Source organism: Salvelinus namaycush, chromosome 29 (assembly GCF_016432855.1).
Source record: "Salvelinus namaycush isolate Seneca chromosome 29, SaNama_1.0, whole genome shotgun sequence".
In the NCBI taxonomy this organism is placed as follows: domain Eukaryota; kingdom Metazoa; phylum Chordata; class Actinopteri; order Salmoniformes; family Salmonidae; genus Salvelinus; species Salvelinus namaycush.
The window spans coordinates 16,654,239-16,726,327 of record NC_052335.1 but is presented as its reverse complement, the minus strand read 5'-3'; the positions used below and the strand labels follow the sequence as shown (position 1 = coordinate 16,726,327).

The following is a 72,089-nucleotide window of genomic DNA, read 5'->3' as shown; positions in this document are numbered from 1 at the left end:
AATATGCTTGACAAAACCAACCTCCCTCTTGAGAGTGACCGTCATCTTTCATAGAACTCCACAACAAAGGAGAACAATCTGTGCTTCAGTGTGTAAACGTGTGTACACTCTCTCTTTCTCTCTCTCTCTCTCTGTGTGTGGGGATTTTGATGAATAGTGGTGATTATTTGTGAGAGCCTTAAGAGTGGTTTACGGGATTACAGGCCATCACGGGGGTGGAAGACGATCACTGAGGCAGAAAATAACTTTCATAAGGAATCTCCATTTAAATAATACACAACGCAGACAAACAAGACCTTACAGGCCCAGGGTGCTACGTTGAACAAAGATCATTGTGGACAGCTAGGAACAAAATAAACCCCACTGCTGGTTTCCAACAAGAAATATAAATCAGAAAAAAAACAATTCCATGTTTCAAATCAAAGGAAACACTTGCAACAAGGAGCTGGTCTGGTTGTCACTGAATTGGAGTCACAGCTGAAATTAGATAACTGTCCAATACTGTTAAAGAAGTCAAAAAATATACACTGCTCAAAAAAATAAAGGGAACACTAAAATAACACATCCTAGATTTGAATGAATGAACTATTCTTATTAAATACTTTTTTCTTTACATAGTTGAATGTGCTGACAACAAAATCACACAAAAATTATCAATGGAAATCAAATTTATCAACCCATGGAGGTCTGGATTTGGAGTCACACTCAAAATTAAAGTGGAAAACCACACTACAGGCTGATCCAACTTTGATGTAATGTCCTTAAAACAAGTCAAAATGAGGCTCAGTAGTGTGTGTGGCCTCCACGTGCCTGTATGACCTCCCTACAACGCCTGGGCATGCTCCTGATGAGGTGGCGGATGGTCTCCTGAGGGATCTCCTCCCAGACCTGGACTAAAGCATCCGCCAACTCCTGGACAGTCTGTGGTGCAACGTGGCATTGGTGGATGGAGCGAGACATGATGTCCCAGATGTGCTCAATTGGATTCAGGTCTGGGGAACGGGCGGGCCAGTCCATAGCATCAATGCCTTCCTCTTGCAGGAACTGCTGACACACTCCAGCCACATGAGGTCTAGCATTGTCTTGCATTAGGAGGAACCCAGGGCCAACCGCACCAGCATATGGTCTTACAAGGGGTCTGAGGATCTCATCTCGGTAACTAATGGCAGTCAGGCTACCTCTGGCGAGCCCATGGAGGGCTGTGCGGCCCCCCAAAGAAATGCCACCACACACCATGACTGACCCACCGCCAAACCGGTCATGCTGGAGGATGTTGCAGGCAGCAGAACGTTCTCCACGGCGTCTCCAGACTGTCACGTCTGTCACGTGTTCAGTGTGAACCTGCTTTCATCTGTGAAGAGCACAGGGCGCCAGTGGCGAATTTGCCAATCTTGGTGTTCTCTGGCAAATGCCAAAAGTCCTACACGGTGTTGGGCTGTAAGCACAACCCCCACCTGTGGACGTCGGGCCCTCATACCACCCTCATGGAGTCTGTTTCTGACAGTTTGAGCAGACACATGCACATTTGTGGCCTGCTGGAGGTCATTTTGCAGGGCTCTGGCAGTGCTCCTTCTGCTCCTTCTTGCACAAAGGCGGAGGTAGTGGTCCTGCTGCTGGGTTGTTGCCCTCCTACGGCCTCCTCCACGTCTCCTGATGTACTGGCCTGTTTCCTGGTAGTGCCTCCATGCTCTGGACACTACGCTGACAGACACAGCAAACCTTCTTGCCACAGCTCGCATTGATGTGCCATCCTGGATGAGCTGCACTACCTGAGCCACTTGTGTGGGTTGTAGACTTCGTCTCATGCTACCACTAGAGTGAAAGCACCACCAGCATTCAAAAATGACCAAAACATCAGCCAGGAAGCATAGGAACTGAGAAGTGGTCTGTGGTCACCACCTGCATAACCACTCCTTTATTGGGGGTGTCTTGCTAATTGCCTATAATTTCCACCTGTTGTCTATTCCATTTACACAACAGCATGTGAAATTTATTGTCAATCAGTGTTGCTTCCTAAGTGGACAGTTTGATTTCACAGAAGTGTGATTGACTTGGAGTTACATTGTGTTGTTTAAGTGTTCCCTTTATTTTTTTGAGCAGTGTATATACTGCAATAACTGCAGAATTACAACTGGCTGCCTTGAATGGCATCGGTATTCCTTGTATGTAAGAAACCCATATGCAAGACTTGCTATCATTCATTCATCCAATGCAGATCAGCATGCAACAACTCCTATTACGATATGGTTAAATTCTCTCTAGAGTAAGATGGAGAACCTTTCCTTTCCCAGTTTTGTTTGTGCATTAACATCTTCTCTGATGTTATTGTGACTATTTATTTCAGGTGCATGACTTCACTGCCATGATGGATGCCTTGCTGCACTTTTCAATGCTGTGCTTTTTTTATGTGGACTTTGGTGAATACATCACCACATTTGATCCTTTCTCTTATAAGTGTGAATGAAAATAGTTGAATGAAAAGAGTCATTAGTGTGAAGCAAGGTAGGCTAGAGGATTGTGTTACACTCTTTCACAACACCATTCATCAGAAAGCTTCACACAATCAATTCATTACTTTGTTGACGTGGCGGGACTGGGATTGAGTGAATGGCGAGTTAGCTCACATTAGCCTACAGGTATTACATGACATATTTTATCATATTGCAGCAACTAGGGCGGTCTCTGCGAATTAAGCTTACACTTTATCCACTTGAGATGTTTTCCTTTCACTCATTATAACAGTAATGTGCATGTGACCATCCCACTGACTTTGATGGGAATGATTTTTAAAGGAAACACTTGTCACATATTCAAAGGCAACAAGGAACTGGTCTGGCCTGTCACTGAGGGGAATAATAGTGAATATGTTCTCGAAGGAGAGGGCACAGTGCACAATGCAATGCATAGCACACAAGGAACAAACATGACTTTATTAGCCACTGCGACCTGGACTCAGGGGTAGACGTAACATAGTAAATTAAAATCTGGGACACTGAAATTAATAAATGTTACGTATGGTATGTATTCATTTGTGGATGTCCATCATCCATTTCTTATGATATGTTACAAATTACAATTGGTATGATACTGCATGTTACGAATTACAATTGGTATGATATGTTATGGATTGCAATTGTTACAATATGTTACGAATTTGCAATATGTATGATATGTTATGAATTCCAATTTGGTGTGACTAATGTTAGCTAGGCTAAGGGGTTAGAGTTAGGAGTTAAGGTTAGGGGTTAGGGTTAATGGTTAAAATTAGGGTTAATGTTAGGGGAAGGGTTAGCTAACATGTTAAGTAGTTGCAAAGTAGTGAAAAAGTATTTGCAAAGTTGCTAATTAGCTAAAAATGCTAAAGTTGTCCGTGATGAGATTTGAATACCAACTATTGGGTTGCTAGACTTAGCGTTATACATCCACCTGATCAACCACCATTCTTTCGTTTTTGCCTTAATTAACCTTCTGTCTTATCTAACCAAACATAACAGAAATTAGGAATGAGTTGCCTCTGCCTATAAAAAAAACGTCCTCTCTGGATAGCTCAATATGTTTGATGTCCTCTGTGCCCATATGAATAACCCCTATGATGTAACTGGAATGATGAGATAGATGTTCTTCTTTTATGTTTTTGTTTTATTATTTCACTGCCATACTGTGTTCGATCTTGTATAGCCATCTTGTCTCAAGAGGACCACAATGGAAATAAGTCCCAGACTTTATTGTGTGCTATCCTCGATGATTTTATTCATGTGCATGTATGGCTTTTAAGTTTTATGTGTGTTTGTTTTTTAAAATGGTCGAATAATAAACTAAACTAAACTAAACATTTCATACTAATTTGATAATCCCGGATTTCAGTTTACTATGTTACGTCTAGTCTATGAGACTAGGCTGGTCAACAATATGTCAATGTGAATAAAAAGAAGGGAAGCACTGCAAGGGTACATCTTTGTGGATCTTTGTAGATAGCAGGTGCTCCTTGGAGGAAAAAATGTCATCAAAAGAAAGGTGGACCAAGGCACTCTTCATATAATACAAATGCCTTTATGTGTATGGCATGTTCAATGAAACAATTAAAAAAAAACTCCAACACGTTAGGGAGTACTCCCTGACAAAGGCCATGCAGCCGAACAACCTGGTCTCGTAATATTCTGTACGTAAATCCGAGAACACTCCATTTAGTATGATATGTTACATTTTGTATGGTATGTATTAATTTGTGGATGTCCATCATCCATTTCGTATGATATGTTACAAAATACTATTTGTATGATATGTTATGAATTGTAATTCGTACAATATGTTACACATTTGCAGTACGTATGATATGTTATGGATTGTAGCGTTTTTAAATCGTTGTTCTATTGAACATGCCATACAAATAAAGCCATTTTAATTATATGAAGAGTGCCTTATCCCTATTTTCTTTTTAATACGTCAATGTGTCTTTGAATGTGTGTAGCCTAGTGGAGGTAGTTACAGCTAGAGTCATGCAAGGATGCAGAGTTCACTGGGGTACCTTCCCAGGCTTAGTCATCTCCTTCATGGATAGGCCTTTTCCCATGTATCCTGGCCGGGGACTCTACAGTGAGCAGTGACCTCGTGGGGCATTTAAGCCCTGAACAGCACCTGACAGGCAGCTTGTCTCACAGGCTGCGTGCCTGTGAGACAAGGCTTAGCAAGCTCACTTAGCTAGCTAGTCTCGTAAGCTAGTTAGCTAGGTAGTCTTGTTAGCTAGTTAGCTAGCTAGTTAGCTAGTTATCTATGCTGGTTGTTAGCTTACATAACTGATATATGTATAATTATAAGGGACACTTCATGTTTAATGGATCATATTTAAATTTACAGAGCTCCATTCATGACAGGCTGATCAGATTAGCTTTCAGCATCAGAGCTTGATCAGATTCAATAGCAGCCTTAGAGGCTGACAAGTCAGGATGCTGCCTTGTAGGCTGTTTCAAAAGCAAAGCTCCTTGAAGGCATATTAGCAGTCAAAGTGCATTATAGGCTGATGCATATCTGATCCAGTGGGTGAGCTCTATTCCTGAAAGGCTGATCAGAGTCAATAGCAGCCTCAGAGGCTCAAAAGTCAGGATGCTGCCATTCATGGTTCAATGTCTGCCAGCTCCCTATGCCAGACTAGACAGGTCTCTACGCAGCATGCATGTAGCAGCCATTGACAGAGAGCAAGAGTGCTGTGTGCCCAGTGGCTGCCATAGAGACACACAACAACACAGTAAACGCACGTAGCCCAGTCAGCACAGGCAACCTGCCCAACCTAAACATGCCGCAGGCCCCTTAGAAGACAAGCCCACCTAGCCCCTCCTCAACCCCTTTCTCTGGGCTCAACCTCACTCTCTCCTACTCTGTAGGTCCCCCACACACCAAGGTGACTGAGTTTTTACAATCACTTAAGCAAACACCTATCTTTATTTGTACTGCTGCTACAGTAGGCTTCAACACTTTCAAACTCCCTTCAACACTCAAGCTCAAATACTTGAACACTCTCCAGCTCTTTACGCTCCCTATGGTTCCCTATGCCTGCATGTTCTATGCCTGCATGTTCTATTGGAATGGATGATTCAGGGGTACGACTGGCTACAGCTTCTTTCGACATTACTTCTCACACTGTGTCTCATTGCTTTCCAGACACCGGCAACCTGTTATTGGCTGTTTGTGAATCATTGTTCTACAAGGGGAATCACATAATACCTCTTTGGGGTCTTTATTGAAAAGAAGACATTTGGCGTTTCTCAAAATGTATACTACCGTGCTCCGAGCACGCAAATTGGAGCATGGTTGGGTCGGAGTATGAGTCCAAATCTAAGTATGCGAAACGGAGCAACGGAGGGCACTCTCAAAAGTGTACTCCGTTTGTACATATTTTAAGCATGCATTGATTCAAGCTTCAACTGAAAGTATGCATAGAAATATAACGCAACCACATAAAAAATGATGCAACATTTCTTTAAATCAATGGCGGCCATTATTTGAGCTAAAGCGAGAGAAAATACACTCCGACTTCAAAATAAAATGTTGCCTATTCACACCTCATACGTTAATAAATACATGTTGTGTTAATTTTGATATGTTTACCTGCCTACGTACTGTAGATCGCAAGCCCATAATAATTCAATTGGGCTAACTGGCTAATTACTAATACTGTTAGCCAGCCAGATAGCCACAAATAATTGTTAGCTTGCTACCCACAAATAATTAACGTCTATCTTGAATAACATTAGTTTTAGGTGTTTTTTTCCTGTTAAACTATCTGGTTAGCTACCATATTTTTACGATTCACATATAGCTAGCTGATAGTTATTAAGTAAAACATTTATTTTGTGTGTATCTTGTTTTGTCTCTATTGCCATTGTTGTCCTGGCTGGAAGATGGTTCAGTGAATGGGGTACTGTAAGTCCATAGTTTTAAGTCAATAGGGCTAACTGGCTAGCTATCTAGCCACAAAAAAAATGGTAGCGACCCTCAAAAAATGTACAGTGGGGAGAACAAGTATTTGAAACACTGCCGATTTTGCAGGTTTTCCTACTTACAAAGCATGTAGAGGTCTGTAATTTTTATCATAGGTACACTTCAACTGTGAGAGACGGAATCTAAAACAAAAATCCAGAAAATCACATTGTATGATTTTTAAGTAATTCATTTTCATTTTATTGCATGACATAAGTATTGATACATCAGAAAAGCAGAATTTAATATTTGGTACAGAAACCTTTGTTTGCAATTACAGAGATCATACGTTTCCTGTGGTTCTTGACCAGGTTTGCGCACACTGCAGCAGGGACTTCTCCATACAGACCTTCTCCAGATCCTTCAGGTTTTGGGGCTGTCGCTGGGCAATACGGACTTTCAGCTCCCTCTAAAGATTTTCTATTGGGTTCAGGTCTGGAGACTGGCTAGGCCCCTCCAGGACCTTGAGATGCTTCTTACGGAGCCACTCCTTAGTTGCCCTGGCTGTGTGTTTCGGGTTGTTGTCATGCTGGAAGACCCAGCCACGACCCATCTTCAATGCTATATCTTGTTTTATTTATTTGTGCCATTGTCTTGGCTGGAAGAAGGTTCAGTGAATGGAGAAGTGAAGCGTGAGGTAATACAGTAAGGGGAGTGCGAGTGCTTCTCAAATGTATTGCAGCACGGTAGTAGGGATATTGAGAAACACCCACTGTAGTATTATTAAGGTTTTGCGGTGTATTATCCGTATGTCCCATATCTCTCTTCCTGAGTGTAACTGTGTGCATTTTGTCCCTTCAGTCACTCCATACACAAAGCTAGCGCTCCTCTACTGCACTTAGCCTGTGGTTCCGGAATTGTAAAGGAGTTCTATAAGAGTCCAGTCTACCTACAGCTGCTGCAAATGGACATTATGTTTTCATTTCTTAAAAGCGGGTCTGGGTTTATTTTACTTGAACCAAACCAGTCCAGTGAATAGTTTAAGGGAAGATGTTGATATGGAAATCTGATGTCTCAAACTGTGAATTGGAAGAACGACTTATCAGATATGATTAAGATGTAGAACATGTGGAATTCATTTGCCAACCCTGGTTTTCACAAGCTAGGCACTTATTTTCTATATTTCACTGTTTATATCATGGAACTAAAGTATAACGTAAAGGGTGTGTGTGTCTTAAAATGACACTCTATTCCCTGTAGGGTGCACTACTAGTCCTGACCATAAGTAGTGGGAATAGAGTGCCATTTCAGATGTACAGTGCCTTTATAAAGTATTCATACTCCTTGACTTATTCCACATTTTGTTGTGTTACAGCCTGAATTCAAAATGGATTGAATAGATTTTTCTTCTCACCCATCTACACACAATACCCCATAATGAAAAAGCGAAAACATGTTTTTAGAAATGTTTGCAAATGTATTGAATATTAAATACAGAAATTTCTAATTTACATAAGTATTCACACCCCTGAATCAATACTTTGTAGAAGCACCTTTGGCAGCGATTACAGCTTTGAGTCTTTCTGCGTAAGTCTCTAAGAGCTTACCTGGACTGTATAATATTTGCATTATTCTTTCAAAAAATCTTCAAGCTCTGTCAAGTTGGTTGTTGGTCATTGCTAGACAGACATTTCCAGGTCTTGCCATAGATTTTCATGCTGATTTAAGAACTGTAACTAGGCCACTCAGGAACAATCAATGTCTTCTTGGTAAGCATATCCAGTTTATATTTGGCCTTATGTTTCAGGTTACTGTCTTGCTGAAAGGTAAATTTGTCTCTCAGTGTCTGTTGGAAAGAAACTGAACCCGGTTATACTCTTGGATTTTGCCTGTGCTTATCTCTATTCTGTTTATTTATATCCTAAAAAACTCCCTAGTCCTTGTCAATGACAAGCATACCCATAACATGATGCAGCCACCACTATGCTTGACAATATGAAGAGTGGTACTCAGTGATGTGTTGTGTTGGATTTGTCCCAAACATAGCCCTTTGTATTCAGGATATAAAGTTCATTTCTTTGCCACATTTCTTGCAGCTTGACTGAGGGACCTTGCAGATAATTGTATGTGTGGGATACAGAGAAGAGGTAGTCATTCACAAATCATGTTAAACACTATTATTGCACACAAAGCGAGTCCATGCAACTTATTATGTGACTTGTTAAGCACAGTTCTTACTCCTGAACTTGCCATAGGCTTGCCATAACAAAGGGGTTGAATACTTATTCACTCAAGACATTTCATCTTTTCATTTTAAATTAATTTGTAAAAAAAAATTATTACATTATGGGGTGACAAGCCAGTGTCACAAAATCTCAATTTAATCAATGATAAATTCAGGCTGTAAGACAACAAAATGTGAATAAAGTCAAGGGGTGTGAATACTTTCTGAAGGAACTGTATTTACTCGGGACCAGATTCGGACATTTGTCATTTATAGAAGTATGGCGACAACCTGTGCATGTGCTACACAAGAACCAATTGAATTTTCTGTTCATGGACACCCCTCGCTAGCACCATTCACTAATCACGATTTTTCGAGCTTTGTTCTTTTAATCTTGTAAACTTACTTAATTGTGCTAGGTTAGCGCAACGGAGAACAGAAACTGGATAGTGGTTGCTGATCACGAGAGTACATATTTCATGTTCTTAGGCTGTGTCTACACAGGCAGCCCAATCCATTTTAAGAGTTAAAGTGCAACCCATTTCACCAGGAGGCAAATGTAAACAGGAGGCTAGCACATAAGCCTGGAGAGAAGTACAATAGGACATATGAACAAAAGTGGTGTTAGGGATAGGATAGGATTCTAATACCGATTTTGTTTCTTCACCTCACAATATGGTCAGATTTTTTTATGGTTGTCTTGTCATTATCGTTATTGTCTTGACTGTATTTCATTTAATATATGTATTTTTTTATTGTAAAAAAAACTTTACCAGCCATGTTCACATAAAAAAACAACTGCTCTGCGCTCTATAAAACAAATATAAAAACCCTCCACCCTAATGTAGTTGGTTTCCAGCATCAAATAAAGGAGAGGATACCTACCCTATGAGTGTTCTCTGCTCTCTCAGGGAAACTAGTCGTTCCCCCTTCTCTCCCAACTGCCTTGTCCCCTCCTTCCTTGAGGGAGGGGACAATAATACAAAAGACTGGGGAGCTACAGGCTGCCAGATGGGAAGTGATGTCATTGGCAGACTGGAGGTGGCTGTCCTCTTCCTCCACAGACTCCCCCTTCCTGTTCTAGTGGATGAATTATCAGATATGAACAAGAATAGAAACACATCAACTTTAACACAACTAAATGCCAAATTGTTTATCCATTTATGGGTCCTGCCAAATATCAAGTTCCGCAGCTATAATCGGAAGGGGTCACTCACCTCAATGCGTTTGGACCGTGTCCTTAGAGGGCATCATGTTGTCTGGCTTATGGAGGTTAAACTGCGCCTCAGCTCCTGCATGGCCTTCCACTCGTCCAGACACATCTCCATGGCAACCTGGACCACCACCTCCCCCTCCACCTCTGATGGTCTGTGATGAATGGGAGGGATATGTAATACAAACATTACCACTACTAAAAATATAATTATACACCTGTTGCACTTTGCATCTTCCCAGTATCAATCAATGATATTACCTCCCAAAATTGTTCTGTTGTGGTGTGTGCGTGTGTTGTTCCCCCCCTCCCATCTGTGTGTGTGTGTGTATGTGTATGTGTATGTGTGTGTGTGTGTGTGTGTGTGTGTGTGTGTGTGTGTGTGTGTGTGTGTGTGTGTGTGTGTGTGTGTGTGTGAGAGACTCACTGATTCTCCATCTCCACTGGCTGTTGGCTGCCCTCAGGAGACCGTAACCATGCTAAACCATCCATCACATCACTAGGACTTATAATCAAAAACACATGTTTACTTTTGTAACTTAACTCCATGTGGTACTCACCCCATGGCTACAGGGTATTGAAAAGAGCCCCAGTTCAAGGGTCCACGAGCCCCATCTCTTCTTCTTACAGGAGATGCCTCTGAAAGACAGGAAAACAACTTTACATTTACCATGTGGTAAACAAGGATGACACATGACTTGTACACCAAGTGTACAAATCTCTTTTGCAAGATTGATAAGCACTCACATTCCACTGTGGTGTTCATATTCTCTCTTGCCCCTCAGGTTGAAGCTACCTGTAGTATCTATGTTTCTCTGTGCTCTCCCCCCCCCCCCTCTCCCCCCCCCCCCCCTCTCCCCCCCCCGGACCCGTCCGTCAGAGTCTGCGTAATAAGCTGGCCTATGGAGAACATCAGTGGGGGTAGAGTTAATCACTGTCTCACTGATGGTCCATATAATAAGACTATTTTTTTACAAGGCGATGAACAATAAAACGTTTGGCGTGAGCGCGAAAGTTTCAAGCTCATACGACAACCATTAGCCTGGGAGGTGATGAAGCAAGAAATCCATACGTCTCCACCTACTTCTGGATGGAGTACTGCTGTGAGTGCTCCTCTTGGTTGGTCCTGCATTCCCCGAGGCTGGCTCGCCTTGTGCCCCTCTTAGCCTCCTCTCACCCCTCAACTCTCATCCTGGACTCCTCCCCCTCAGGCAGAATGTTTACCACCTAAAGAACATGGAGATTGAAATGGAATAGAGTCAAATAACTTGCTGTCCATGCATCTACAGATACAGTGCCTTCAGAAAGTATTCACACCCCTCGACTTTTTCAACATTTTGTTGTGGTACAGCCTGAATTTTAAATGGATTAAGTTGAGGTTTAGTGTCACTGGCCTACACACAATACCCCATAATGTCAAAGTGGAATTACCTTTTTAGAATTTCTTACGAATGAATTAAAAATGAAAAGCTGAAGTGTCTTGAGTCTAAGTATTCAACCCCTTTGTTATGGCAAGCCTAAATAAGTTCAGGAGAAAAATGTGCTTAACAAGTCACATAATAAATTGTATGTGCAATAACAGAGTTTAACATGATTTTTTAATGACTACCTCATCCCTGTACCCCACACATACAATTATCTGTAAGGTCCCTCAGTCGAGCGGTGAATTTCAAACACAGATTCAATCACAAAGACCAGGGAGGTTTTCCAATGACTCACAAAAAAGGGCATCTATTGGTAGATGGGTAAAATAAAAAAGCAGACAATGAATATCCCTTTGAGCATTGTGAAGTTATTAATTACACTTTGGATGGTGTATCAATACACCCAGTCACTACAAAGTTACAGACTTCCTTCCTAACTCAGTTGCAAGAGAGGAAAGAAACTGCTCAGGGATTTCACCATGAGGCCAATGGTGACTTTATAACAGTTACAGAGTTAAATGGTTGTGATAGGAGAAAACTGAGGATGGATCAACAACACTGTAGTTACTCCACAATACTAACCTAAATGACAGAGTGAAAAGAAGGAAGTCTGTAGAGAATAAAAATATTCCAAAACATGGCACTGAAGTTAAACTACAAAAAATGTGGCAAAGATATGAACTTTATGTCCTGATTACAAAGCGTTATGTTTGGGGCAAATCCAACACAACACATCACTGAGTACCACTCTTCATATTTTCAAGCATGGTGATGGCTCCATCATGTTATAGGTATGCTTGTCATCGGCAAGGACTAAGAAGTTTTTTAGGATAAAAAGAAACAGAATAGGGCTAAGCACAGGCAAAATCATAAAAGAACACCTGGTTCAGTCTGTTTTCCAACAGACACTGGGAGACAAATTTACATTTCAGCAGGACAATAACCTAAAACACAAGGCCAAATGATACACTGGAGATGCTTACCAAGACGATATTGAATGTTCCAGGCCTTGTAACACTTTTGACTTAAATCGTCTTGAAAATCTATGGCAAGACTTAAAAATGGCGGTTCAGCAATGGTCAACAACCAAGTTGACAGAGCTTGAAGAAAATAAAAAGAATAATGTGAACATATTGTACAGTCCTGGTGTGCAAAGCTCTTAGAGACTTACCCAGAAAGACGCACAGCTGTAATCGCTGCCAAAGGTGACTCAGGGGTGTGAATACTTATGTAAATTTGATTTTTCTGTATTTCATTTTCAATACATTTGCTAAAATCTCTAAACACATATTTTCACATCATCATTAAGGGGTATTGTATGTAGATGGGTGAGAGAGAAAAAAGATGTAATCCATTTTGAATTCAAGCTGTAACACAACAAAATGTGGAATAAGTCAAGGGGTATGAATACTTTCTGAAGGCATCTACTGTTAATGTGCCTTCTCAAATGGCTTATCACTTTGACTTTCGGTCCTCTGCTGAACTAGTCAGACGTGTCACAATCACACCTGCATTTATTTCCTCATTGGGGGCAATTTCTCCCCCCCCCCCCCCAAATTCTGCATGTATCAAACACACACAAACCTCTCAATGACAGATACATATTTTATGGCTTCAGAGTACATTCAAAACTCCCAATGGGCTGTCACTGGTGGCCATTCTGAGCAGTCTAGAACTATGACTATAACCTCATAAGAGTAAGATTAACCTGAAATCTCTTGAGCTTCCACTGTTCTACTCATAGTTTGAAACTGCAAGTGAAACAGAGTCGAAGCTCACGATGAACTCGTGGCCGTGTGAGGCTACTATGATTATTTTGAAAAATGAATTTGAGAGAGGTAAACATTTCTCCAACCTCATTCTTCAGCATCATGTGGCAGGGCTACCGTTATGTTTATATTAGGACTAAGGAGTGCACCATTAAGTTGAAACAATATTATGTTACACAATATCAGATGCATAACTTACTGTACTGTAATGCTGCAGAGACACCATTCCTCTTATCACAGCGTTCCCTGCTGATGGATCCCTAACATTTCCCCCCGTCTTGTCTTATTAGCCAACGGTGTACAGTACAGATCTTAGACCCTTCTTACTATTTCTTGTTATGCTTACCTTTTTTGGACTAAATTACCTTTTCAATTGCTTCCAAATTGCTATCACTGTAGTCCTATGTAAACCAATTAGCCTGGCAATTATCCTGGCAAGCATGTTCATATGTAAATATTTCAAATGATCATTGTGACGCTGAATTCTGAAAGGAGGCTGTCAGATAGTGTGATGATACTTACTTGTAGTACATGGAACCAGCAAAGTAACACTGCAGACTGTGGGACGACTGATTTGATTGCCTTTATTTCTTTCATGTCACAGTCAACCATTTCACATCTATAACACAAAGAGAAAACATTAGTGAAACAAAGTAGTACATCCAATCATTGATGGAATAATGACTATAATTAATGTCAGGTAGCAGTTTTGACACCATTCATATTGATAGACATAAAAATTGTTCATGAAACAGCCAACAAGGCAGCACCCTGATTTATGAGCCTCTAGGGCTGCTATTGAATCTGATCAGCCTGGCAAGAATAGAGCTCACCCACTGGATCGTATGCATCAGCCTATGAGACACTGACTGCTAATATGCCTGCGAGGAGCTTTTCTCATGAAACAGACTAGCTAGCCAAGTGAGCATGCTAAGCAGCCATTCTAGAAAGCTAGCTAACAAACACAAAAATATTGCTTATCTACAACAAATCAGTCTGATTTAATATCAGTGATATATCAGTATAAAGCTGCTTTAATTTTGAAAGATACTAGCTATATTACCTTTTTCCTTTAGGCTTCGGCTTTCTGGCTCTGTTTGAATGTGGCTTGATGGCTAGTTGTTCCTTGCACATGCGATTGGCTCTGGTCTTGGGGGCGGCATGCAGGCTGGGAGACAGGCTGCCTGTCAGGCTCTGTTAAGGACTTAAACGCCCCATGAGCTGGTGCTGGTGCTGAACTTCCGAATTCCGATTGCGTTGCTGTCCACTTCAGTTGTTCCGAATCGCCTCTATTAACTAGTTTGTTTGTTTTTTAACATCGGACGATTGACAATACTTGTTGTGAGGCATCAGAAATTCCCAACAACGCAAATACTTACAATATATAAATGCTGCATTGGTGTAGGACCTAGGCTACTGTAGAAATGTGACCCCAGACGATGACTTGAGGCCCTTTGTCACTGAATCCCAACAGATAAAAGTGAGCTAGCCTACTGTAACCCAATGATGTCACTGACAGTGTTGTCCCAGGTTGGGTGGCAGATGTAAACAAGTGTCGCATTGAGAGGCAATCTAGTGTGTCTTTACTTGACTTTGAAGTATAAATCTCCTGACGTGCAAAAAGTACTTTATCAGTAAACTCCCCATGACTTTGAAAGGCTTTGTAAAACCCGCTGTCTCCCTCTCTCAAGAGGCTAACCTAGGTTACTGGCTATTAGATTTACGCGCAACTGTATGGTTTCCCCATTCATGAGGTGGGAGTGATTTCAGGAAGTGCATTTGGCCATTGTGCCACCAGTGAATATTTCACGACTCTCATATGGCTATTGTGTGTGCTTCTACAATAAACCACCATCAGCATTACCCCGTCTTCCCCCTTAATCCCAGCACATGGTTACAGTCAAGTAGCCTACATAAATCAGGCGCCACCGATAGTGTAGTTAGAACTAGGAACACATGCACATCAGACGGCCGCGGCTTGCTGCTATTGCAGCAGGAGCAATAGGAATAGTCACTGGTCCGCGGTTAGTAAAGGAGGGGAATGGCTTGAAATGAAACAAAAAAAGCAGAGATGATAAGTATATGACAGTTCTTGTTGCAAATTGCTGCAGTGCTCTTTTTATAGGTGTAGTGTATTCTCATTCGGATTGACTAAACTGGGCAACCGAGCCTCATGTCACATGTGCTTCATAGGAAGAAGCTGGGCATCTGCAAGCTGGATCTGGAGGAGGATGCTGCGGCAAATGATACACAGAGGGCTCAAAGCTTCGTTCTACTGGCTGGGCTTATTTGTTAGTAGGCATCCGGTTTTTTTCCTCACCGTTCCCGCAGTCTTAACCATCATTTTCGGATCTACCGTACTGAGCCGATTCAAGCCCGAAACGGACATCGAGATACTGGTTGCCCCGACACACAGTTTTGCTAAAGTAGAGCGGAGTCTTGCGAACAGTCTTTTCCCCATCGACCAGTCAAAAAACAAGCTGTATTCCGACCTGCATACCCCCGGCAGATACGGGAGACTGATTCTGCTTGCCAAATCTGGAGGAAATATACTGGAGCTAGCCGACCAGGTCCTGCAGGTTCACAAGCAGGTGCAGGATTTGCGGGTTAATTACAAGGGATTCAATTACACTTTCGCTCATCTCTGTGTCCTGAGCCATCGGGATAAGCGATGCCTCTTGGATGATATAATTACGATATTCGAAGATATCCGCTTAGCCATTCTATCGAATCACACTTTTTCAAAGGTGCTCGTGACCTATCCAAATACAACATTAAAGGTAAGACGGCGAGGATTTTGTTTTATAACACGATAGTCTACAATGTTTCCGCCGGCCGCGGGCATCAATTACCGATTTGAGTATCGTATGTGGTGGCAGTTACCCTTAAAGAGAACATGACCGACGTGCTTTGCTACCCCAAACTCCGAATGACCTGGATTAGCAGTGGGACAATGTATCTGCAATGAGACCATAACCTACTGTCTGAAGCCTGCATTCATTTTTTCAATGAGCAGTGGTTGTATTCGCTCAGCCTATTATGTAGACTGCGGATGTCTTCATATATCAGGCAGGCAAGGCAAGGAAATACTCAGAATGGACTGAACAGCCAATGTAGGCTAGTTGTTAGCGGCAGGTTGTGAATTGGCTGCATGGCCCTGCACTGCTCCAATATAGAGGGAATGTGTCCCTTCTTATTTTGATGCAGTGCAGTTCTCCCTCTCCTGCACATATAGAATGGCATTGCTGATCGACTAGTATGGAGCCTGCATCCTCTTGTCCCCTGTAAGATGTTGCTATGCCTCCTAAGTGTGTGCTGTGGTGCAGCCCTCTGCAGATGTATAGCAAGGCTGTTAGGCTACCTCTGCTCATCTCATTTTAGACAGTAGGCTATAAATTAGGTTAATGTTTTAATCAGATGTTACACAATTACAACAGGTAGCCTAATTTTACAACAGGTGACCAGATCTGTTGATAATACCATGACACATTGAGCACATGTGATGAATGAGTGTGGAAAGTAGAATATTGAGTATGATCTGCCTTGAGGAAGACTCACTATAGTGGGTGACATGGCTCGTTACTGAGTTGAAAACTGTTCTGTACTAAATTAGGTCTATGCTTCACAGAGTATCTTAAATCGCAAGGCACAAATCTAGCTAGTGTTGTATATCCTCCAATAAGAGAATCTCAGGTGGGAGGTTTGCTAATCCTCCTGCACCAGGCCTAGCTGTGAGTAATGCACTGGGCCTGCTCTTTTCATTCAACCTGGGCTGTCCCTAAATCACTTCTAGATTGCACATCCTACCACTGTTCATTACTCTACATCCAAGGCCACTGTCTTCACTCACTGATTGTAGGCAGTTGCCTTATTCCCTATGGCTCTGGCCCTTGTGCGCCCCTTGACACCAACCCCCAAGTTCCCGCTTTAAGGTTAGAATAAACTGACCTTTTCCACCCCTCTTGGCAGATACTTCTACAGCGCCATTCAGTCGCCGTGTTGTGTCGCCTGCATCATTGATATTCCCCGTCTGTCTGTGCAGATTGTCTTGACATGTTTTTTGCTCTTCATTCAGTGCTTTGATGTCAGCTGGTGGCATTATTCATTTGTTTACTAGTCTGATGCTAACCCAAGCCACAGCACTGCACTACTAATGTTAAATCCCTGGATGGTATGTCAGAATTTCATGGCTTCTGCTTGTATGAGGAGTCCTTGTGGTGTAGGGTTGATACTATGAATGTTCAGGCCCAGTGTTACTGAATATTCCATTTACATGATAATGGTAGGGAATAAATGGCAATGATATCATGCAATTCCCTATTGTGCTGACAGTGCAAGTGATATTTAATTACTATACCCCATGGAATCCCTCACTTGCTGACGTTACAATTGTACAATCAACATAAACAATTGCATTGAAGAGATTCAGGATTGGCTGTACAGTACAGTAGGCTACAGTACAATAGCTGCAAACATAGATCAAATCAGGCCAGCTAGGGCCCTTGTCTGAAATGAACAAACAATGCTTTATTACATTTGCATCGTTTCACTATTGGCTGACAAGTTAGCTGTTCATCCACTTGTCCAAGAGATCCATCTTCTTTGGAGGGCAGTCAAGTGGTGTCATATATCTCATCTCCACATATCAGTCACTGGGAGAATTATTGTCACTGCATCGCTATACTAGTGGAGCTCCGATCTAATAGGACACCTACAATATGCCCGTCTAAAAACAACTAGGCAGCCAGTGATTGGTTTAATGCATTTTTTATTCAACAGTGTTTAAGTAATCATACAGTACAGTGCATGTCGTCTGATTCTTTAGTCGCCGTAGTAATGGGACATTCTCAAGCATGAATCCAAGATACACAGTTCAACTTACTATAGTAGAAACAATGGGAATAGTTTGCCATACCAAGCAATAGTAAATGGGTGCTAAGTATGATATAGTATTTATCTTAACGTAAAATGTATCAAATATGGGAATTCATGCATATTGTAATGTTTGATTGGTGGGTCAGTGTTCAAATCATTTACAAGATTTAACCATAATCCACAATGAACTACAAATTACAACTGTTGCTAATATCAGGTAACAGAAACCAAACAGCATATCTCCCGCTTCGCTCTGTAGGGACTTGAGATCCGTCTCTCAGTGTGTCTGATAGTAACCTGTCTGCTGTGCTCCCTCCCCCAGGATGGCCGTGTGTCCTTCATCGGCCACCAGCTGGGTGGAGTGGCCTTCTCGCCCAACAGCCGAGACCAGCAGGTGAAGTTTGCCCGGGCCATCCAGATCACCTACTACCTTCGCAACCATGGCCCCGTGGTGCAGGACGTTATCGCAGAGAAGTGGGAGAATGCCTTCTGCACCCTCATCACACGCCTGTCCACGCTCAGCGAGGACCTGCACATCCAGTCTCTCACCTCCTTCAGCCTGTGGAGGGACTTCCACCAGACGGGAGTGCTGGCTAAAGGGGAGGTGCTGGTCAGCCTAGTGCTCCTTCTGCTGGCGGCCACCATCTCCAGCTCAATGAGGGACTGCCTGAGGGGAAAGCCCTTCCTGGGTCTGCTGGGTGTGCTCACAATAGCCATCGCCAACGTGACCTCCGCTGGCATCTTCTTCATCTCCGACGGGAAGTTTAACTCCACGCTGCTGGGGATCCCATTCTTCTCCATGGGTGAGTGTGGAGCTGCTTAGCCTTATCAGCGGAGGCCATGTTGCCTATTGGGGAGGGGATTAGGGTAATTGACTGGTGTGTGCTTCCTCAAAGAGGGGCGCCCTGTGCTACGCTGATTGTTTTCGGTTTGTTCGGCAGTGTGTTGTAAATTTGCAAGTGTTTGTGTGCTTGCATATGTGTGTGTCTTACAGCACATCCTTCAGGACAGCACAACAATGCTTTATATTTCTCAAATAATCAGAAAGCTTCTCATGGACACCATCTTCAGCTCCTAGCACTCGTACAATTACTGCTATCATCCTCAGAGTTTCATCAGCACTTCATCAGCACTTAAGCATTCAATCATCAATCACGTTTTAATCAATATTCTTATCATTTTTGGCCAACACACAAAATACATACCTAGGGAAGCATGCCATGGGAGAAGGGGAACGGTACCAGCGGTTACGAACAACCTTGCCATAAACATACTCACAATCCATTGTCATCACTTTGGTTTAGGCCACAGTCGCCACACCCGTCCTCCCAAGGAACCCCAGCCTGCACATACTGTAGTAGGGGGATCCCCTGAATGAAATAGACAACCATTTATAACCGTGCTACGCCCTTAATTACAACGAGGCAAACCTGGCACTTGCAGAGAGGAAAATACGTTCAAGAACAACAAATCTCAACAGTTCAAACCCGTTACATCTACAAACATCACTATCATAATTGTCCCATTGTCGGTGGAGGGTATAAACGTTTCCCAGCAGAGTTGTCCTCTAATTTCTACTCAAACTGTTCTAAGCCACAGTATCACGAGGAGATCTCCTGTGTACGTGGCTTCTGCCTTATAACCTATTTTCCCAGTCTGAAAGGTTCAGAGGTCAATCAAGCCCTGTAGGCTGAGACTACTCTAGTTTGAAGTAAATAAAGTTTAAGTAAGAAGCAGGAACAGGAGGCAAAGGCATCTTGGTGACCTCGGTTGTGTCTCATCAGGGAAGGAGAGAGAGTCAGGGAGGAATGGAGGAGGACGGACATAGGCAGGGAGGAACTTAAATACATGTGACAGGTCCTCCGAGACGACAGATGTCCACCACCCACCTCCTGGGATGACACTATAGTGTAAAGACTGTACTTGAGTCCATCCTGTAGTTATCCTCAAAATGAATAACATAATTATCACCAGACTCAAAGTCCAAAATTATATTTTAATTCTGTAATATTAAATCTGACAAATTGTACTTGAACCAATTTCACTTTCTTAGAGAAAATCAGACCTCAACCATTCAACAATACTTTTTGGACTAGGATAAAACCTACAGGTTGGCAGTTCTCAACACGTCAGTGGACAACCGTAAGATGAGACAGCCGGACAGAGTCTTAACACAGTGCACCTTTTCATGTCTTCCCCCAACTATGTATATCTGGGATGTCATCTTAGTGAAGCCAATTACTGTAGCGCTGAGCTTGCCAGTTCTCCTCTCCCTGGGTAGCTGGAGGAAAACAGGGAGGGGGCTTTGTACCAGGACTAATGAAACATACATGACAGACACATTGGCAGGGCACTGCCTGCCATTCTATCTCTGCTCCAAATGAGCTGTGGATATCGACCTCACCTACTGTATGCTGTACCTCACCCACACTATTTACTCTACTGCACTGTAAATGAGTACCTACTTTCTGCAGTTCTTTTAATGATTCCTCTGTGTTGGAAAATATGGAATTCTATATCCCAGAAAGAGTTGACTCACAATCCTAGAACATAAATCATATCAAGAATGTTTTTTTTAATGGAGCAAATTTAAATATGTTGACGCTGTGTGTATGCTAAACAGAATGGTTCTGCAGGCAGGCAGGCAGGCACAGTGGCCTTTGTGGGAGTTGCACTCCATTTCAATGGAATTTCTCCCGTTTCATGACTACTGACCACCCTGGAAAAACTGGGCCTTAGTAAATGCCTATACCAAGTACTTGTATTTGGTGCTGTTACGGTGACTGTATTACCGCCACACCGGCAGTCACAAGTCATGACCACAGTCAAATTCCACGTGACTGTTTAGTCATGGTAACTAGGCTTCTTCAAGCTCTGATACTGCTGATGGTCATTCGTAGCCAACCAAACTTTAAATTGCCGGGTACTCAGCACTCCATTGTCCCTCTAATCACTCTGATAGCAATGCAAATGTTTTCGAAAATCAATTCAAACACTTCATGAGAGCTCATGTTGTTCAACATTTCTATAGGCTATGCAATTGCGTGAGAAAACAGTGATGGCCTCTAAAAAGAGGATCCCATCAGCTTGTATAGGCTAGGCCTACTGTATTTATTTATCAACTTTCCTAATATTAAGCATATTGCTTTGCTTTACAACAGGAGTATAGCCTACCTGGCTGGCATGAAAATGAACCAAGGGAAAAGGTCCTCCATTTAGCTATTTAAGTGCATAGACATATTTTTTTCCAATTCCCCTGTTCCGAGACAGGTGCATGAGAATGGTCCATTCTAAATCAAACTAATTTCACACATACAGTATATTATTGTGAGGACAGACGCTGGGAGACGATGGTGACAGATGTGCGTAATGATGGGCCGCCTGGTGCCCTCGAGCGCCAGAGAAAGGGAGCAGGAGCAGGCGTGACAGTACCCCCCCCCCTCACGCGGCGTCCCACCTGGGCGAGCCTGACGGGCTGGTTGAGGCGTGGGAGCCGGACAAGCCAGCTGAAATGTGGAAGCCCAAAGAGCCGGCTGAGGCCTGACGAACCGGCTGAGGCGTGGGAGCCCGACGAGACGGCTGAGGCATCACATGGGATGGGAGCCTGATGAGCCGACTGAGGCGTGGGAGCCCGAAGAGCCGGCTGAGGTATGACATGGGATGGGAGCCTGCCAAGCCAACCGAGGCAAGAAAAACTCGAGCCAGCTAAGGCATGGAAGCCCAACAAGCCAGCTGAGGCACCCCCGGTTCCTACGGCAAAAATTCTTACATTTCGAGCCTAGTTAGTTTAGCTATGGAAAAAGCCAGGAACCTTCCCGCTAGCCATGATTGGCAGAGATAATGGATAGTCTGGACATGCTGGGAGATAAGTTTGGATTAGTCTGCCATGTAACATGCTTCTGTCTATAACGTGAGCTGTTCGGTATGTGTTGACAGTCCTTTCTACCGTGATGTTTTTGAAAGATATAACATAGCCATCGAGATCTATAAAAGTTGTGCTACTTTTCTCAACATTGATACCTTGAATTTAGCAGGCGCTGTCGACAGATCAGTTTGAAAAATTGAACGGGCTACTTTCTGCCCACACCACCGTCAGTGTGAACCGGAGTGACTTGTCACAATGCTGGCAAAAGAAGATGAACTGTAGCTACAAACAAAACTACAAACAAAACTGAGTTAAATGGTTCCAGTCTGCCGTGAAGCGTTCATCCCTTTATACGGGTGAGAGTCTGCAGTAGCTACATTTTCAGATATATGTTTTTAATTTTGTCAGAAAGTCGTTATTATTGCAAGTCAAAGCATACTGTTAGCTAGCAAACGTTAGCTTGCTGGCTAGCTAGCCAACGTTACATGTATGATCTGTGCAGTAATATTATTTGGATCAGAAATCCATTTGCATTGCTAGTTATAGCCTAATGTTAGCTAGATGTGGCTTGGGGGTGGTTATAGAATTTCCTTCACATTAACCATCAATTTAGACAAGTGTGTTGGATAAGCGTCATCTAATAATTATAAAATATTTTTATCTCTACACTTTCTTTTTTGATATTGCTACTATGCAAGTAAGCACTTCACTGTACCATTTACACCTTCTGTATCCTGTGCATGTGATAAATAAACTTAGATTTGATTTGATATAGGGTGTGTTTACCACATGACCTCACATGTGAATCCTTAAAGAGATGGCTGGGGCCAATGCTTAAGAAGGTGTGAACGATTCTGAATGGGTGTAGACAAAGAGCTCTCCAGTAGGTGTACCAAAACATTCAAGGGCCATTTTCTTAAGTGGTGTTACGAGTTTATCAACTTTCAAAGCAGAATTACTTTCCCATTGTTCCTCAACTGCAGTGTATGATATACAATTTTCTAGCTCTGAGTCTCTACTTTTATCCATTGTAAAAAACACAACTTCAAATTTTGCTACATAAGACCAAATCGAGGCTTTCGGTCACAAATGTAGATGTTCCAAAAGTCTGCATCAGTGGCTTGTAGGCTATGCATGGAAGCCAGGAGATGCTAAACATGTTTATGTTAATTAACGGTCAATTACTGTGAGACCGGCAGTTATTTGCTTGACAATCACCAGCTGACAATTTCATGACCGCCACAGCCCCCCTCGTATCTCATTCCCATCTTCATTTTGAAAGTGCTCCCCTGCACACGCCATGCTTCCTCTCCATAGTCCACAGTCAGATCAATCACAGTTACTAGTTCTCTACAGGAGGTCCTTTCTGATTTACAGTGTTTTGCATTTTCCTTTCTGGGCAACACCATTCTGGAGGCATTGATTTTATCCCGCAGGCTAAGATGAATAGTGACACTGGACACGGCTGTTCACACAACGTGGTGAACAGGGCTCCTCTGGGACCCAGCCGGCCGCTGATGGACTGGAACAACTGACGATACATTCATAAATATTATTGTCATGAACGTAGGATGATTATTATGTTGTGACAACTTCATAGCCGTTGGGATTATTGCCGTAGGGAATAATATATTCTTTAGGCCTTGATTAACAAGAACCAATTAATTGTGCTCAGATGAGTGTCCCGGGAACAGATGTCCAATCAGAGATAGTGAAACAGTTATGAGAAACATTCTGAGAGAACCCCATGGTGAATAACTTCAGGATGAGGGGATGGTCATTTATTTAAGCAATGTATGTCAATGCAGACAGTTGATTGACATATAGTCAAGTTAGAATCATTTTAATTTTCGAGTAGCGATACGGAAGATATGTTTTGTTGGAAAAAGCCAGTCCACCAGGACCAATGAGAATGGAGAAGAAAGCAGTGGGAAATGCTATAGCTAATGTGTTTGGTTCCTAATGATCACACTGATTAATTACCATGAGTGAAAGTGGGATTTACAGAGAAGAGGGAATAACACTGTCGCATGTCTGGTTGAGGATTGATTTTTATTAGTGTGGTGGTTATTATCATTCATGATCAAAAGGTCCATGGAATTAATGAATAGATGTCCCATATCAATACACCACTAAAGAGAGCCACCACATTTACTCATTCCACATAAACACATTAATTCCTAAGAGCAGTCGAAGCAATAGAATAATGTAGGTTTATAGGCAGCTATTTCACTTCTTGGGCTAATTTGTCAGTGCTGTTGCATCAAAGACAAGTCATTCGTATTAAGTGCTGTGCTACTGCTGCCACCAACTTTGAGTCAGTCGCCTCATCCAGGATGAGTGTGAAACAAACAGACACTTGGTGGGTGTATCGTGCTAGTATAGACAGTCCAGATAGCTCTTCCTCAGTACGTCAGCTCATCCTCAGTACGTCAGCTCATTGATCCAACTCATTACTGTTACAGGCCTTAGACTGGGGATGACCGTGTGCTCCATGTACACACAAATGGACCTATTGCCTCGAGGACACACACAGAGAGACACAGACACACACACACATACCAGTCGTGACCCATCTTTCAGGGCATGTGGGGCAGAGATTTAAAAAACATTTTTTTTTACCTATTGGTAGATGGGTAAACATAATAGACATCTAATATCCATTTGAGCATGGTGAAGTTATACATTATACTTTGGATGGTGTATCAATACACCCAGTCACCACAAAGATACAAGCGTCCTTCGTAACTCAGTTGCCGGGATTTCACCATGAGGCCAAATGGGACTTTAAAACAGTTATAGAGTTTAATGGTTATGATAGGAGAAAAGTGAGGATGGAACAACATTGTAGTTACTCCACAATACTAATCTAATTGACAGAGTGAAAAGGAGGAAGCCTGTACAGAATAAAACATTTTAAAACATCCTAGTGGAAAACTTGGTTCAGTCTGCTTTCCACCAGACACTTGGCGATTAATTCACCTTTCAGCAGGACAATAACCTAAAACACAAGGCCAAATCTACACTGGAGTTGTTTACCAAGAAGACAGTGAATGTTCCTGAGTGGCCGAATTACAGTTTTGACTTAAATCTACTTGAAAATCTATGGCAAGACCTGAAAATGGTTGCCTAGCAATGATCAACAACCAATTGGACAGAGCAAAGAAAGAGTTTGGAAAATAATAATGGGCAAATGTTGCACAATCCAGGTGTAGAAAGCTCTTAGAGACTTACCCAGAAAGACTCACAGCTGTAATCACTGTCAATGTAACGGTTTTCGTCGTCTGAAGAAGAGTAGTCGGACCAAAGCGCAGCGTGGTAAGTGTTCATGTTTTTTATTTACACTGAACACTAAACAAAATAACAAGAGAATAAATGAAACCGAAACAGTCCTGTAAGGTACTAAACAGAAAATAACTACCCACAAAAACCATGTGGGAAAAAGCTACCTAAGTATGGTTCCCAATCAGAGACAACGATAGACAGCTGTCCCTGATTGAGAACCATACCCGGCCAAAACAAAGAAATACAAAACATAGAAAAAAGAACATAGAATGCACACCCAAATCACACCCTGACCAAACCAAAATAGAGACATAAAAAGCTCTCTACGGTCAGGGCGTGACAGTCAAAGGGGCTTTTTCAAAGTATTGACTCAGGGTTGTGAATACTAATGTAAATTCTAAAAACATGTTTTCACTTTGTCATTGTTGGTTGTTTTACATGTACATTTTAGAAATTTAGCAGATGCTCTTATCCATAGTGACTTACAGTTACTGCATTCACAGTTAAGATAGCTATGTGGGACAACCACACATCACAGTCATAGTAAGTACATTTTTCATCAATAAAGTAGCTATCAGCAAAGTCAGAGCTAGAAGAGGGGAGGGGGGGTCCTAGCTTCAGGGGGAAGTTGGTTCCACAATTGGGGTGTCAGGACAGAGAAGAGTTTGGAGTGTGTTGAGCGGAGCTGTCTTCCGCTAGGGGTGGGAGGGCCAACAGACCGGAGGTGGCAGAACGGAGTGGGGTGTAGGGTTTGAGCATAGCCTGGGAGGGGCGGTTCCTCTTGCTGCTCCGTAGGCAAGTACCATGGTCTTGTTGTGGATGCAAGCTTTGACTGGATGCCAGTGGAGTGTGTGGAGGAGCAGGGTGACATGGGAGAACTTGAGAAGGTTAAACACCAGGCAGGCTTCAACATTCTGGATAAATTGCAGGGGTTTGATGGCACAAGTGGGGAGCCCAGCCAACGGCGTGTTTCAGTAGTCCAGATAGGAGATGACAAGTGCCTTGGATTAGGCCATCATTGTAAATCAGACTTGCCTAGTTAAATAAAAGTTACATTTTTTAATTACATTTAAATATCTAACAAGTAATATCTAACAATTTCACAACATATACCAAATACACACAAATCTCAGTAAAGGAATGGAATCAACTGGTTGATGGACTGTGAATAATGGTATGTCTATCTCCCAGGAAATTACAAAAAAAAGCTCATACTAGAAGATCTCATGTCAAGTGTTATTGAAGTGTTTTAGTTGCAGGTTCACCTGCCTCATTTAAAGCCTATTATTTTAGGGTTTTGCTATATGCCACCAAGTGCTAACACTTATCACTCATCCAACTAGAGTGCATACCAATACTTTTGGATCTTTGACATCCACTTGTATTGAACATATCTTCACTAATGCTGCAGAGCTTAGCTACAAAGCAATATCAGTTCCTATTGGCTGTAGTGACCATAACATTGTGGCAATAACAAGGAAAGCCAAAGTGCCAAAGATTGGGCCTAAAGTCATTTATAAGAGTTCATATGAAATGTTTTCTCATGACTCTTTTGTTGAAGATGTAATTTTTTTTAATGTTGTTCTGATGTGTATGAGGAAGTGAATCCAGATGCAGCACTGGAAATATTTGTACAATTATTCATGACAATTGTTGCCAAGTATGCGCCTGTTAAGAAATTAACTGTGAGAACAGTTAGAGCCCTCTTGATTGATGATAAATATAAAAATGGTACGGTTCAAAGAAATTATGCAAACAAGTCAGGCTGCTCAGTTGATTGGTTGACATATTGTTGACTTGCTCACTAAATTGGATAAATTACATTCCCAAACCAAGATACATGTCATAAAACAATGGAAAAAGACTTTGGAGCAGGGTTTCCGTTATGAAAATGTGGCGGGACATTTGACCGGCAGCATTTAAATTTACCAGACATTTGAGAAATGTACCGGACCCATATGCATTGGGTGCGTAACCTGATTAGGGCGTTCACCCACGGTGCTCAGAATGACAGAAATCACATTTAGATGGTGGTAATTAATCTTAGCAGAACATTCAAGTCGAAGAGGCAATGATGTGTGCTTTTACCGCGCACTTTTCCTCATCCAAGAAGACGACAGCAAAATCACTAGCCTATGCATAGGCGGAGCGTGAGTTTCACGTTTGAGGAAGCACATTTTCACCATAAAAATCCTCCTTTATAATAAAGCATTCCATGCATGACATTTTCAGATTTATGTAAAATAGCCTACTATTCGTAATGTGATGAGTAGATTGGATAGTCATCATTTAGGATAGTAATACAACTCAATCCTTGTTCGCAGAAAGACCGTTCAATGCATGGCTGAGTATAGTGTAGAGGCTGGGATATAGGCAATATCAGATCTGTTTATTCTTTCTTAGCACTGGAAAAACACATTTCATGCAATTTTACTGCACTTTATATGACTGGAGACATTAGCAGAATCTTTTTTAACACAACAAATTACAGGGTAGCCTACTCTCCTGACATTGACAAACAGATCAATAAAAACGACATTGTCCATATAATAGGGCTATGAGAAGGGGAGACACGAATAGAATATGATGTCCATCTAAACTGGAAAAGGAAATGATTGTCCAAAAACAAACGTTTAAGTGGCACTGACCCAACAATGACAAAGTGAATATGCGTGGTGCGCACTCACTGGGGACATGGCCGATGAGCTCGGTTGGTACCAATAAGATAGGCCATATGCCTAGTGTTGTTCACTCAATTAAGGTGAGCATTTTGATAACTAAAAGACAGATTAGAGTCTTTTCATTGTCTTCTCTTATTTTTCATTGTCTTCTCTTATTTTGAAATATTGCAAAATACCTGGGCCTCTCTACTTTTCACTGACAGTAGCAACTCAACACTAATCTCTTTGGTATTTGCTTCATGCAGCCTTTCCTTCTGACTGTAGGCAATGTGATTTAAAACAATGCCATTTTTTAAGGCTAGGGGAAGCTAACGATCCTCTGTGGCCAAATCATGCTTTAGTAGCCTATTTTGAATGATTGTATTTATTTATGTATAGCCAGGAGTAGGCTAATTAGGCTATATAATTTTGGCAATTGAATTTCCTTAGGGAAAGCTTAGCTTCCCCTAGCTTTATAGACGCGACGTCTATGAGCCTATGTCAATCTGCTATACCCCATAGTAGAAAAGTTGACCTATTTTATTGGTCAGCTTTTCGAGAAAGAAATATCCCAAACAGTACAATAGATCCCAAATTCATACAACCAGTAGGCCTAGGCTACATAAAAGAAAACATAAAAAATCTATGAATCTGATGCAACAGATAAACTATTATTTCTTAACATTATTAGCGCAGCAATGCGCACAAGGCAGCAGGCTATGAAGGAATGTGCATTTGGCTACCGGACAAGTTGAAAACCAATAGAACATGAGAGAAATAAGCTACTGGTTTCAATGGCATATGGACGTCTGTATAAATAATTGCCTCCACGGATATGGTAGGATTTTGCCTTGGTGACTTTGATGTAAGGTAAAACATGACTCATAATATGTAGCAAAACGTTCAGGTTTCAAACAATTAAGTAGCTATATGTTTTCAAAATGCATACTGCCTCTAGCATACTGCCTCCAATTACCAGTTGAGAAATCCAAATATTAGTTATTACTCAAGGCCCCAGAAATATTTTTAACACATGATTGCATTAAGAATGACTGTGCAATGACTGGGCTTATAAAAGCGCTGGCTGACAGATTTTCAGCTAGAAGGCTCTGTACATACCGAATATACACACACAGCTTCTCTAACATCAGATAGATACAGTGGGATGTCCCTCAGCGAAGTTGCCTTGGGCGTTACTCTTCTCTATGTTTTACAAATTATTAGCCACTCGTCATACACAAAGCTAGAATGACTACACCACATGACCAAAAGAATGTGCACACTTGCTCATCTAAAATCTCATTCCTAAATCATGGACATTATGGAAGTTGGTTCCCCTTTGCTGCTATAACAGCCTCCACTCTTCTGGGAAGGCTTTCCACTAGATGTTGGAACATTGCTGCAGGGACTTGCTTCCATTCAGCCACAAGAGCATTAGTTAGGTCGGGGCCCTGATGTCGGCCGATTAGGCCTGGCTCGCAGTCGGTGTTCCAATTTATCCCAAAGGTGTTCGATGGGGTTGAGGTCAGGGCTCTGTGCAGGCCAGTCAAGTTCTTCCACACTAATCTCGAAGCCATTTCTTTATGGACCTCCGTTTGTGCACGGGGGCATTGTCATCCTGAAACAGGAAAGGGCCTTCCCCAAACTGTTGCCACAAAGTTGGAAGCACAGAATTGTCTATAAATGTCATTGTATGCTGTAGCGTTAAGATTTCCCTTCACTGGAACAAAGGGGCCAAGTCCGAACCATGAAAAACAGCCCAAGACCATTTTTCCTCCTCCACCAAACTTTACAGTTTGCACTATGCATTGGGGTAGGTAGCGTTCTCCTGGCATCTGACAAACCCAGATTTGTCCATTGGTCTGCCAGATGATGAAGCGTGATTCATCACTCCAGAGAATGCGTTTCCACTGCTCCAGAGTTCAATGGCGGCGAACTTTACACCACTCCAGCCGATGCTTGGCATTGTGCATGGTGATCTTAGGCTTGTGTGCGGCTGCTTGGCCATGGAAACCCATTTCAGGATGCTCCCGGTGAACAGTTATTGTGCTGACGTTGCTTCCAGAGGCAGTTTGGAACTTGGTAGTGAGTGTTGCAACCGAGGACAGACGATTTTTACGCACTATGTGCTTCAGCCCTCGGCGGTCCTGTTTTGTGAGCTTGTGTGGCCTACCACTTCGCAGCTGAGCCGTTGTGGCTCCTAGACGCTTCCACTTCACAACAACAGCACTTACAGTTGACCGGGGCAGCTCTAGCAGGGCAGAAATTTGACGAACTGACTTGTTGGAAAGGTGGTATCCTATGACTGTGCCACGTTGAAAGTCACTGAGCTCTTCAGTAAGGCCATTCTACAGCCAATATTTGTCTATGGAGATTGCATGACTGTGTGCTCAATTTTATACACCTGTCAACAATGGGTGTGGCTGAAATAGCAAATCCCATTCATTTGAAGGGATGTCCACATACTTCAGTATATATAGTGTATATACAGTATGCGGATGATTCCACACTCTACATGTCACCACCCAAGCCAGTGAGCTAACTGGAATTCTAAATAAGGAGTTACAGTCAGTATCAGAATGGGTGATTAATAATAAACGGGTCTTAAATACATCTAAAACTAAAAGTATAGTATTTGGTTCAAAACCTTCTCTAAGACCTAAACCTCAACTGGAGTTGTACATAAAGGATGTGAGCATTGGTCAAGTTGGGGAAGCTAAAGTCCTAGCTACAACATTGGATGATCAATTATTATGGTCAAGTCATATTGACAAAGTTGTGGTGAAGATTAGGAGGGGTATGTCTGTTATTCAGGCTCTGGTCTTGTCCCATCTTGATTACTGCCCAGTAATATGGTCAAGTGCAACAAAGAATAGACCCAGCTGCAGCTGCCTCAAATAGAGGGCAGCACGCCTTGCCCTTAACTGCCCGTGCAGAACATCAACGACATGCCTGCCAGTCTTTCCTGGTTGCGGGTTGACGAGAGATGAACTGTTCTCTTCTAGTTTTCATGACAAGTATTGCTCTAATGACATTTCCAGATTGTCATAATCAAATAAAATTCAGCTCAGACAACCATACATATGCCACCAGGGACTCTTCACAGTCCCCAAGTCCAAAAGGAATTCACGGGAACGCACAGTATTATACAGATCCTTCCATCTCCAATTACTCAGGAAAACAGCAAAATTGCCTTAAAAAAAAGATTAAACTACATTTCATGGAACGGCAGGGACTGTGAGGGGATACACACATACATACAGACACTCCAACACACACATTCTTTTGCTGTTGTTGTATTGTTTGTACTATTATTATTTCTGTTGTTGTTGTATTGTTTTTATAGTGTTCTATTAAAAAATGTGTGTGACTGTCCTTGTCTATCAGTGTATCAGAGTTTTGTTACTTGTCATGTTTTATGTTTTGTGTGGACCCCAGGAAGAATAGCGTCTGCTTTGGCAAAAGCTGGGGATCCGAATAAACCAATGAACACACTCTCTCTCTCTTTCTCTTCCACTCTCACAAACACAAACACACACAAACACACACACACACACACACACAGAGAGAGAAAGATTCACACAAAATTAATTTATCACGCAGAGCAAACCAAAATATATACATTTAGTGGATAGGAAAGTGTATGTGTTGAACACAACCTATTGATCTGCTCCAAGGAGAGCGAAAAATATTCAGGAAGACATTAGATACATTCTGACAGAGCTGCTTATCACTAATGTCCTCAAGCATGACATATTACATGTCATTAAGCTAGCAGCTATTTCATTTCCCATTGCCGTGTTGGACCAGAAATCAGAGAGATTTCAGGGCAATCTAAGTTAGAATGGCATTTCTATGTTCACCCAGGCAGAGAGAGAAACCACTCACCATGCAATATGGTTAGACGATGCATACTTTCCTCTACCTGAACTTTTGCCAATACAGTACTTGGGTCTGTATGTTTTGCCCAAATTCATTCACATCATCTATCTTAACTTTGGTTTTATGCCTGTCTAAAAACATCATAAACTCAGAGAGAGGAGCAGTTTGTCAAATGTCTCTTTTCTGTATGTTCTTACCATTTACTCCAGTTTACATCAGTAAGAATTAGCCAGATGCTGTTTTAAGTGATCTGCTTTGTGGTAAGTGAGAAGACGAGTATTGACTGGGGAGGAAGCCACTTTATAGATGAGAATCAATGCAGTGGTATGTTAGGGTAATCCATCTTTAATTGAACTATTAGCAGGAAATGTGCTTTGACTTCACAGATCTGTTCCTTCCATGTCTATAGTTCTATTGGCCTCAAGACAGATTGCCAAGTTCATAATAAGTGAACAGCTTCCATGTTTTGTGTCTAGATGTCAATGGATAATACAGTTATATTCTGTTCCATTCTCTTCTAGACAAATAACTGTGTTGATACTGTACGTTTTATAGTCCGTTTCACCAATTACATTTTGAGAACGTTTCGAACAAGTCATCTTAAATCCCCCATTGTTCCCACATGTCACTTGCTGTGGTAAAATCATGTAATCTCTTGTGGATATGTCTGAATAGATCCTTTATTTGGTCATCTCAGAAGTGGAAGCTTTAAATTAAAAGCAGTAATTTAGCCAGAGACTGCTGAGCCAATCATTAAGACTCTCCACCCCATGCAGTACAGTATGACATCTTAGAGCACCAGTTTCAATAAAACTGCATCCAATAAATTGCACTTAAATTTATATGACCCAAACACTCTGCCCAATGGCCCATAACTGGACTACTTTTTTCAGTAGCTCCATAAAATGTATACAAGTGAGAAACTGTTTTGAGTGTTATGGTCCATTATCCATTATCCTAATCAGGTTTGATGCTTAGCTGATATTGTCACTGTTACTTTAATGCCATCTTATGGCCCATAGTTGCACATTTAAGGTGATTGTCTGTCTTACCATAAAATTATCAGATAGGTCATTTACACCTTAAATGTGCAACTATAGATGTCATACTACACACACACTCACTCACTCAATCACTCACTCACTCACTCACTCCCTCACACACTCTCACAATTCAAGTCTTTCTGGATTGGTGTATGGCTGGAATGAAATTACCGGAATCAAATGTCAATTATAAACTGGGTGGTTCGAGCCCTGAATGCTGATTGGCTGACAGCCGTGGTATATCAGACTGTATACCACGGGTATGACAAAACACTTAATTTTACCGCTCTAATTCTGTTGGGAAACAGTTTATAATAGCAATAAGGCACCTCAGGGGTTTGTGATATATGGCCAATATACCACGGCTAAGGGCTGTGTCCAGGCATTCCGCATTGCGTCGTCACTAAGAACAACCCTTAGCCGTGGTATATTGGCCATATACCACACCCCCTCGGGCCTTATTGCTTAAATAGAAACTGATATACCTTGTATTCCCTCAGGAATGTAATAACCCACTGCACAGATACTGAGATATTTTCTAATTGCACACAAATACACAGACCCAAAGCGAAGAGGGTTTCTTCTCCTCCTGTGAATTTCTAATTCAGCAGCCAGGAACACAAGGCTTAAACAATTAATGTTAAGTAGTGTTCTTCCAGGAAGAGAAACAAAATGCAAATGACTATATTAGCTGTTCCATTCGTCTTGGAATGTTTCAGAATCCTTTTCTGCAGAACGCGACTCCTGGTGGTATTACTGAAATGACATAACTGGCTTTATCGGATTGATCTGGCTCATTTGTGTGCTCACATTTGTAACAATCATTTATCACCTTTAATCAAACTCAGAGACACAAGTCAGAGTAATTGATTTAGGATGATCTGGGTATGGATCAGGGTCACAGAAGTATGAAATGGATTTGATCCATCCAGAGAAATAATAATATAAATGTATCTATGTTTGACAGATACATGTAGATATGCATAGACAGAGATCCCCCATTCTGCCCCATATAAAGTACGTCATGTTATAGAGCAGTTCTATGTTCATCAAAAGCAGTCTGTCAGATCAATAGAACTAATTCATTGATTACAATGAGACAGTTACTATTTGTATTTTGTTCTGCCTTGTTAATTAACACCCCGGTTCAACACTATGATGAATACCATACATTTCTAATGTTGTTTCTTACTCAAATAAAGTTCCATAGCCAACTCGTGCAGTTTTGCAGGGGACCTAATTATTAGGTCAGGGGACCTAATTATTATTCCCTCTCTTCCATTTAGTTTGTTTTTATTCGTCTCCCATTTAAACTCCAACAGTAATTCATGATTTCCTTTGCATTCCTGAAGTATCATACAACTGCATTTATCTTCCCCATCCCCACAGGGACAAACTCATGAGGACCCATCACACTCCTATTAGGAATATGAGATTCACTGCAGAAACATACAGTTTCCAGCTGAGCAAACGGACAAACAGAAAGAAACAAAAAGAGCCACAAAATAAAACAATATTCTCAGATTGTCTTTTGTATCTTGTACATTTTAGCAAAGGAATTGGGAATTGTAGATGATTGACGAACCAAATGCAGTGAAAGCTCATATCTTTATTTACCCATGGTGGCTGTGTTACAGTCAGCGGGTGACACATGTTTTCATATCTTTCATGTGTTTTCCACCATGCTGCAGGTTTAAGGAATAGACTGGTATTAGTACCTATATGTGTGTGTGTGTGTGTCTCACATCCTTCCACCTCTGACCATTCGCGGTGAGTTTCTCCAGATGGCTGGGCCTCCCCTCTCCATGCCTCAGGGCAGGCAGTGGGTAGATTAGGCTGTGCTGTACTATGCTGTCTGGAACCACATGTGATGCCCATGTGTAGGCTAGCTAGGCTGCCTTGTGTTTGTGTGTCTGTTATCAGGGCTTCCCTCTCTCATTTATATAGTATTGTAGGCTATACTCCTTGCATCTGTAATCCACTGCAGAGGGATTAGCTCACCTACAGAGAGAACGACTGCTGCTAACTAGGCCAGGATCTGGAAAAAATACATTTCAGAGTAGACAGCATTGGGAAATCACTATCTGTAGCTTAACGAATTCCTATTGAAGGACATGTTTCAAAAGTCTAGCAAGAGCTAGTTTGTTGCTCAGAGGGAAATAAAATGATACAAACAGATTATAAAGTTGGTCATTATCTAAACACCTGATTTTATTTTAGATTTTGTCAGGATATTGATTTGACATTAGTTTACTTCGATGTAGGTAAGCTATAATTCCGCAAAGCCACATTCTTTATTACATGCCACTACTCATCTGTCTTTTTATCAAGTTTGATACATTCTCGAAGAAAGCAGAACTATATTTCCAATGTTTGCTCTGTCACGTCACCTGTGAAAAATGTATGCGAATAAAAAATCAATGGCGTGGTGTTTTCCTCATCTGAGATTAATGTGTTTTCTGCCTGTGTGCCATTGAAGTTTAAGAGCTGTAATTTGCTTTAATGACTTGGGCCGATGCGACTCAGGCTCGGGGATGAGGCCTCCCTCCTGCCAATAATTGTTCCAAGTCCTTTGTCGTGCCTGAAATGGTCCACCAGAGGCCTTTGACAAACTGCCCCCTCAAGCTCAGTGGGATGTTGTACCTGTCTGGGAGCTGCAGTGGAAATGAGGTACAACCTTTCATCTAACCGCCTCCTCCTGAGACACCGTTGGCTACTGCCGCATGGCACGCTGCTCCGATTCGGCGATCGGGGACGGCAGGTAGCCTAGCGGTTAGAGAGGCAAGCCAGCAAAGGGTTGCCAGTTCGAATCCTGCGTCCGGAAGGAAAATTCTGTCAGGAAGTGAGCTGGCAACCGGAGGGTTGCAAGTATCAAATCCTAGATACCATTGCCTGAAGTTTTGCAGTTGAGCAAGGCACTTAACCCCAATCCCCCCACAACAACAGATCTGGCTGGGCCTCCCCTCAGCAGATAAGACTGTATCACATCCGGCCGTGATTGGGAGTCCCATCGGGAGGCGCACAATTGGCCCAGCGTCGCCCAGGTTTGGCCGGGGTAGGCCGTCATTGTAAATGAGAATTTGTTCTTAACTGACTTGCCTAGTTAAATAAAGGTTAAATAAAAAATTTAAAAATCCCTGGGCACCCCGTGTAGCAGCCCCTAGCACCTCTCCAAAAACCTGTATGTGTCTTTCGAAGAGGTTGGGCTAAAAGTGGAAGTCACATTTTTGAACTGACAATTGACCAATAAAGTGATCTTGTTCTTAACGTGAATGTCCTCTCTCCATCCGGATCAGAACGTACGGTGGCAGGCAGCATCGTGAGAATGGGACGTTTAGATAATGTCTGGGATTACAACATAAAGTGCCTCTCTCCTCCTGAGAGAGCATGGCAGGTGTGCATCCCTATAGCCCAGGGAATGGCAACTTTGATGGGGGTGGGAGACAGTTTTACAGCAAATTTCCTGCAATTCTACACATTTTGCCATATGGTGGAGGCAAATGTTTGCAGTTTTTAATATGATAACTGATGATCAATGGGCCCCACCCATTACTATAAGTTTCGATAGTTGGCCGCTAGACTAACTTACCAATATGAAATGTTTTTGCTGACATAGGCTAATTAAGTGACTGATGATGCACAACCAAATGTTGAAATTGATCCTTGTGTATTCTACTATTCTAACTCTCAACAGTAAATTGTATTGGTCCGCATGCCTACAAAAGGGTTGCCCATCCCTGCTGTAGCCTATTCCTCTTGACTCTAAATGTACTGAGATGGCTGTCCTGACGGTCACAATGTGTCCGACTGTATGGCTAGCGGTTGTCTGTCCCTATGGCCATAGGACAGTCATTAAAATGAGATTGTGAAGGATCAAGAGGCACTGGTTTTGCTTAATTGTTTTATTGGCAGAAGCCATGCTAGGCCTTCCACACATACTGTACTGTATGTTCTGCCAACAGTATGGCTCTACAGCCCACGAGGGACATGGATGGGAAGGCCTGTGGACTGCAAATCAACTCCTCTCTCTGAAGCTTATGCAGTTGCAAGCGTGCTGTAAGCTACAATTTGGCTTTTCAGTTTTGAACAGTCTGAGAATAACGTTCTCTGTCTAGGGGAAAGCTGATTTAGCATTGAACGGTCATGGTTTCAGACTTGTGTATTTGGTTTTTCACCTCATGTTTGATTGAGGAGTTTGGGTTCTTTCAGACGTTGCTTGTCAGACATTGTTTGCATATTGGATGTGACAGTGTCTCCTGAACTATTTGAGGTTGCTCTGCCTGATTGAAGATCACAGTCATGAATATGTTGTTTCTGAAAGTTCTCTCATCCCTTAATTTTAATTCTGTTACATTCCCTGCTTTACTTTGTTGTTTCTCGCTAGCCCTTTACACTCGTAACAGTATTCTGGTTGAAAATGGCAGATTTGGGCACTGATAAGCACCTAAATTGGAACGCAGTGGCTATAAATGACGTCAGAGCTCTGGCTCTACGCTTCACAGCGCTGTATGGGTTTTGACTGACAGACGTTCTGAACTTGAGCACCGCGTGCGACAAGAGGTTGCCCCCATCCCTCTCGGTAATTGGGCTTTCACACATTTTTTGTTGTCTGAGTAAGGGGAATGCTGGATATACATTTTTGAAAGATTAGACTTTGAGGATTATAATACATATCACTTCGATGTCATACAAGCAAGCCAAACGCCCTTGAGTCCAAATGTGCACTTCACATTTCCATATCATAAAACTCATGTCATATACAGTGTCAACAAGATAACATGGCGTCATACCCTGGATGGTTCTGAACAGAATGAGCTTATGTTTGTCTATTCTGAAGAGAATTCTCAGCGGAACGCGCACCTGAATGCACTCCTTTCTATGTGCTCCAAAATGAAGATCTGTTTCTCTGAATTGCCCTGTGTAAGACTAACACTGTCAGATTGTATTTTATAGCTTAGCTAGTCATGTTGGCAATCGAACAATCGAAGCTTTCAAATGATGCCCACGTCACACAGATTGCAATTTATAATGGGCAGTTTTTGGATTGCGTAAACAACAGAAGTAACTGTGTGATGGCGTGGATGCAGCAGAGTTGTCTAACTAACAAAACAACTACAAGTGTGCTTGTTGTAGTTCCTCAACGGCACAGCTAGGAGAGCACCTTATAGTTGAAGACTCTTCTTTGAGTCATTAAAGTGCATTGAAATTACTTAGGAACTGTGCACACTTTGGAGAGGTGTGTGGCCACTTGGAGACACCAGTAAGTCCTCTTACTCAAACGCTTGTAATTGTTTTGTCTTATGTTGCACCTACCCCACATTTTCCAGGAATATTCTCATCATATTACTGAATGTATCAGATGTTGTTATCTAATGTGGTGTAAAGTACAGTATGTGTAAAATACACATCAAATCAACAGTGTAATGTTTGGATCTTGTGTCAGGTGAACTGTTGTGTCCTCAACTTTGATCTAATAATTTCTCTATAATCTCCAAACTTTTCCCTTTCAATTGATACTATGCTTATGCATATGCTTTTCGTATTTCTTCTGTAAGAGATATTTCCATTTAGCCCTATCCATATAGGCCAATTCCCACAAGTGTAAAGGGTTTAAGTAGCCTCAAAGTAAGCCTCTAGGTAATCAAGGTGAAACTGTAATCTTCCAAGTGTGTATTCATTAAACAGTATTATATCAGTACGATCAAGTTTTTGCCCAGAGGCAGAAATGGATCGAATGCAATCCCAAAACGGTCTTGTTCTTCACTTTGTTCCTAAGTCTACCTGTACAGAATGATGAGGAACAAAAGAAGAGCTATTCCTCATGTGCTCAATTATTTATTATATTTTGCCTACAACCTGTTACTGGTGAGCTACCAAATCAAATCAAATTGTATTGGTCACACAGACATGGTTAGCAGATGTTATTGCGAGTGTAGCGAAATGCTTGTACCAGCTTCCATAGTCCTGCATTCTGTGTTTCAAACAGCGAAGACAGATACCACCATACCTCAGAGCGAGTCACTTTAAAAACAGAAAACTAGATAAATACAAACTGCTCAAAAAAATAAAGGGAACACTTAAACAACACAATGTAACTCCAAGTCAATCACACTTCTGTGAAATCAAACTGTCCACTTAGGAAGCAACACTGATTGACAATAAATTTCACATGCTGTTGTGCAAATGGAATAGACAAAAGGTGGAAATTATAGGCAATTAGCAAGACACCCCCAATAAAGGAGTGATTCTGCAGGTGGTGACCACAGACCACTTCTCAGTTCCTATGCTTCCTGGCTGATGTTTTGGTCACTTTTGAATGCTGGTGGTGCTCTCACTCTAGTGGTAGCATGAGACGGAGTCTACAACCCACACAAGTGGCTCAGGTAGTGCAGCTCATCCAGGATGGCACATCAATGCGAGCTGTGGCAAGAAGGTTTGCTGTGTCTGTCAGCGTAGTGTCCAGAGCATGGAGGCGCTACCAGGAGACAGGCCAGTACATCAGGAGACGTGGAGAAGGCCGTAGGAGGGCAACAACCCAGCAGCAGGACCGCTACCTCCGCCTTTGTGCAAGGAGGAGCACTGCCAGAGCCCTGCAAAATGACCTCCAGCAGGCCACAAATGTGCATGTGTCAGCATATGGTCTCACAAGGGCTCTGAGGATCTCATCTCGGTACCTAATGGCAGTCAGGCTACCTCTGGCGAGCACATGGAGGGCTGTGCGGCCCCACAAAGAAATGCCACCCCACACCATGACTGACCCACCGCCAAACCGGTCATGCTGGAGGATGTTGCAGGCAGCAGAACGTTCTCCACGGCGTCTCCAGACTCTGTCACGTCTGTCACATGTGCTCATGTGCTCAGTGTGAACCTGCTTTCATCTGTGAAGAGCACAGGGCGCCAGTGGCGAATTTGCCAATCTTGGTGTTCTCTGGCAAATGCCAAACGTCCTGCACGGTGTTGGGCTGTAAGCAAAACCCCCACCTGTGGACGTCGGGCCCTCATACCACCCTCATGGAGTCTGTTTCTGACCATTTGAGCAGACACATGCACATTTGTGGCCTGCTGGAGGTCATTTTGCAGGGCTCTGGCAGTGCTCCTCCTTGCACAAAGGCGGAGGTAGGCGGGTTGTAGACTCCGTCTCATGCTACCACTAGAGTGAGAGCACCGCTAGCATTCAAAAGTGACCAAAACATCAGCCAGGAAGCATAGGAACTGAGAAGTGGTCTGTGGTCACCACCTGCAGAATCACTCCTTTATTGGGGGTGTCTTGCTAATTGCCTATAATTTCCACCTTTTGTCTATTCCATTTGCACAACAGCATGTGAAATTTATTGTCAATCAGTGTTGCTTCCTAAGTGGACAGTTTGATTTCACAGAAGTGTGATTGACTTGGAGTTACATTGTGTTGTTTAAGTGTTCCCTTTATTTTTTTGAGCAGTATATATTATTGAGCATCTTCCTTACTGGGAGGGTGGATACCCTTCCCTCCTCTCCTTTCCCCATCCACCCTCCCTGGATACCCTTCCCTCCTCTCCTTTCCCCATCCACCCTCCCTGGATACCCTTCCCTCCTCTCCTTTCCCCATCCACCCTCCCTGGATACCCTTCCCTCCTCTCCTTTCCCCATCCACCCTCCCTGGATACCCTTCCCTCCTCTCCTTTCCCCATCCACCTTCCCTGCTTATTCTTCCTGGTGCTTTCCCTCGTTTGAGTTACTGCAACACAGGCATGCGCATTGTCCTCCCTCAAGCTTCATCTTGTTCCACACACAGCAGCCCCAGTGAGCATGCAGGCATGGTGTCAGAAGGAGGCAGAGCAGCAGACTTGTATGAATCAAGCAGCCAGCAGTGCTCCTGACTTCGGCCAGCCTGGCACTACTAGAATGCAACAGTGATTCATAGATCCATGCAGGAGACAAACACATTTGTGTCCTCAAGCCTACTTATGGCCTACTTCACATTTACAGTAGCTAACGAATATTAGCAGCATCTGAGGGGAGTGATAACATACACTGTATTTATCAGAGCCGCTGCTGTTTCTGACTGATGTTGTTGTTGCATAGGACCGACCGGCTGAGTCACAAGCACCTTTTTATACTGCGCCTGCCCTTCTAATGCCTCTCTGCATGTGTATTATTTAACCCAATCATTCATTTAACTGGAGTTTAATGATAAAGGACCTGTCAGGGGTTCAGTGGAGTGGAAAGTGTGTCACTTTGGTCTGTGTATGGAGGCTCATTCAGTCCCATTTCTGTTAAGAGAGAGCCCAGGGATGCCCCTGATGATGATGCTGAGGATTAGCCAGAAGTCCTATAGAGTCAGATCCTGTCTGTACCTGCAGGCTATTTCCTGGGTATTAGGCCTCAGAGACTCAAGCCTACAAACTATGTCATGTAATTTCAATGTACAGTATATACCTAGTATTCATATATTCATGGTAGGCATGAATGTCTGTGCTGTACAGCTCAAATTCAAAATAGCCCTAACTATATCAATTTTTATTTTATCTGAGTGGAAACCCTGTCTCTGTCAGCCTGACTGATTTTGTATGTTGTATATGCACATAACAATATATTTATTTTAGATAGTGCTTTTCATTACAAAGAGAATCTCAAAGATGCTGTAAAAATTTTTTTTTTAAATAATGTATTTTTCTGGCAGGTCTTTGGTGACGGACCAAGGCTTTGGTAACAGAGTTTGTTTTCGCAGTCATTCTAGTGGAGATATTATCTGGGGATATTTTACCAGATGGGCCCAACACTATTATCCATTCCCCACCTGCAACTCATAAATCACGTTAATGTAACCCAGGGGTTTTCCAATCCTACCCAGAAATGCCATGTGTTTTCATGTCAGATATGTAGGAAATGGCGCCAGATATGCAGGAAATGAAGAATGGCGCCAGATGGGATGGTTGCCGATTTACGCGTTCCTAACCAATTGTGTTATTTTGTGTCTTTTCGCTTTGTTTGTAACTTATTTTGTTTATAATCTTGATGCTACCTTCTCTTATGACCGAAAAGAGCTTCTGGATAACAGAACAGCAATCACTCACTTCGAACTGGACAAAGATGTTTTTTTTATGAGTCTGACGCAAAGGATATCATTTTGCTCCCAGACAAGGCCCAAACCCTGTCATTTGCATGAAGAAAATAAGGAAATACAGTGGGCGGAGATCAGGGTGCCTTGTGAGTATTTGTCGGCGAGTGGGCCAAAGTGCAATCACTGGTGAATAACCTGGATCAGCTCCATTCGAGACTATCCTACCAACAGGACATTAAAAACTGTAATATCTTATGTTTCACCTGTCACGATCGTCTATAGGTGAAAGAGAGGACCAAGGCGCAGCGTGATTAGAATACATTCTTCCCTTTAATAATGAAGAACACTTAACAAACAATACAAAATGAACGTGACTGCTATAACACTGAGTGCAAACATGCAACATCACATAGACAATTACCCACAACCTGTCTAACGCCTATGGCTGCCTTAAATATGGCTCCCAATCAGAGACAATGATAGACAGCTGTCTCTGATTGAGAACCACTCAGGCAACCATAGACATACCTAGACACCTACACTGAACACAACCCCATAAACTCTACCAAAACCCCCTAGACACTACAAACACCCTCGACTAGACAAAAACACACAAACATCCCCCATGTCACACCCTGACCTAACTAAAATAATAAAGAAAACAAAGATAACTAAGGCCAGGGCGTGACATCACCGAATCGTGGCTGAACAACAACACGGATAATATACAGTTGGTTGGGTTTTCCGTGCATCGGCAGGACAGAACAGCTATGTCCGGTAAGGCGAGGGGTGGGGGAGGTGGTCTATTTGTCAATAACAGCTGGTGCACAATGTCTTATATTAAGTTAGTCTTAATGTATTGCTCACCTGAGGTAGAGCATTTCATGATAAGCTGTAGACCACACTATCTACCAAGAGAGTTTTCATCTATATTTTTTGTAGCTGTCTATTTACCACCACAAACCGATGCTGGCACTAAGACCGCACTCAACAAGCTATATACAGTGGGGCAAAAAAGTATTTAGTCAGCCACCAATTGTGAAAGTTCTCCCACTTAAAAAGATGAGAGAGGCCTGTAATTTTCATCATAGGTACACTTCAACTATGACAGACAAAATGAGGAAAAAAAATCCATAAAATCACATTGTAGGATTTTTAATGAATTTATTTGCAAATTATGGTGGAAAATAAGTATTTGGTCACCTACAAACAAGCAAGATTTCTGGCTCTCACAGACCTGTAACTTCTTCTTTAAGAGGCTCCTCTGTCCTCCACTCGTTACCTGTATTAATGGCACCTGTTTGAACTTGTTATCAGTATAAAAGACACCTGTCCACAACCTCAAACAGTCACACTCCAAACTCCACTATGGCCAAGACCAAAGAGCTGTCAAAGGACACCAGAAACAAAATTGTAGACCTGCACCAGGCTGGGAAGACTGAATCTGCAATAGGTAAGCAGCTTGGTTTGAAGAAATCAACTGTGGGAGCAATAATTAGGAAATGGAAGACATACAAGACCACTGATAATCTCCCTCGATCTGGGGCTCCACGCAAGATCTGACCCCGTGGGGTCAAAATGATCACAAGAACGGTGAGCAAAAATCCTATGATGAAAATTACAGGCCTCTCTCATCTTTTTAAGTGGGAGAACTTGCACAATTGGTGGCTAACTAAATACTTTTTTGCCCCACTGTAAAGCCATAGGCAAATAAGAAAATGCTCATCCAGAAGCGGTGCTCCGAGTGTCTGGGGACTTTAATGCAGGCAAACTTAAATTTGTTTTACCTCATTTTTACCAGCATGTCACATGTGCAACCAGAGGCAAAAAACTTTAGACCGCCTTTACTCCAAACACAGAGACGCATACAAAGCTCTCCCCTGCCCTCCATTTGGAAAATCTGACCATAATTCCATCCTCCTGATTCCTGCTTACAAGCAAAAACTAAAGCAGGAAGTACCAGTTGCTCGCTCAGTACGGAAGTGGTCAGATGACGCAGATGCTACGCTACCGAACTGTTTTGCTAGCACAAACTGAAATATTTTCCGGGATTCATCCAATGGAAATGAGAAGTATACCACTTCAGTCACCGGCTTCATCAATAAGTGCATTGATGACGTCGTCCCCAAAGTGACCGTACGTACATATTCCAATCAGAAGCAATGGATTACAGGCAACATCCGCACCAAGCTAAAGGCTAGAGCTGCCACTTTCAAGGAGCTGAACACTAATCCGGGCGCTTATAAGAAATCCTGCTATGCCCTCAGACGAAACAATCAAACAGGCAAAGCGTCAGTACAGGACTAAGATTGAATCCTACTACACTACTTGTCGGATGTGGCAGGGCTTACAAACTATTAAAGAATGCAAAGGGAAACCCAGCCGCGAGCTGCCCAGTGACGCGAGCCTACCAGATGGGCTAAATGCCTTTTATGCTCGCTTCGAGACAAGCAGACCACCATAGTCCCTGTGCCCAATAATGCAAAGGTAACCTGCCTAAATGACTACCTCCTTGTAGCACTCACGTCGGTAGCCATGAAGATCTTTCAAAGGCTGGTCATGGCTCACGTCAACACCATCATCTGGGAAACCCTAGACCCACTTCCATTTGCATACCGCCCCAAAAGATCCACAGATGACGCAATCTTAATCGGACTCCACACTGCCCTTTCACACCTGGACAAAAGTAACAGCTATGTGAGAATGCTGTTCATTGACTACAGCTCAGCGTTCAACATCAAAGTGCCCTCAAAGCTCATCACTAAGCTAAGGACATTGGGACTAAACACCTCCCCCTGCAACTTGATCCTGGACTTCCTGACGGGCCGCCCCCAGTTGGTAAGGGTAGGCAACAACACGAGGGCCCCTCAGGGGTGCGTGCTTAGTCCCCTCCTGTACTCCCTGTTCACCCATGACTGTGTGGCCAAGCACGACTCCAGCACTATCGATGAGGCAGCCTATAGGGAGGAGGTCAAAGACCTGGTGTGGTCCCAGGACAACAACCTCTCCCTTAATGTGAGCAAGACAAAGGAGCTGATCGTAAACTACAGGAAAAGGATGGCTGAACACGCCCCCATTCACATCGACATGGCTGTAGTGGAGTGAGTCGAGAGTTTCAAGTTCCTTGGTGTCCACATCACCAAAAAACTATCATGGTCCAAACACACCAAGAAAGTCCTGAAGAGGGCATGACAACACCTTTTCCCCCTCAGGAGACTGAAAAGATTTGGCATGGGTCCCCAGATACCCAAAACGTTCTACAGCTGCACCATCGAGAGCATCCTGACCAGTTGCATCACCTCCTGGTATGGCAACTGCTCGGCATCCGACCGTAAGGCTCTACAGTGGGTAGTGCATACAGCCCAGTACATCACTGAGGCAAATCTTTCTGCCATCCAGGACCTATATACTAGGTGGTGTCAGAGGAAGGCCCAAAAAACTGTCAAACACTCCAGTCACCCAAGTCACAGACTGTTCTCTCTGCTACCTCGTGGCAAGGCCACCCGGACTATTTGCATTGACACAGTCCCTTTATTTATTTTTTAGTTAACTGCTGCATGTACTGTATGCAGCCTGAATTTCCCACACACACCTTCTAAATGAACTGACAATAACTCATTGACTTGTACCACAGCTTAGTAAATCTAAATCTAAAAAGCAAGCAAATTCAATCCACCTCACTCATTATTTCGGCGTAATCCTTTATAGTTAAGTATTTATTTTTCCTTGTGTCAAATTAGTCAAAATGTATGACGCCGTTGAGAGCAAGGACCCAACCATGGAGATTTTTAAGGAAATATTTAAAACAGTGTGGAACACATCATGTAGATGGGCCAAATCCATCACTCCCACTGAAATATTTAGGAGATGGAAAAGTGTTACATTTATTATATTGTTCAAAAGCCAACACATTCACGGCAGGCAGCTCCCAAATAGTAATATGGCTGTGACCCGTCACTACTGTGTGTGTGTGTGTGTGTGTGTGTGTGTGTGTGTGTGTGTGTGTGTGTGTGTGTGTGTGTGTGTGTGTGTGTGTGTGTGTGTGTGTGTGTGTGTGTGTGTGTGTGTGTGTGTGTGTGTGAATATGGAGCATATCCCCTGAGTGCGTCTATTTCCGGTTCTTTTTATAGCTCATGAGCAATTCCACAGATTTAACTTGTGTACTTTTGCATTTAAAGGGGCAATCTGCAGTTGCTACATCAATTTTTGGATTTGTTAATTAATGATATGTACCAATTGATTTTTTAAGAATATAACTTAGAAATGTCTCATGAGCTAAGTTCAACTGTCGTACCCCATCAGAACCCCAAATATAAGCTTGTTTTGCTCCAATATTTGCTCCACAAAGAGCAGTGGGGGTAATAATGATCATATATGCATATTATATACACCTCACATGCGGCTCATAATAAGACTAAGCAATTAGCCTATTGAAATGTTTATCCGATTCCATAAAAGAAATAGGAAAATGCAAGGAGACTATGGTTGAGTTACAGTAATAGGCAATCAAGAAATGTCTGAGAATTTAATTCTAAATACAAGTGTCTTTAATTAATTTGTAAAATGAATGGATTCACATACAAGGCATAAAGATTAAGTTACAAAGCATTAACAAGCATTACTAGGCATTATTCTAAGAATGATCAGAGAGATGCCTACTAGGCCAGAGGCCTAGAAGCCTAGAAAATGAGAATTGATTATACAACCTTCCTCCATGTACTGGATACAGTATAAGAGACAGAACAAAGGCATTTAATTCCATTTATAACATCTAAAGGTGTAACCTTTTCAACCCAAAACCAACAACCATTGACCAATCAAACAATACCAAGTTTATAGTAACCTGACCACCAAGGCCCAATCTCCACAGGGTGTCACAGCATCTAAAGGCTTGTGTGGGGGATGAGACCAATGTAAATAAGACAGGATTCCTTTTTATAGAGTCATTTATAGTTCATTTAGTACTTTTCTATCACACATACAGTATCCAGAGGACTGACTATTGAAACAGAGAGATACATTGTGGCCCCTCAGAGGTGGAAAGGCTGACTAGTCCTTGGGCATTGTCCGTTATGTTTCCCTTGTTGTTCCTGGACCGTCTGCCATGTATTACCAGGTAACAGAGTTTAGGGTCGAGCATACAAAAGTAAATGTAAACAAATGCTTTATAGCATCAAAACATGGTTAAAACTATCATGTTGATATCATGGATGGTTAATTCTTGCATCCATAGCTGTGTCTAAGAATTTGAAAGTGGTTACATATCTCCAGCCCCATCCATCTGCTTTTTACCAAAACAGGGGCGAAATAACGCTTTGTTATTGTTTTATCTGCTGATTGCTGCTTTAAATATTTTACTTCAGTATTACAATGCATGTGCTATATGGTATCATTTTAAAACTGATTAACAGAAATTGACTAATGTGTATTCACTGGCATTGGCATTGACAAAGTATGTGTTCCTGTCATTTCAGGTCATGGAACCAAAGGAGTGTTTGAGCTCCTGGCAGGCTGGAGAAGAACTCGAGAAAGCCTTCCCTTCAAGGAGCGCGTGGCAGACGCCTTCGCCGACGTGATGGTGTGCTATACCATGACCAGTTCCCTCTATATCATCACCTTCGGCATGGGTGCCAGCCCCTTCACCAACATTGAGTCGGTGAAGATCTTCTGCCAGAGCATGTGCGTGGCCGTCCTGGTCAACTACTTCTACGTGTTCTCCTTCTACGGTTCCTGCTTGGTGTTCGCTGGTCAGCTGGAGCAGAACCGCTACCACAGTGTGTTTTGCTGTAAGATCCCCTCAGTGGAGTACCTGGACCGTCAGCCCACCTGGTTCAAGACCATGATGAGCGACGGCCATGACCACGTCACGCACCACGAGGTCGTGCCCTACCAAAACCACTTCATCCAGCACTTTCTGAGGGAGCACTACACGGAGTGGATCACCAACACCTACGTCAAGCCCTTCGTGGTCATCCTCTACCTGATCTACGCCTCCTTCTCCTTCATGGGATGTTTACAAATCAGTGATGGATCCAACATCGTCAATCTCCTAGCCAGCAACACGCCCAGTGTGTCCTACGCCACGACCCAGCAGAAGTACTTCAGTAACTACAGCCCTGTGATCGGCTTCTACATCTATGAGCCCATCGAGTACTGGAACTCCACGGTGCAGGAGCACCTCACAACGCTGAGCCATGGCTTCAACAAGATCTCCTGGATGGATAACTACTTTCAGTATCTGAAGGTGGTGAATGTGAGCGCCTCGACCAAAAGTGATTTCATCACCATCCTGCAGGGCTCCTTCCTGCGCAGCCCGGAGTATCAGCACTTCATGGAGGACATCATTCTGTCCAAGACAGATGGAGATGAAATGGAGATCATCGCATCCAGGATGTACCTGGTGGCGAGGACCACGGAGAAGACACGGGAGGAGGTGGTGGAACTGCTTGAGAGGCTCCGCCCCCTTTCGCTCATCAACAACATCAAGTTCATCGTCTTCAACCCCACCTTCGTCTACATGGACCGTTACAGCTCCTCCGTGGTCTCACCCATCCTCACATCGGCCTTCAGCGTGCTCACCATCCTCATCCTCACCTTCTTCCTGGTCATAAACCCTCTGGGGAACTTCTGGTTGATCCTGACCGTCACCTCCGTAGAGCTGGGGGTCCTGGGCCTCATGACCCTCTGGAATGTACATATGGACAGCATCTCTATCCTGTGCCTTATTTATACTCTCAACTTTGCCATGGATCACTGTGCACCCCACCTGTACACCTTTGTACTGGCCACGGAGCACACCAGGACCCAGTGCATTAAGATATCGCTGGAGGAGCACGGGGCGGCCATTTTGCAAAATGCCTGCTGTTTCGTTATCGGGATGTTGCCCTTGGTGTTTGTGCCTTCCAACCTGACCTACACGCTGTTCAAGTGCTCCCTCCTCACCGCAGGCTGCACAGTGCTGCACTGTTTCCTCATCCTGCCTGTGTTTCTAACGTTTTTTCCCCCATCAAAAAAAAGGCACAAGAAGAAGAAACGGGCAAAACGGAAAGAGCGGGAGAGAGAGCGGGAGATGATGGAGAGGGAGAGAGTGAGAGAGAGGGAGGAGATAGAGTGCATTGAAGTCAGGGAGAACCCTGATCATGTGACTAACGTCTGAGAAGCCGTGTGTCGGTGAGCGCGAGCAGTGAGCGGCAGCGGGACAGTCTTCATTGATTGTTGGGTGAGGTGTTGGAAGCATGTCCTAAAGCGAGGGTGGCCATGTGTTGTAGCCCCTCAAAGGGCCAGATCAAATCTGACCAGTCCTCAGAAGGAGGAGGGAGGGAGGGAGAGATATAGACCAGCAGCCATGACCCAGCTAGACAGCCAGCAGCCATGCTGTCTAGAGTAGAGACCAGACCAGACCAGATCAGACCCATAGATCAGCTACTACTTCAGACTGGACGGTACAGTGTATCTTATCTGCACAGTCTGCAAACGGTTCCCTCTGCTGTTCATACAGACACTTGCACACAACCAGGATGAAACTACAATATCATACATTTACTTACAGTGTAATGTGTAAGGGGATAATATATCTTATTCTAACAATTGTAAATCTACAGTGTCGTGAGCAAAGTATGGTAGCATAAGAATGAGAGAAATGTCTACCTCCAGGATGGTGGTCAAAGTTATCTAAATTGTTTTCTACAATTTGTCATATTAAATCCTTTTATCATCTACACAGGCTTATACTACCCCCATCCCAAAGACCCCATTATAGTATGATTAGTATTATGACAGACAGACAGACAGACAGACAGACAGACAGACAGACAGACAGACAGACAGACAGACAGACAGACAGACAGACAGACAGACAGACAGACAGACAGACAGACAGACAGACAGACAGACAGACAGGATGTATACATTTGAATTTGTTTGAGAGTACACAGAAAGAAAGCATACCCACAGTAGATTCCATTCTTTCCGGTTAACACTCGAGCGAACAGCTGAACTGGGCAGATGGCGTACACTGTGTCCATTATGAAGAATTATCCTGCACATTGCAATGTGTGGATACAATTGTCAAGGTTCATTTTACAGGAAGACAGATATATCTGCTTTATTTCCATTCTCACATCTGTTCTTAGCCAACAATTAGAGTAGAACTGCAGCAAGGTACATAATCTAGGGCTTCATTCAGTCTGTATCCCTGAAGTGTTACAGATTGCACCATAGAAATGTAAAGGTCATTTCAGATTGAGCTGACATATGCAGTGTTTACCGTGAATGCAATCTCCGCTAACGCGGTAACATTGACTTTCAATTTCAATCACGCTGTAACTTCTGCTATACGGATTGAACAGATCCCTTAATAGAGTTAGGCATGTTCAGGAAATCATAGCAGATGGCTTAACTAGGAGGGAAAAGGCAACTTTGAACTAGTAAAACCAAAAGGAGGAAGTACTGCAGAGGTTGAAGATCATACTGCCTTTCTAACTGGGCTAAGATATGAGGTGTGTCGAGAAATCATCTGAACATCATGGTTGGCAAGGCATCTTCAGTGTTTAACACGTTTCAGTGTCACATGATTAAGAGGTGATTATGGATCATCATGAACAAAATAAATGATTGGGTGGGTTGGATACGACAGGTCATAATTTAATCAGAGATACATTGTTTCTTTTTGTTTGAGTGAAAGACTATTGTGCCAAATAATTAGAGCGGGAAAAAATATGGGTGCCGATTTGTTGGTACATGTGGATATTCTGTCAAATCAAATCATGATGTAAAAGACATCCTATTGGTTCAAACCTCAAAGTAATGCCATACATCACAATGATGCTTGTTTAAACAACCATTGGTGATGTATATTAGCATTCCAATGGCTTTCATGGACCATTGCTTGATGTACTTTAGAAATCTCCAGAGAACATCAATATTCTCCTCTAGTAGCCTCTCTACTATCCAGAATGGCCAGAGTGGAGTCCCTCTCCCCGTCGGAAAACCAAGCGCATTATCAAGCTAAGTCTGATGATGCTGGATAAGATCTCTGTAAGGGCAGACACTCTCAAGGTCAGAATGCAGGAGATAGTTATCACTGACCTCTGATACGTCACCTTAGGGTGGTTTGTGGCATGTAACAGAATGCCTCTCATGTAAAAGGATGTGGCTGTCCGTAGGTTATTCTTAATTGAAAGTTATGACCTTGAGAGGGCATTGCTGTCTTTATATGTTGCTTGAAAGGGCCAAAGTACCTCTCAAAAAGGGCAATTAAAGCTATGAGGGCAGCTGAAGCAACTTTATGTGTGTTTGGACCAAAAGTTAGAGAAGCTTACAGGAGTAAAATGGTCAGTACAATTAACCATCTTGAGAGCAACATATTGAAGTAAAGAAGCGAAAAGCAGTTTCTGCTTCTGTATGAAACAGTAGCTCGCTAGTTATCAAGATAATGCTTCACCTGCTCATGGGCTTTCACACTCCTCCTTTAGTCAAATAAATGGGATGAAAAGGGTCCTCTCCCTCATGCAAGAAATCACCCTCCTCACAAAAGACTAAAGACGGCCATTTTGTCTGAAAGTTAGCAATGAATGAATCTCTCACGTAAAAAATGATGACAAGGTAAATCCCTAATTTCATTCTCAAATCTCTTATCCGTGGTGATGATTAATCCTAAGCGTTAAAGCCTAAATAGCAAGAGAGAATCTCATAACTTTTAACCAGACATAGTTACTCCAAAGTGATGGGCATAGGTTAGCTACAAAACCTGCAACTGTTGGTGTAACTGCATTTTGTAAAAGCCATCTCATGTATGTATAGTAAGAAGGTTTGAACATTTAATATAATGGGGACAAATGCCAATTTAAATCGTTGACTTCCCAAAATGGCTGTGTACGCATGGCACTGTAATGTATTGATGCATGTATTTGATTTCTGTATATTTAGTCTGTGTATCCTTATTTTGCAACGCTGTGCTAACCTATGTTTGTTGTTTAAATGCATATTCTATAACATTTTGTGCAACAAAATAACAAAATGTCCTTTATGTTCAACAAAACAAAAGCCAGAGGATCATATGTGTAATATAACTGTATATGATTTTTTTTAAAGATTTTCTATGAAAAAAACGTAGATTTTTTTAAGCTGAAATGTTCTTATAAAAAAGCAATAAAGGAAAAAAGGGTTGAACACAGTAGGCCAGTAATAAACTGTGGAATGTCAACAGTAAACTGAGTAGATCAACCCGTTGCACCTCCAGTGGACCTAAATGTTTGTGGTGCATCAACAAATGTAACACGTTCTCTATGGGGAGACTGTGGATTCTGCTTGTTTTCTTTGTTTGTTTCTTTGTTTATTCCTCACTACTTGGCCATTATATTACAGGGAGATATTACAGCCTCTTTTTACTACACTGCAATTTTGTCTAGCTTGGTTGTAGTTCTTTTGTTTCTATCAGAATAGTATGCAAAACAACAAAGAATTGCAATGGTATATTCAGAACATGTCTGAGACTGAGCTAAAAGGTTTGCTGTGCTGTTATGACCCGTACTTACATAACTACTGTTGAATATTCAGATTACAATATCATTATACATGATCCATGAACATGCTTAACCCTCCAATAACTTTCAATGGTTTTTCGCTAGACACTCATGATACAGGATAGTCGATTAATCTTTTGAAATACTCAGCTTGCTGTACTTACTGTATACAAGTCATCTCTGTTTAATGCTGTCTTTCTGAGTCTAGTATGTGTTCTATCGTGCGATTGATCATCACTTGTCTAACCACTTCACTGTCTGCCCCACTGAGAAAGTCATTACCTCCACCAATGTTTAATTTACCAAACCCCTTGCTTATGGTTTTGTCTAACTCTTAAACCAGGCTGTCTGATGCAGTGATTTGTTGATGCTTATTGTATGTGTGGTAGGTTGTAATTTTGTCAGTGAGTTTGAGTGTCAACTCACTGTTCAGATCAGAACATGGTCATTGATTGATGACATCAGTGATGAGGTCATTATCTGAGGTTTGGTATTGATGTGGTGTCTGATGCTCTGTGTCTGAATATAAAAACACAAACACTGTTAACGAGTAGCAGGTGATAGGCGACTTGTTCTTATTTCACCTCACTTTTATACGAAGGATGGGCTTCAAACCTGATGCAGTTGCCAGGAAAACAATGTAATGAGAATGTGTGTGAAACAACCAATGAACATGATGACTGATTTAGAATATTGCATAGAACAACTCAAGCAGCAGATTAACTAAAGTCTCCCCCTTGATACACCAGCATAGTTCAGTTTGCGTGTTCAGGTTTACCACAACACAACAACATACACACAGATTATGCAATTCTAAACTGTGGTTGAACAGGCATACTGTTCCAAAACCACACATCTGACATGTCAAAACAGCAAGAACACACCCATGCCGTATTTATTGTCTGTTATCCATTTCTACAATGGTTGTAGCCCAGACAATTTCTGCTCATTAAACAATTCTGTAGTCATCCCCTTTTATGTTTGCAATTATCATACAGCATTTCAACAACACACAACAATGTCAACATTTGACTACTGCAGTAGGATTCCCCCCCTTACATTGAGAGAGAGAAGGAAAAAGAAAACTATTGCATAAGGACTTGTGTCGTTTGGTGCTAGGCCAGCTTAACTACAATGCTACCAACATAGTGAACATGCATGTAAGGCATCTTTCAGAAACTGCATGGAGACAAAGTGCTCAGTGTGAAAGATAGAAAGTCTTGGGAGAATGATTTATGAGGATGTATTTGGGAGAAGTGTCTGGATTAGGTTTGAAAATGCCAAGGTCTGAGCCCTAAGTACTGTGGCTATGTGCAGATGTAGGAACTTAATTTGAGCCAGTTTGCTACAGCAGGAACATAATCCTGCAACAGCAGGAAATGTCAATTATTTTGTGGATTATAATTAATGGACATTTTTGTAGGGGTTGATCATTTTTTTCTTCAGGTTAAGAGAAAATCAAGTCTGAAATTTGAATGTGGAAATTACAAACTTCAGAAGCCTTTTTAAACCTAAAATACACTACAAGTTTGACTTTTCCTGCATTGTATGGAGGTTTCTGTGCAACAGAGTGACCGAATTAAGATCCTACATCAGTATGTGTCATAATCTCTAAATAACATGGCTATGTGCGCGTTATAAGTTCATAAGGCTATGGGGGCCAGGATAGATGCACACCATTCATCTACAATGGAATTACTCTTGATTTGACAAAATGGCTTGGCTGCATTGCCTTACTTTTCAATGCTTTATGTGTCTTTTACACAAAGAAACTGTTTGGATTGTGTTGAATGTGCTGTTGATGCTGTTGTCATCAAACTGGAGTTTGATTGTGATAGTGACCGTCAATGTTAAATGTTATGTTGGACATACATAGATAGGATACATAGAATTTAGGTCCTGAATTAATCAAGTAGCTAGTGTAAGGATGTGGTTATGACAACAACTCTTGTTTGTGTAGTTAACACACCCTAATCTATAAAATTACACTTTATTTATTTACTTTTTACTTTTTTTTAAGTGCACATGTTTTAGCTAATTCACTTATCCTATTATTTTTGTTTAAATCATGGTATATAGGGACTAAGGGGATTTCTTAATGTATAATCAACCCAAATATAATCAATGTACTGTCACCCATTAGGTCTTCTCGTGGTTCGGAGAAACTTTACTCCCTGCCTCGGACGCAGGTTGGCATTTACTGTCAATGATCTTGCCCTGGAGGGAGCTCTTTAGACTGGTCACTAGCTGGCACAGCCACAAAGTCATAGCTTAAACCTAACCTAACCTAACCCCAACCTTAACCCTAATCTTAACAGCACTGTTAACCTTCATGCCTAACCCTAACCATAACTTAAGACCAGAAAGCAAACTTTTGTTTTCATGAAATTTTAAGATACAACCAATATTGTCTTTGCATTTGGCCCATCTAGCAGAAATCACTTAGTTCTGCCTCCAGGGCAAGATTCATGACAATCAACGTCAACCTGCGCCTCGGACCAACGTAGAGGGAAGGATGCAAGGAGGAGGGAGAAACAGGGGTGTGAAGTGAACGATTCTGTAGGAACACTGGCTAATGACACTGTGATGACCACAATGTTCCTTCCTAATCCGTAGCATAGGCAATGGAGCCTTCAGACCAGGCCATTAGCGTAGAACAATCATTTCTGACTGAATGGGCTTTCCTAGGCTCCAGTGCTGTGGTAGGTATAGTTAGGGCTGACAGCAATCCTCTCTCTCTCTTTCCCTCTTTCCTTATCCTGTGGCAGCATGATCATATTTAAAATATTCAGATAACTGGAGAGGTAAGCCCTCATTTGAATCTCAAAAGATTTTAGTAGCTAGAGCAGGCAAGAAACTGTGATAGTCATTACAGAAGATGACTGCAAGCTGTCTGATTACTGCAGCTGCAGAATGACTCTCAACCCGCAACATATTTACTCCTAATGTTGTAGAGTTGTATCCAAACAACCAGAGTTTCCACACACTCTAGTTTTTTCACCATAGACTTTATCTGAGGGGAGAAGTTGGCAGAATGAAGGGTGGTTTGTATTATGTGTTTGGTTTGTCTGTTTACTGTTCTGTATGCTGAGAGGGATATTCTTGGCTCCTCTGCCATGTCATAATCCTGTCTTGATTCTGCTGGGGCTTATTTGTGCTGTGTCTCTGGCTCTCTTTCCCTCATCACTGGCCTGTCTATCTGTCTGCATGGGCCCGGTCTGGCTACTACAGCTTGTAGGTTGCTGATTCAATGAACTGCTCCGATCCCACACTGATGGTGGTGAAGTGCTTCTACCAAGTTATATAAGCTATCTGCAGTGATTTCTTCCCACTCACTTCCACCCTTTCTTCAAAGGGTGTCAACAGGGGTGGACTTAGTGATTTGGAGGCCCCGGGGCAGAGGCTAGTCAGAGGTTTTTATAGTAAAGATGTAATTTAATTGTAAAAGTGCATTACCTTTTAATGTGCCATGAACACAAGTCATTATGTTTTCATTTGATTCTCAAACAAATCACTTCAAAAAGATAGGGTACAGCCAAAATAATTCAATCCTAAATAAATAGTACACTGTGCACCCGTCAACTTCACTTCAATCGCAAGTCGATGAAACTATCTCACCGGAGAAAGCATTAGAGCGAGCGAAACAGCGCCCCTCTGTCTTACTATATGTAGCCCATGTATCTGATGACATGCCATACTCTTTTTGGCCAAATAGCATCAGATACATGGTGTACACATACAGTACATGTCCTCTGCCTCGATGACGATGGCAGTATTAGCAGCAGAACCTGTCTTTTTACTAAAGAAATGTTAAAATTACATTTTCTTTCTATCTTTTTCTTTTCTCTGCCCCACCTTGACTTTTTCCACATTTTGTTACGTTACAGCCATATTCTAAAATGGATTAAAAAAAAAAAAAAATCCTCAGCAATCTACACACAATACCCCATAATGACAGTGAAAACAGGTTTTTAGAAATGTTTGCAAGTGTATTAAAAATAAAACTATGTATTCAGACCCTTTGCTATGAGACTTGAAATTGAGCTCAGGTGCATCCTGTTTCCAGTGATCATCCTTGAGATGTTTCTACAACTTGATTGGAGTCCACCTGTGGTAAATTCAATTGATTGGACATGATTTGGAAAGGCACACACCTGTCTATATAAGGTCCCACAGTTGACAGTGCATGTCAAAGCTAAACCCAAGCCATGAGGTCAAAATAATTGTCCATAGAGCTCCGAGACAGGATTGTGTCGAGGCACAGATTTGGGGACGGGTACCAACATTTTTTTTGCAGCATTGAAGGTTCCCAAGAACACAGTGGCCTCCATCATTCTTAAACGGAAGAAGTTTAGAACCATCAAGACTTCCTAGAGCTGGCCGCCTGGCCAAACTGAGCAATCAGGGGAGAAGGGTCTTGGTCAGGGAGGTGACCTAGAACCCGATGGTCACTCTGACAGAGCCCTATAATTCCTCTGTGGAGATGGGAGAACCTTCCACAAGGACAACCATCTCTGCAGCACTCCACCAATCAGGCCTTTATGGTAGAGTGACCAGACGGAAGCCACTCCTCAGTAAAAGACACATGACAGCCTGCTTGGTGTTTGCCAAAAGGCACCTGAAGACTCTCCGACCATGATAAACAAGATTCTCTGGTCTGATGAAACCAAGATTGAACTCTTTGGCCTGAATGCCAAGTGTCACGTCTTGAGGAAACCTGGCACCATACCTATGATGGTGGCAGCATCATGCTGTGGGGGTGTTTTTCAGCGGCAGGGACTGGGAGACTAGTCAGGGTCGAGGCAAAGATGAACGAAGCAAAGTACAGAGAGATCCTTGATGAAAACCTGCTCCAGAGCGCTTAGGACAGGCTGGGGCGAAGGTTCACCTTCCAACAGGACAATGACCCTAAGCACACAGCCAAGACAACGCAGGAGTGGCTTTGGGACAAGTCTCTGAATGTCCTTGAGTGGCCCAGCCAGAGCCCAGAGTTGAACCCAATCGAACATCTCTGGAGAGACCTGAAAATAGCTGTGCAGCAACTCTCCCCATCCAACCTGACAGAGCTTGAGAGTATCTGCAGAGAAGAAACTCAAATACAGGTGTGCCAAGCTTGTAGCGTCATACCCAAGAAGACTCATGGCTGTAATCACTGCCAAAAGTGCTTCAACAAAGTAGAGTAAAGGGTCTGAATAGTAAATGTGATATTTCAGTTGTTTTCTTTTTTTTTAATTAGCAAAAAAATCTAAACTTGTTTTTGCTTTGTCAGTATGAGGTATTGTGTGTAGATTGATGAGGGGAATTTAAAAAACATATATTTTAGAATAAGGCTGTAACCTAACAAATTGTGGGAAAAGTTAAGGGGTCTGAATACTTTACGAAGGCACTGTAAAGTCCAAAGGTATTAGGACAGTGACAATTGTGTTGTTGTTTTGGCGCTGTAATCCAGCACTTTGAAATTATACAATGACTATGAGGTTAAAGTGCTGTCAGCTTTAATTTGAGGATATCTTCATCAATATCAGGTGAACTGTTTAGAAATTCTAGCACTTTTGTACATAGTCCCCCCATTTTAAGAGACCAAAACTATTGGGACAAATTCACTTGTGTATTAAAGTGGTCAAAAGTTGATTTAGTATTTGGTCCCATATTCCTAGCACACAATGATTACATCAAGCTTGCGACTCTACAAACTTGTTGGATGCATTTGCTGTTTGTTTCGGTTGTGTTGAATGAATGGTAAATATTGTATTGCGTCATTTTGGAGTTTCTTTTAATGTAAATAAGAATATAACATGTTTCTAAACACTTCTACTGATATGTATTTCTTTGTAACTTTCTCACTCATTCACAATTCATTCAGGATTATCCATAATCATGGTAGCATCCACATTAATGTAGTTTAACTGTTTAGAAACATATTCTATTCTTATTTACAATAAAAGTGACTCCAAACTGATGCAATACATTATTTACCATTCATTTGTATTGGGCACAAAATAATCTGAAACACAACCAAAACAAACAGCAAATGCATTCAACAAATTTGTAGAGTCACAAGCTTGGTGTAGTCATTGCATGCTATGAATATGGGACCAAATACTTAACTTTTGATTACTTTAATACACATACTGTATAAGTGAATTTGTCCCAATACTTTTGGTCCCCTAAAATGGGGGGACTATGTACTAAAAGTGATGATATTTCTAAACGGTTCACCCGATTATGGATGAAAATACCTTCAAATTAAAGCTGATAGTCTGCACTTTAACCTCATAGTCATTGTATTTCAAAATAACAAAAAATTTGTCACAATCCCAATACTTTTGGAGCTCACTGTATTTATGGAAATAAATAATTGATCTATTATGAACAATGTGGCCTCGTTAACCTGGGCACAGTAGCCAGGCAAAACCCCCTTCCCTCCCCATTTATTTTGTAACTTTGAAGCTTCCCTCAGATTTTGCTGTTGCTGAACCAACATGCTGAAGCAGGACAGAATGAGAGCGATGAGCTGAGCAGCCCACGACAGTGGGCCGCTTGTCAGGGGAGCAGAGCATAGGGGGGCCTCAAGGGGAGAAATGCATATTTTTTAAATGATTACTAGTATTATTTGTTTTAATTATGACCAGATCATGAGGCCCCTTGATGATGTGAGGCCTGAAGCAGTTGCCCCTTCTGTCTAATGGTAAGTCCGCCACTGGGTGTCAATACAGCCGAACACTGTGTTTCTGGGCAGAGAATGGACCGTTTAGGAGAGTACAGAGAATATAGTATGAGTGAGCCTTGTTGTGGTCAGACAATGTTCTGATTTATGTTTCACTGTGCTGTGTTGGTACTATGGCTGGATGATGACAGTGGTTAGAGTGAGTTGCATTTAAACTAATCATGAGATACAAAGTTTTTGTTTATGACATCTCAGCGTGTGCAGTGTGTGTTTGTGTTCGTTCACCTGATATTCAAGGTCACATTCTGCACTGTGGTGGTTGAATACCTACTTTAAGAGTATAGGTGATATTTGATGTTTTTGAAAACATATGGCATTACTCTTCAACAATATATCTGCTTCAACAAAATACTACAAATGGTCATAGCACCAAATGAACAACAGTCTTCCATAAATCCAGTAATCAGCGAAATAAATGGCAGAAAATACATTTAGGACAGCATATGTTCATCTCACCTGGCGTACTGTGTAGACTAACGTTCAGATACAGTATGCAGGCGTCTGGCTGAATTGAAGGGATCCAACTCCAGGAACATCTTTACATTTAAATTGTAGCGAGGAACAGTATAATAACCTGACCAGCCAAAAATAGAACCATAGTTAATTGATTATGTGAAGGAATGTTTCAGTCTGAATTTATTAGAAGTATGCTTTTCAATGCTATGAATATTTTCAATGTAAGCTATTTTCTACTGCCTGCTATGTTGAAGCTATAAATAGTATGCATATGTGACATTTTTATACAACAGAAAAATACAATTTTCATTAAAACCTTTGTCTATGAAACACTGTCTATGAAAGACCTTGGGCTTTTTCTACTTACTGTGATTCTTTACTCTCAACCTAACTTTATTTCTCATAAACTACAAAAAAAATGTATTAATCTTTAGTATTTGTCAACAATCTTCTCCTATTACACAGCAGACAACAAGGTCCCTCACACAAATCATTTAGCTCTCATTTGATAGACCAGTTTCTGCTCTGAGTAATTAGCCCTTATTCTCTGCACACGTACTGCCTGACTCACCCTTTTGTCTTGATATCATTTTTATAACGTTACAGGGCAACCAAACCGTTTCCAGAACATTTCCACATCAGTCTCTGTTCCAGACTGGAGTGCCAGTAACCCAGACAGTAACTCTGCTCTTCTGAACAATGTGTGTGTATTAAAAACCTCTTAAGGATCCGTAGGATCGGTGTCCCTATACCGGGACGGTTGTTGCTAACGTGCGCTAATGTGACTAGAATGACGTTGTAAGTAACAGCAAACTTTCCAGGACATAGATGTGTCTTATATGGGCAGAAAGCTTCAGTTCTTGTTAATCTAACTGCACCCTCCAATTTACAGTAGCTATTACAGTGAAAAAATACCATGCTATTGTTTGAAGAGAGTGTACAACAGCAAAAAACTTTTATCACGGCAGCTGGTTTGATGCATTCACCTCTGAAGGTAAATAATGTACTTACATTCAGTAATCTTGCTCTGATTTGTCATCCTGAGGGTCCCAGAGATAAAATGTAGCATAGTTTTGTTTTGATAAAATCCATTTTTATATTCAAATGTAGGGAACTGGGTTCTACAGTTTGAACCCCTGCTGTCTCTGGCCCCACACCCACCCCGCCTGGCCATATAGATGTGTGAAGGTTAGTGTTTTTTCTGTAGGGAAGCTAATTATGCATAATGTATGACATTCCTGGGAGTGTGTAAACTTACGTTTTGTATTACCATATCATTTTTGTATGTTCTTTATAGTTATATACTTGAAAATGTATCAACTGACCAATTCGTCACGTTTGGGCAGACTTGATAGAAAATATTGTGCAGTATTGCAATGCTTCACTAGATCAGTCTGAAACTTTGCACGCACACTGCTGCCATCTGGTGGCAAAAATCTAAATTGCGCCTGAACTCCTATATGATATTATGGCCTTTCTCTTGCATTTCAAAGATGATGGAACCCCAAAAAATAGAGAAAACGCATGTGTTTATGTTTGTATTATCTTTTACCAGATCTAATGTGTTATATTCGCCTACTTTAATTTCAACAAACTTCAAAGTGTTTCCTTTCAAATGGTATCAAGTATATGCATATCCTTGCTTCAGGTCCTGAGCTACACACAGTTAGATTTGGGTATGTCATTTTAGGTAAAAATGTTTAAAAAAGGGTCCGATCCTTAAGTTAACAGCATCGAAGAGTATGGAGGGGACTGACTGAATTCACACACGCAGACACGCACACATGCACGTACGCATACTGTTATAGGCCTTAGACCACAGGTGTCAAACTCATTCCACGGGGGGCCGAGTGTCTGCGGGTTTTCGCTCCTCCCTTGTACTTGATTGATGAATTAACATCACTAATTAGTTAGGAACTCCCCACACCTGGTTGTCTAGGGCTTTATTGAAAGGAAAAACCAAAAACCTGCAGACACTAGGCCCTCCGTGGAATGAGTTTGACACCCCTGCCTTAGACTGTGGCGATAAACGTGTGCTGCATGTACACACAAATGGACCCATTGCCTCCAGGACAGACACACACACACATTAACTCAAACAAACCCCGGAGTCTCTGTGTCCTTGTTTGTTCAACGTGCGGTCCAAACCAACACGTCCATCTGTCAGTTTGTCCGTCCTGTGGATGTGATGACAGGCTGCGGTTGGCCCACACCTCTGATGTATTTGAACTAGCATTGCCTAAGGCGGGGAATATTTATAACTTCAATCAATTCCCAATGCATAGCACTCCTACAGTTCAGTTTGCCTCTCATTCACTGTGTGTGTAGCTACAATGAGGGCTTGGATTAATTCATATTTATTGGCACTATAGTTTAAATCATATTTCAAATGTAATTGTGAAGGTGGGATTCAATCAAACCTGCCAGATTCATTATCCAATATCTTTGTTTACAAAATCATTCCCCACACTCTTACCATTAAGCCAGTGGAAGTGCAGAGGAAATGAATGGTTTATTATCAATCCATTTATCAATAATTTTCCATGCTGAAGCATGTTATTCTTCTCTACATTTAATTAACATGGGGATCACGGCTAGAAACATTATATTAATCAACTGACAGGACCCGATATTTGAGCTACTCCACACAAACACTAGCACCCAGGTTCTCCCTTATGCATTCCAATGAACCAGATTGGCCACCAGATCCCTGCTACACCAATAAGACTGACAGCAAATAATCTCCCTGGCACATCTAGCCATACAGATGTAACAGTATTGCTTGCGTCCCTCTCCTTGCCCCACCAGGCACCCTCTGAACTCATCGACAACAGTCACCCTCGAAACATCATTACCTATTGCTCCACAAAAGCGAGTGACGTCACCAATTAAACCACTACTAGCACACATTGCTAACTACCCTAGCCATTTCACATCGGTTACAGTCACCCCCTTTGACCTTTTTCTTCTCCTTTTCCACAGGTCAGAGCCCAACTGAGTGATCTGGGTCTTGGCACCAATGTAACAATATTGCTTCTGTCCCTATCCTTGCCCCAACCTGGGCTCAAACCAGGGACACTCTGAACACATTGACCACAGTCACTCTTGAAGCATCGTTACCTATCGCTCCACTAAAGCCACAGTTCTTGCAGAGCAAGGGAAACAGCTACTTCAAGGTCTTAGAGTAAATTACATCACCGATTGAAACGCTACTAGCGTACATCGCTAACTAGCTAGTCATTTCATACCGGTTACACAGAGAATAATGACAATTTCAAAATGTATTATGCTACATCTGTGCTAATTATAAAACCCCATCAGATTATAAAAACAGTGCATTTGGCTCAGCGAAAGAGAGGGGAGGCAAAAAGAGGTAGGGAGCTCTGTGGCCTGGACATTTAGTATCTCTCATCAGCTTTGCTGTTCTCTCTCTCTTTTTCTCTCTTTCTCTCTCTCTTTCAGCTCTACTCCTCACCCACTCCACTCCACCGTCTCTCAAGGAATGAAAAATTCATGGAAAACCTGGGCTGCGTTCAGTACGTAAGTTAGAACGTTCAATTGAACGGAAGCGGTGCTGAACTGAACGACCAGTTGAAAAACGGCATTCAAAATGCACTGCTGCCCTTTAAATATGTCACTCATTGCTTCAAGCAGCACCCCGACTGAACGGAGCAAAGTCTGTTCAAGAACATACAAGAACGTTTTGGGAAAACCTAGTTCAGTACAAACCCTTCCTCAACGTAGCAAACATTAAAGTGAACTGAATGAATCCCAGGATTTGATACAGCCGTGCCCCTCTGAGTTCACACAGGGCCCTGGCATGGGCAACCTTTATCCTCCCTCCATCCCTCGAGCAGAATAAATGCAAAAGTATCTCAGGTTAACAGCTAATGAATGAATGCATGTCCAGCAGTGGAGGCTCCTCAAAGGAGAAATGGGAGGACCATCCTCCTCAGTGAATATCATAAAAATAAAAATAGTGAAGCATTAAAAAAGTTATCCTTTTTAGATACAATTATACATATCTTTCTTTACCTTTATTTAACTACACAAGTCAGTTAAGAACAAATTCTTATTTTCAATGACGGCCTTGGGTTAACTGCCTTGTTCAGGGGCAGAATGACAGATTTGTACCTTGTCAGCTCGGGGTACTCAACTTGCAACCTTTCGGTTACTAGCCCAACGCTCTAACCACTAGGCTACCCTGCTGCCAAATCTTTTAGTAAACCACAATGTTTTGCAATGAAGGTCTACAGTAGCCTCAACAGGACTCTGTAGGGTAGCACCATGGTGTAGCCGGAGGACAGCTAGCTTCCATCCTCATCTGGGTACATTGGTTCTCACCCATTTCCATAGACTATAACACAGTAATTATGACAACTTCCAGAGGATGTCCTCAAACCTATCAAGCTTCAGAACTCTTGCAGCATGAACTGACATGTTGTCCACCCAATCGACCCAAGGATAACAAAATTAACCTAGTACTGAAAGCATAAGCTACAGCTAGCTAGCAATGCAGTGCATAAAATGTGATGAGTTGTTGACTCAAAGAGAGAGAAAGACAATAGTTGAACAGTTTTGAACAACTGCAATCCTTAAAAAATTAAGGAGAAGCTTTTACTTACTTAGCTAGCGAATGCAGCTGGCTAGTTTAGCCTACTCAAACAACTGGTTCAAACAGAGAGGAGTGCTATGTTAGTTAGCTGGCTATTGCTTTTCAACACTGGATTTCTTCCAAGTCAAGGTAAGCTTTTGGTTTTATTAATTTACTGCCACCGGTGCCCGCCGGTGGAACCGCTAAACTGCTTGCTGTACACTGTACCTCATGTTTGTAGTGGGTTTACTAACGTGTTAGTTCTAGTAGCTATGTTGACTATGACATTAGCTAATATGGTGACAACGATGTAGGCTGTGTGTAGTTGTTAGCAGTTATGGTATGAAGGTTTGGCTTGTTCACAGACAGCTGTTGTGTTGTGCAATGAAGTCCACTAGTGAAGGGAAAAGGTGAGAGGAGGATAGCACGTAGATGCAAGAAGCAATTCTTCAACGAGCTAAGTGATCATGCTGTTTGTATGTGACTATAAAAGTGTGCTATAAAAGTGCATGTGATTCTGCCGATTCTGTTGAAAAACGTTTCTTAAACGAAAGCAAACTAAACAAAACTGGGATAAACATACCTGAATTTGTCCAATAGAAACTCTCGTTTGCAGCTGTTGGACTAATGATCACGCCTTAGATCAGGTAGATACAAGCAAGAGTGTACAAGTCGGTATTGAATGTCACTCACTGTCTGTCACCTTGTTGACTCCAATTTTTCTCTCGACCTGTGCACCTACATTGTATTCTTTCATTCGAAGGCTAGGTTGTAGCAACCTCATGATGGGATATAGGGAAAATTACAGTATCATGTAGTAGCCTAAACCTATCGATGTTACATTGAGCTGGGTGAATGGAATATCAATGACAGTCATCCAATATGCTGTAATAGAAATAAGGCCATGCTCATAATTTTTTTAAATATTTTTTTTTTTTCCCTCCCTCATCTTAAACGGCACCGACCGCCAGTGATGTCCTTATGCAGGCGTCTGCTGCTGAGGGGAGCCAGCTATTCCTAGTAGCAGTGCACTGGAGATTTGGAGGTAAATGTCACTTGGCTGTTTCTACAAAACACTATATATTTCTTTATTTAACACCACATGCTTTTTCCACACCACCATGCAGAATTGAATGATGAAATCTAAAAGTTTGGAATAATTGGAATGGCAATGCATCTCATCAAGTCAGAGTGAAAAGCAGTGCTTGTGTTCAGTTACTTCAAAGCCTGGAAGGATGGCTCCCTCTATAGGGCCTGAAAGATTATTCCTTACTAAGGGAGTTTTTCGTTGTCAGTTTTTGCTATCTTGGGTTTTGTTTGGGCTTTTAAGTTGATGTATGACTAATTACTTTGTATTAAGTGCTATAAGAATAAAATGTATTTGATGATTGATGATGATGAGTCAGAATGCTAAGACACAGTAGAATTGATAATACTATAAAGGTTTTTATTAAATGTGTGTACTTTTTTACAATATGGGGATTGTCTTAGTATTAACACATCAACGTTCACAAACTCAATCTGGGATAAAAATCTTAAATAGGTACATTTCTTGATAAAATCACCAGTGAGCCACAGGGAATAGGCTTTACAAAACAATAGGATCTCAAGGACCAACATTACAGCCATATTAGGAGTTTGGCTACTGCCTTGTATTCATATTCGTAGAATGTCTTCACAAAATCGTATATTCTGTGCATATTCACCCATAGTGACTCGGTCTCCATCCGCTGCAGGCCAAGTATAACAGTAGGTCACAATTACTTTAGAAGAGTTTTAATTTGGGGAGACCCAATCTTTTAATGTCACAATCTCCTCAGATCATCAGAGATCATTTAAGCATGGCATTTAAAGGGTATGATGCAAAAAAGCTATGTTTCCTAACTAATGATGAAATTAAAAGATTTAATCTCCTCCTGAACAAGAAGGAACTCTATGGATTGTGTTGACTATCTGATTATGGTAGACCAAAGCATGAAACTAAAATTGAGGAAAATCTGCAATCTTGTATTGCATATCCATTTCTACAGCAAGATCTTGAGACTTTAGCAAATGAAATCAAATACTGTTAAGTGCTATTGTCACCCACTAAATACGACAATAAAATGTTTGGTCCATGCTCGCTCAAAAGCATAGACATGTTGTCACGCCCTGATCTGTTTCACCTGTCCTTGTGCTTGTCTCCACCCCCTTCCAGGTGTCACTTATTATCCCTGGTGTATTTACCCCTGTGTTTCCTGTCTCTCTGTGCCAGTTTGTCTTGTTTTCCAAGTCAACCAGTGTTTTACCTAGCTCCTTTTTTCCCCAGTCTCTGTTTGTTCCTAGCCCTCCTGGTTTTGACCCTTGCCTGTCCTGATGCCGAATCCGCCTGCCTGTCCTGACCTCGAGCCTGCCTATGCCCTTGTACTGTTTGAACTCGGACCTGATCACTGAACCCCTGCCTGTCCTGACCTCGAGCCTGCCTATGCCCTTGTACTGTTTGAACTCGGACCTGATCACTGAACCCCTGCCTGTCCTGACCTCGAGCCTGCCTATCGCCTGGTACTGTTTGGACTCTGACCCGGTTTATGAACTCTCGCCTGTCCCCGACCTGACTTTTGCCTACCCCTTTTGTTATAATAAATATCGGATCTCAACCATCTGCCTCCTGTGTCTGCATTTGGGTCTCGCCTTGTGCCCTTATAAATGTTCTGTTAAAATGCTGCAATATATATATATATGCTTTACATAAATATTATATAGACATTATACATTTTAGGATACATTTGTTGTCGGGTAATGTGTATTGTAATTCATGATGATTGAATCAGATTTTCCAGTAGAAGTGTCATGGGACTCAGTTACATAGGAGCCAGATTATTTATTATTTGTGCACCATTCTACTCTCTCCTTATGAGGGTGTAGGTTGTCTCATGAGGCTGCCTTTTCAAAAATGAATAAAATATATATACCAACTAAATATATGTGCATAACTGCACCTTTATTTGCACTTATATCTTTATTCAACACAACAGATTTGCTATCGAATGCTGTACTTTTCTTTACAAAATAAAGGAACAAAAACTCATTCCTCATAAAGAATGAAGTATAAGGTGCGACATATGGTTCTTGAAAGCCTACTACAGGTCATATGAAAGTAGTAATATTACACATGCTCATAGGAAACACAAAGAGTATGACAATAAGCAATATTACATATTCCTCCTGGACCACTATCCTTGCTGCTTCAGACGATGTCCTTCATGATAAAACATCCAATATTTTGTTTGGAAAATACAATGAATTAGAGCCTTCTTTCCTGAGACACAATCAAACCCTGTTAAAGTACAGTAGGGCATCCTCATTAAAACAGAGGCAGATAAAGTGACGAGACTAATACTGTGAAGTGGAGACGGACAGAGAGCCCACTAAGGAAAGAAATTGACCTATACCTGAGATCAAATAACGACATGTTAGCTATCTCCTTCCTCATTCATCATTTTTGTGCGTTAACAAGATGTGATAACAGGTAAGCATTACAGTTCACTCTATGGGAAATATGCAAATATACGTATTACCTCTTTGACATCAATATGAACCTCTTGGTTGACATGTATTTTTTACAGATTAACATCTCAAACATTTAAGAAAATTACGTAACATTATAGAACATGTGACATCACTCAACTTTCCTAATACTATCATTCAAAATGTAACATAATAAAATAATAAACAAATAAAATCAGATGATCAGCAAAACAGTGAGAGTACAAACTGAAACGAATACAAACAACAAAAACACAACTCTACTAAGACACTGAGAGAGGAGATATTGCGTTTGAATAAATACTGTCAAATAAATATTGTTGATGCCTCTTGCCAATGTTAGGCCCTTGGGCTGAGAGCAGGTGTGTTGAGCCTACTGCCTTTCCATTGTTCTGAAGAGGTCAGTGAGACCTGGTCCTCTCAACACATCAACCGCTTTCACCCACTGTCTGTGGATGTTTCAGGCCTTGACAGGACATCCCAACACAGCCATACTTTTGTTTTTACAGTGTGGTGAATGCTGACAATCTCAGTTAGAGTAGAGATGAAGAGTTCAAAGAACAAAAATTGAGAGTCTGACATTTTATAATAACCAATAAGATAATTATTTCCACTGAATATTTAGATGTTTTTCTAAAGATTGTTTTCTTGCATATAACTCAATGCCTGGACCACATACACAAGCGCACACAGTATCATGCAAAATACTTTTGATAAACATTATTGTGAATGATTAAATTAGGATGTTTATATGCACACTAATAAATGTGATATTAAACTGATTACGGCAGTAGGCAGAGTAAGGCATTATCATGTAAACACCTTACTCTGCTTATCTTAATTGGCGTAAGGTCATAATTGAAGTAAGCATGAACTGATTAAAACACTTGGACTTCTGAGCAATCTTTCGATTTATTAGAACATGTAAACACTTTAATCAGAGTTCCAGCTCTTGAGCAAACTACGAGAACAATCTCAGAAGTTGCCTTGTGGCCTGTCTCAATGTGAGTTAAAGATGGAATACACAGTAGGGGAAACAGCGGCACTGTCCGCCCAAGGCCGTTGTTATCAGGGGCTCACAGCGAAGCTGTGAAAGCTATCGTTATTCTTTTTTTTTTTTTTTCTTCTTTTTTTTTTTTTTAAGAATAACGATAGCTTTCACAGCTTCGCTGTGAGCCCCTGATAACAACGGCCTTGGGCGGACAGTGCCGCTGTTTCCCCTACTGTGTATTCCATCTTTAACTCACATTGAGACAGGCCACAAGGCAACTTCTGAGAGTGTTCTCGTAGTCTACTTTTTTTTCTACAGTCAGCCCTGCCTGAAGCAGGGGACAACGCTAAACGCCAACACCACAGTCCCTCCAGCTCTCTTTAGAGTATATCATACCTCTTTCTGAACAGCGCTTTAGATCTTACAGGTGCACATAAAAGTTTAAATATCTTCAAACTATGCAAGTCACAGGTGCACGAGTACACAATACAAAATAATCTGTATAAAGTGTAAAAAAAAACATCTTGGTCACAGCCTTGAGCTATAAACACAGAGAGGGACATGAGGTAGGAGAGTACAGAGAGCTGTTTGGAGCAGGAACATAGATACAGCAAGACTGGGTTGCGTAGGTCTGGGTGGTGAGCAGTGGTCAATGTCTTAACAGTTGATAGCAGGGTTGTGATTGGACTGGTGAGGGGAAAGACCAAGAGTCATTTCACAGGAGAGAATCACTGTCTTTTTCTCACATTTCACTGTGAGACTCTTTTACGGATGGTCTGTCTTTAAGTGAGCCAGAAATGGTGTAAAACCTATGGGAGATACGACGAGAGAAAAGTTAAACTATGCAGTTTTAACTCTTGATCTAGTAACCTGTTAAACAAGATAAATGATAAACTATGCAGTTCAACCTCAAACTAATAACCAGTGAAAAAAAAAATTAACTACACCGTTTTAACTGTTGATCTACAATTCAGAGGAATAGAAAGTAGAAGAGAAAGTAATAATACCTTGACTTTTTAAAATGTCTACACTTCTTCAGGACTTGGAAACAGGAGGATTTTGCACAGGAGCGTTTCAGGTTAATAACTTGGTAGATGATGGGGTTGTACATGGCAGAGGACTTAGCCAGCAGAGTGGGGATCACAGAGACAGAGATAGGCACTGAGTCGGGCTCGCCAAACGCAGACACCACTGAGACCACTGCATATGGGATCCACGCTATCAAGAAACCAGCACAGATCAACATCGCCACCTGGAGGACAGAAGTAGAACCACATCACAGGTCTGTTTCACAATAGTAAAAGCATCTCTGAGGTGAGGTGCCGTGTACAAACATACCACACACACACACACACACACACACACACACACACACACACACACACACACACACACACACACACACACACACACACACACACACACACACACACACACACACACACACACACACACACACACACACACACACACACACCTACCTTGGTCAGTTTCAACTCCAGGCTATGGCTGTTCTTGTTCCTGGTGTCAAAGTGGGAGATCTCTTTAGCTGAGGAGTTGACCTTGAAGATTATCATAACATAGGAGAAGACGATGATGCCGGTGGGGAAGATAAGGCAGAAGAAGAGGATGGCCATGACGAAGCTCTGGCCCGCCACGGAGGTCTGGGCCAGCCACCAGTCCAGGGTACAGGAGGTGCCAAACGGCTCTGGAGCGTAGCTGCCCCAGCCCACCAGGGGCATGGTGGCCCAGAAGCCTGCGTAGAGCCAGACAAACACCAGACACAGGAAGGCATGGTGCCTCATCAGCCACGTACCTGTGGGCAGAATTATGGGCAAAGGGATTGATCATTTATTGGTTCATTATCACAATAAAGTGTTAATTCAAACTGTTCAGATATCACAGATCACTCAAACGTGCTAATTATTCATTCTAATAAAGGTATTGTGTTACTGTAAATCTAAAACAAACTGAGAGCATAGCCCACTGTACCGTATCTGAGATGACAGATCTTGAGGTATCGGTCTAGGCTAACTACGGTCATGGTGATGAGGCTGCCAACACCGAAGAAGAAGCCAGCCCAGCCATAGAAACGACAGCCCTCCCAGCCAAACAGCCAGCGGTGGGAGAAACTGGACGCCACAAAGAACGGTTTCCCTGTGACTTCAAGAGCAAACAGAGACGTTACCACCTCAGATGATCACTGTGTGCTGTAAAGACATGAGAATGTACAGTACCAGCCAAAAGTTTGGACAGACCTATTCATTTAAGGCTTTTTCTTTATTTTTACTATTTTCTACATTGTAGAATAATAGTGAGACATCAAAACGATGAAATAACACATATGGAATAATGTAGTAACCAAAAAAAGTGTTAAACAAATCTAAATATATTTTATGTTTTAGATTCTTCAAAGTAGCCACACTTTGCCTTGATGACAACTTTGCACACTCTTGGCATTATCTCAACCAGCTTCACCTGGAATGCTTTTCCAACAGTCTTGAGGGGGTTTCCACATATGCTGAGTACTTGTTGGCTGCTTTTCATTCAATCTGCGGTCCAACTCATCCAAAACCATCTCAAATGGGTTGAGGTCGGGTGATTGTGGAGGCCAAGTCATCTGATGCAGCGCTCCATCACTCTCCTTCTTGGTCAAATAGCCCTTCCACAGCCTGGAGGTGTGTTGGGTCATTGTCCTGTTGATTAACAAATGATAGTCCCACTAAGCGCAAACCAGATGGGATGGCACATCGCTGCAGAATGCTGTGGTAGCCATGCTGGTGAAGTGTGCCTTGAACTCTAAATAAATCACATACAGTGTCACCAGCAATGCACCCCGACACCATCACACCTCCTCCTCGATGCTTCACGGTGTGAACCACACATGCAGAGATCATCCGCTCAACTACTCTGCGTTCCAACACGGCGGTTGGAACCCAAAATCTCAAATTTGGATTCATCAGACCAAAGGACAGATTTCCACCAGTCTAATGTCCATTGTGTTTCTTGGCCCAAGCAAGTCTCTTCTTATTATTGGTGTCCTTTACTAGTGGTTTCTTTGCAGAAATTCGACGATGAAGGCCTGATTCACCCAGTCTTTTCTGAACAGTTGATGTTGAGATGTGTCTGTTACTTGAACTCTGTGAAGCATTTATTTGGGCTACAATTTCTGAGGCTGGTAACTCCAATTAACTTATCTTCTGCAACTCTGGGTTTTCCTTTCCTGTGGTGGTCCTCATGAGAGCCAGTTTCATCATAGCACTTGATGGTTTTTGCGACTGCACTTGAAGAAACTTTCAAAGTTCTTGAATTTTCGGGATTGACTGACCTTCATGTCGTAAAGTAATAATGGACTGTCATTTCTCTTTGCTTATTTGAGCTGTTCTTGCCATAATAAGGACTTGGTCTTTTACCAAATTGAGCTATCTTCTGTATACCACCCCTACCTTGTCACAACACAACTGATTGGCTCAAATGCATGAAGAAGGAAAGAAATTCCACAAATTAACATTTAACAAGGCACACCTGCTAATTGAAATGCATTCCAAGTGACTACCTGATGAAGCTGGTTGAGAGAAT

The 72,089-nt window shown here is 42.0% G+C and overlaps 2 protein-coding genes across 2 annotated transcripts in view; one reads left to right on the top strand and one right to left on the bottom strand.

Moving 5' to 3' along the window:
- Window positions 1-15,275: 15,275 nt before the first annotated feature.
- LOC120024572 (patched domain-containing protein 1-like) lies at window positions 15,276-48,850 on the top strand. Its single transcript, XM_038968857.1, has 3 exons — window positions 15,276-15,824; window positions 18,242-18,722; window positions 47,169-48,850. The coding sequence occupies exons 1-3, from the start codon at window positions 15,276-15,278 to the stop codon at window positions 48,848-48,850; spliced, it is 2,712 nt and encodes a 903-aa protein (XP_038824785.1).
- Window positions 48,851-68,870: 20,020 nt separating this feature from the next.
- Window positions 68,871-72,089, bottom strand: part of LOC120024583 (opsin-5-like) — a 17,428-nt gene continuing 14,209 nt past the window's right edge. Inside the window, exons 3-6 of the mRNA XM_038968870.1 lie at window positions 70,503-70,673; window positions 69,992-70,326; window positions 69,518-69,762; window positions 68,871-69,319 (exon numbers count right to left, since the gene is read on the bottom strand). Of these exons, the coding sequence (XP_038824798.1) occupies window positions 69,253-69,319; window positions 69,518-69,762; window positions 69,992-70,326; window positions 70,503-70,673 (818 nt within the window). The 3' untranslated portion in view covers window positions 68,871-69,252. The remainder of the gene's footprint in view (window positions 69,320-69,517; window positions 69,763-69,991; window positions 70,327-70,502; window positions 70,674-72,089) is intronic.

Excerpts from the sequence above, each read along its gene's own strand:
- LOC120024572 (XM_038968857.1), top strand. The coding sequence starts at position 15,276 with ATGCTGCGGCAAATGATACACAGAGGGCTCAAAGCTTCGTTCTACTGG. Across the intron at positions 15,825-18,241 it reads ATCCAAATACAACATTAAAG|GATGGCCGTGTGTCCTTCAT; the intron begins GTAAGACGGCGA and ends TCCCTCCCCCAG. Across the intron at positions 18,723-47,168 it reads GATCCCATTCTTCTCCATGG|GTCATGGAACCAAAGGAGTG; the intron begins GTGAGTGTGGAG and ends CTGTCATTTCAG.